This window comes from Elephas maximus, chromosome 3 (genome assembly GCF_024166365.1).
Source record: "Elephas maximus indicus isolate mEleMax1 chromosome 3, mEleMax1 primary haplotype, whole genome shotgun sequence".
NCBI classification, from domain to species: Eukaryota; Metazoa; Chordata; class Mammalia; order Proboscidea; family Elephantidae; genus Elephas; species Elephas maximus.
This window is the reverse complement of record NC_064821.1, coordinates 33,396,875-33,468,963: the sequence shown is the minus strand read 5'-3', so window position 1 is coordinate 33,468,963 and position 72,089 is coordinate 33,396,875. Positions and strand designations below refer to the sequence as shown.

At 42.6% G+C, this 72,089-nt stretch overlaps 1 protein-coding gene and 1 pseudogene across 1 annotated transcript; both read left to right on the top strand.

The window, feature by feature from the left end:
- Positions 1 to 12,112, top strand: part of LOC126071215 (adhesion G protein-coupled receptor E2-like) — a 13,876-nt pseudogene extending 1,764 nt beyond the window's left edge.
- A 19,302-nt stretch (positions 12,113 to 31,414) lies between these two features.
- Positions 31,415 to 69,322, top strand: LOC126072247 (adhesion G protein-coupled receptor E2-like). Its single transcript, XM_049877115.1, is given in 20 exon segments — positions 31,415 to 31,634; positions 34,697 to 34,741; positions 34,955 to 35,077; positions 36,082 to 36,237; positions 41,653 to 41,799; positions 43,114 to 43,176; positions 43,179 to 43,259; positions 43,892 to 43,938; positions 44,053 to 44,130; positions 44,544 to 44,721; positions 47,788 to 47,895; positions 48,105 to 48,298; positions 48,502 to 48,681; positions 54,389 to 54,586; positions 54,849 to 55,078; positions 59,541 to 59,607; positions 60,083 to 60,174; positions 61,359 to 61,527; positions 61,609 to 61,719; positions 68,816 to 69,322. Coding segments are annotated over 20 exon segments (2,286 nt in total). The 5' UTR covers positions 31,415 to 31,624; the 3' UTR covers positions 68,825 to 69,322.
- The last annotated feature ends 2,767 nt before the right edge of the window (positions 69,323 to 72,089 follow it).

Genomic DNA, 72,089 nt, shown 5'->3' with positions numbered 1-72,089 from the left:
CCAATGAAAAGTTGCATTCTGAGAAAAAAAAAGTCTGTTTCTTTGGAGTCCATAAAATATCTAGAGATATTTTATGCATAAACCACCAAATAACATACACTTTTGTATTTCCTTTTGACTCATATGATACGTGTATGTTTAATAACTTCATAAGAAACTACCTAACTCCTTTCCAAAATGGTTGTTACCTTTTTTTTTTACATTCTCATCAGCAGTGCATGAAAGTCCCATTTTTTTAATTTTTGCCATACTTGGTATAATCCATGTTTTAAGGTGCACCATTCTATTGAAAAGCTATTTTACCCACAGCAGGAGAGTATGACTGTGAACTCCTCTTTGCTGGGCCCCAGGAGGAAGATCCCACACTAGCTGTGATGACCTACTTGGGGCTGGGCTTCTCTCTGCTGCACCTTCTCCTGGTGGCCCTCACCTTCCTCCTGTGCAAAGCCATCCAGAACATCATCACCTCACTCTACCTGCAGCTCTTTCTCTGCCTTGTCCTGGCCCACCTCCTCTTCCTCGTTGGGATTGACCGAACTGAGCCCCAGGTACTGACGGTGTCCCTAAGGAGGGGCTGGGCTCATGGAACCAGGCTGTGCTTGATCCCTTAGTCAAATGGCCTTAAGTCCCAGGAAGGTTAGAGGGATAAGTAGTCCTGACTCAACTAGAAAACCATCCTCTCCTGACAACTCCTCCACATACATCGGGTTTATGCCCATTGGCAGGCATAAAGAGAGGCCCTGGGGACACACACACACCCTGACGGCTGCTCTGGGTGACTTTCCATCCTCCTCCAGGTGCTGTGTGCCATCATCACTGGTGCCTTACATTACCTCTACCTGGCCTGCTTCACCTGGATGCTTCTGGAGGTCCTGCACCTCTTCCTCACTGCGAGAAGCCCTACGGTGGTCAAATACTGCAGTGTGAGGAGACACATAAGGAAGCTCATGTTCCTGGTGGGCTATGGAGTCCCAGCTGTGATCGGGGCAATTTCTGCTGCATCCAGACCTCACCTTTATGGAACATCTACCCAGTAAATGCAAATTCTACCTGTGCTTATCCTCTCCAGCTTGACCGGGGCCACCACCAGGATGAGTGCAGCACTTTAGTTTCACTAGAATATGTACGATGTTGTTGTTAGGTGCTGTCCAGTGGGTTCCAACTCCCAGCGACCCTATGTACATCAGAACGAAACACTGCCCAGTCCTAGCCATCCTTATGAGCATTGTTATGCTTGAGCCCATTGTTGCAGCCACTGTGTCAGTCCATCTCACTGAGGTCTCCCTCGTTTTTGCTGACCCTCCACTTTACCAAGCATGATGTCCTTTTCCAGGGACTGGTCCCTCCTGATAATATGTCCAAAGCATGTGTGACAAACATATGATGGGTAGAAAAACTAAGTTACCATTCCGCAGACATCAATATTAGTTAGGGTGACTGCCTTTAAATCTTTTAGATTTAATTATTTTAAAGAAGAATTATATAGGGTATTTATGATTATATACATATACTTCTAGTCATGTGTTATATTCATAACTATACACTAATATTGTATTAGGTCCCTAAGTGGTGCAAACAGTTTGTGCTCAACTGCCAATCTAAAGATTGGTAATTTGTTCAAAACTACAATGAGATAACATCTCACCCTGACATTACTAGCACTAATCAAGAAAAAAAAAAAAAACAGAAAATAACAAATGTTGGAGAGGTTGCAGGGAGATTGGAATTCTTTTGCACTGTTGGTGGGGACGTAAAGTGGTACAAACACTATGGAAAATGATATCACACCTCCTTAAAAAGTTGTTGTTGTTACATGTCATCGAGTCACTTCCGACTCATAGCGACCCTATGCACAACAGAATGAAACACTGCCCGGTCCTTAAAAAGCTAGAAATAGAAACAACATATGATCCAGCAATCGCAGTCCTGGGAATACATCCTAGAAAAATAAAAGCCATCACACAAATAGACATATGCACACCCATGTTCATTGCAGCATTATTCACAATAACAAAAAGATGGCAACAACATAAGTGCCCATCAACAGATGAATGGATAAACAAATTATGGTACGTACGCACAATGGAATACTATTGAACAATAAAGAACAATGTTTAACCCATGAAACATCTCGCATCGTGGATGAATCTGTACAGCATTATGCTGAGTGTAACAGGTCAATGACCAAACGACAAATATTGTATGAGATCACTATTATAAACACCCAAGAAAAGGTTTACATGCAGAAAAAAAATCTTTGATGGTTATGAGGGAGAGGAGGGGTGGGGATGGGAAATCACTAACTAAAACTAGTTAGTAAAAAAAAAAAAATTTAAACTTGTTGCCAAAAGTCAATTCCAACTCATAGTGACCAATAGGACAAACTAGAACTGCCCCATAGGATTTCCAAGGAGTGGCTGGTGGGTTCTAACTGCTGACATTTTGATTAGCAGCTGAGCTCTTAACCATTGAGCTACCAGGGCTCCAACTAGATAGTAAAAAAGATAAGTGTTAACTTTGGTGAAGAAAAAACAATGCACAATATCAGGGAAGTCAACTCAACTTGACAAAGGCAAAGCCATAGAAACTTCTCAAACACATCCAAACACCTTGAGGAATCAAGTTACTGGGGCTGAGGGTTGGAACCATGATCTCGGGGGACATCTAGGTCAATTGGCATAACATAGTTCATAACGAAAATGCTCTACATCCTACTGTAGTAAGTAGCATCTGGGGTCTTAAAAATTTACAAGAGGCCATTTAAAATACATCTGTTGGTCCCATCATGTTCAGAGCACAGGAGAATGAAGAAAACTAAAGACACAAGGAAAATGTCAGTCCAAAGGACTAAGGAACCACATGAACCACAGCCTAGACCAGTCTGAGCCAAGAAGAACTAGGTGGTGTCCGGCTACCACCACTGACTGCTCTGACAGGGATCACAATAGAGGGTTCTGGAGAGAGCAGGAGGAAAATGTAGAACAAAATTCAAATTCACAAGAAAAGAGCAGACTTACTGGTCTGACAGAGACTGGAGAAACCCCGGAGACTATGGCCACTGGACACCCTGCTAACTTAGAGCTGAAGCCACTCCCAAGTCCACCTTTTAGCCAAAGATTGTTGTTGTTAGGTGCCATAAAGTGGGTTCCAACTCATAGCAACCCTGTGTACAACAGAACAAAACACTGCTTGATCCTGCACAGTCATTACTATGTTTGAGTCCACTGTTACAGTCAGCTAAACAAGTAAACCTCATCAGATGGAAAATACAGAAATCAAATTGACTACATCTGTGGAAAGAGGCAATGGAAAAGCTCAATATCATCCGTCAGAACAAGGCCAGGGACCAACTGTGGAACAGACCGTCAATTATTCGAAGGCAAGTTTAAGTTGAAGCAGAAGAAAATTTAAACAAGTCCATGGGAACCAAAATACAAACTTGTGTCTATCCCACTTGAATTTGGAGACCATCTCAAGAATAGATCTGACACATTGAACACTAATGACTAAAAACCAGACAAGTTATGGGATGATATCAAAGACATCATACATGAAGAAGGCAAAAGGTCATAAAAAAAAGGACAGAAAGAAAAGACTAAAATGGATGTCAAAAGAGACTCTGAAACTTGCTCTTGAATGCAGAGGAACTAAAGCGAATGGAAGAAATGATGAAGTAAAGGAGCTTAACAGATTTCAAAGGGTGGCTTGAGAAGACAAAGTAAAGTATTATAATGAAATGTGCATTGGAGTTAGAAAACCAAAAGGGAAGAACACGCTCATCGTTTCTCAAGCTAAAAGAACTGATGAAAAAATTCAAGCCTTGAGTTGCAATTTTGAAGGATTCTGCGGGCAAAATGGAGCCCTGGTGGCCCAATTGTTAAGCTTTGAGCTGCTAGCCAAAAGGTCGGCAGTTCGAATCCACCAGCCACTCCCTTGAAACCTTATGAGGCAGTTCTGCTCTGTCCTATAGGGTCACTATGAGTTGGCAATGGGTTTGGTTTGAATTTACAGGCAAAATACTGAACGACCCAGGAAGCATCAAAAGGAGATGGAAGGAATACACAGAGTCACTGTACCAAAAAGAATTGGTCAGCATTCAACCATTTCAGGAGGTAGCATGTGACCAAGAACCGATGGTACTGAAGGAAGAAGTCCAAACTACACTGAAGGCATTGGCAAAAAACAAGACTCAGGAATTGATGGAATACCAGTTGAGATGTTTCAACAAATGGATGCAGCCAAAGATTAGACAGGCCTATAAAACAAACAATAATACATGTGAGAAAGTGTTTCTTAGTTTACTCAAGTATGCAAGACCAAATGGGCAACACTTGCCCAAAAGCAAAGACGAGAAGGTAGGAATTGACAAGAAATCTGGTGAATGGACACAGGGAATTCAGGGTGTAAAGGGAAAGGGGAAGAGTGCTGATGCATTGCAAGGATTGCAACTAATGTCACAAAACAATTTGTGTATAAATTTTTGAATGAGAATCTAATATTCACTATAAACTTACACTTAAAGCACACACACAAAAAAGGATTAGTGATTTGAACCCACCCAGCTGTACCATCTGTCTAGCAAGGCACCTCTGGATGGGTTTGAACCATCAACCTCCCAGCTAGTAGCTGAGTACTTAAACATTTGTGCCACCCCAGTACTCCTTCTTAATTGTTGCTGTTGTCTAATTGCCAGCCTTCCCCCCCCTGGCTGGCATCTACCTGAGGACAGAGATCAGTCTACTTTAATCACGATTGGGTCTTCCAAGCCAAGCACAGATCCTGAACACAGGAGACGCTCAACATTTGTTAAATGAATCATAAGTTAATTTATTCGTCAATTCTTTATCCACAAGGGTCAATATATTCTTGAATCTGTTCCTATCTCCCTCTTAGCCGCTGGTTCCACACAGACAAAGGATTTATATGGACCTTCCTTGGACCTGTCAGCATCATCTTCCCTGTGAGTGATGACATCAGTGCATTCTTACTGCCCAGATAAGGGTCATTCAAAAGACAGGTGTATAAGTAGAGTTACAGAGAGATTGACCAATCCTTCCAGTTTTCCTGGGACTGGAAAGTGAGTCTTTCCATTTCAAACCAGGACTGAGGGGTTTTCTGAGATGAGGGACTTTCAGCGCAACTGCTGGGAAAGTCCCAGTAAAACTAGGATGAGTTGGTCACCTAGTTACAGCACAATTATGTCACTGAGTTGCTGTGTGTTTGGTTTGGTTTCTTATGATTGCTGCAAAATAGAAGTTCTTACATGCTGGTGTTGGATGAGCTAGGAGGAAGTTTTAACAGGCGTGGAATTTATTCCATGTATCTTGTAGGGTTTCTGCAGATGAATTTGGCTTTCTTTCTGATGACCTTCTGGCTTGTCATCGATCAATGGCAATGTGTCCACCCTCCAGAACACAAGGTAAGATGGAGTGAAGGGTGTACATCCCAGACAAGGTGTGTTCCAAGGAGCAAGGCCATGTAGCTCCAAACTGCTGAAATCCCTTCTCAGGGCTTCTGAGGACCCCAAAGAAGAAAGGTGTGGCCACCCCTTTTCAGCTGCCAGCTCAGATATTGTGGTCTTCCACTGACACCCAAGACAAAAACATTTCATGTGTCCATAACCCCAGCATGCAACTCCCGAAGCTACAGAGAGAATTGACTCTGTTCTGATTAACAGGGACTATTTGTTAATCCATTGACAAAGGTCCAAAAAACATTTATATCTTTATGAAGTTCTCCGGAAAATATGTAACTGTTCCCCGAGCCCAGCGTGCCCTTTCATGCCCTCACCTCCATTCATGTTCAAGTTCTTCTCTCTGCCTACCCCCTCCTCCACCTGGTGAAATCAGGTTCAATATCCTTGTATCACATCCTCTAGGAGGAAATGGCTACCCTTTGCTTTTCTCAGCTTTGTTCAGAATTAATGGGCTTTTTTGGAAAAAGAGGAAACCCTGGTGGCATAGTGATTAAGTGCTACAACTGCTAACCTAAAGGTCAGTAGTTTGAATCCACCAGACATTCCTTGGAAACTCTATGGGGCAGTTCTACTCTGTCCTTTCAGGGCGCTATGAGTCAGAATCAGCTCTACAGCAACAGGATTTACGGGCATTGGAAAAGGAGCAATCCTGGTGGCTCAGTGGTTAAAAGTCCAGCTGCTAACCAGAAGGTTGGCAGTTCAAATCCACAATCTGCTCCTTGGAAACCTCATGGGGCTGTTCTACTCTGTCCTATAGGGTTGGTATGAGTTAGAATCAACTTGAAAGCAACAGGTTTGGTTTTTGGTATTGGAAAAGGAAGAAGCCCTGGTGGCACAGTGGTTAAGCACTTGGCCGCTAACCAAAAAGTTGGTGGTTCAAGCCTACAAGCCACTCTGCAGGAGAAAGACATGGCAGACTGCTTCCATGAAGATTACAGCCTTGGAAATCCTATGGGGCAGTTTTACACTGTCCTATAAGGTCTCTATCCCCCACCTATCTGTCAGTTTGTCGTACTGTGGGGGCTTGTGTGTTGCCGTGATGCTGGAAGCTATGCCACCGGTATTCAGATACCAGCAGGGTCACCCATGGAGGACAGGTTTCAGCTGAGCTTCCAGACAAAGACAGACTAGGACCTGGCAGTCTATTTCTGAAAAGCATTAGCCAGGAAAAACCTTATGAATAGCAGTGGAACATTGTCTGATATAGCGCTGGAAGATGAGCTCCCAGGTTGGACGGCACTCAAAAGATGACTGGGGAAGAGCTGCCTCCTCAAAGTAGAGTCGATCTTAATGACTTAGATGGAGTAAAGCTTTCAGGACCTTCATTTGCTGATGTGGCACAACTCAAAATGAGAAGAAAGAGCTGCAAATATCCATTAATAATCAGAAACTGGAATGTACAAAGTATGAATCTAGGAAAATTGGAAATTGTCAAAAATGAAATGAAACCCATAAACATCGATACGCTAGGCATTAGTGTACTGAAATGGACTGGCACTGGCCATTTCGAATCAGACAGTCATGTAGTCTACTATGCTGGGAATGACAACTTGAAGAGGAATGGTGTTGCATTCATCATCAAAAAGAACGATTCAAGATCTATCCTGAAGTACTATGCTGTCAGTGATAGGATAATATCCATACGCCTACAAGGAAAACCAGTTAATACAACTATTATTCAAATTTAGATGCCAACTAATAAGGCCAAAGATGAATGGAAGTTTTTATCAGCTGCTTCAGTCTGAAATTGATCGAACATGCAATCAAGATGAATGGAAGTTTTTATCAGCTGCTTCAGTCTGAAATTGATCGAACATGCAATCAAGATGCATTGATAGTTACCGGTGATTGGAATGCGGAAGTTGGAAACAAAGTAAAAGGATCGGTAGTTGGAAAATATGGCCTTGGTGATAGAAAAAATGCCGGAGATCGAATGATAGAATTTTGCAAGACCAACGATTTCTTCATTGCAAATACCTTCTTTCACCAACATAAACGGCGACTATACACATGGACCTCACCAGATGGAACACACAGGATTCAAATTGACTACATCTGTGGAAAGAGACGATGAAAAGCTCAACATCCTCGGTCAGAATAAGGACAGGGGCCGGCTGTGGAACAGACTACCAATTGCTCATATGCAAGCTCAAGCTGAAACTGAAGAAAATCACAGAAAGCCCACGAGAGCCAAAATATGACCTTGAGTACATCCCACCTGAATTTAGAGACCATCTGAAGAATAGACTTGATGCATCGAACACTAGTGACCAAAGAGCAGACGAGTTGTGGAATGACACCAAGGACATCGTACATGAAGAAAGCAAGAGGTCATTGAAAAGAGAGGAAAGAAAGAAAAGACCAAGGTGGATGTCAGAGGAGACTCTGAAACTTGCTCTCGAACGTCGAGCAGCCAAAGCAAAAGGAAGAATTGATGAAGTAAAAGAACTGAGCAGAAGATCTCAAAGGGTGGCTCGAGAAGACAAAGTATTATAATGACGTGTGCAAAGAGCAGAAACCCTGGTGGCAGAGTGGTTAAGTGCTACGGCCCCTAACCAAAGGGTCAGCAGTTCAAATCTGCTAGGCGCTCCTTGGAAACTCTATGGGGCAGTTCTACTCTGTCCTACAGGGTTGCTATGAGTCTGAATCGACTCGACGGCACTGGGTTTGGTTGTTTTTTCTTTTTGGTGCAAAGAGCTGGAGATAGAAAACCTAAAGGGAAGAACACACCTCGAGTTGCAATAGTGAAGGATTCTGTGGGGAAAATATTTAAACGAAGGAGGAAGTATCAGAAGAAGATGGAAGGAATACACAGAGTCATTATACCAAAAAGAATTAGTCAGTGTTCAACCATTTCAAGAGGTGGCGTATTATCAGGAACCCATGATACTGAAAGAATAAGTCCAAGCGGCTCTGAAGGCATTGGGGAAAAACAAGTCTCCAGGAATTGAGGGAATATCTATTGAGATGTTTCAACAAACAGAGGCAGCACTGGAGGTGCTCACTCATCTATGCCAAGAAATATGGAAGAGAGCTTCCTGGCCAACTGACTGGAAGAGATCCATATTTATGCCTATTCCCAACAAAGGTGATCCAACCAAATGGGGAAATTATAGAACAATATTTTTATTTTTTATCCTTAATATCACACGCAAGCAAAATTTTGCTGAAGATCATTCAAAAGCGGCTGCAGCAGTATATCGACAGGGAACTGCCAGAAATTCAGGCTGGTTTCAGAAGAGGATGTGGAACCAGGGATAACATTGCTGATGTCAGATGGATCCTGGCTGAAAGCAGAGAATACCAAAATGATGTTTACCTTTGTTTTATGGACTATGCAAAGGCATTTGACTGTGTGGATCATAAGAAATTATGGATAGTATTGCGAAGACTGGGAATTCCGGAACACTTAATTGTGCTCATGAGGAATCTTTACATAAATCGAGAGGGAGTTGTTCAGGCAGAACAAGGGGATACCAAATGGTTTAAAGTCAGGAAAGGTGTGTGTCAGGGTTGTATCCTTTCACCATACCTATTCAATCTGTATGCTGGGCAAATTATCTGAGTCACTGGACTATATAAAGAAGAATGGGGGCATCAGGATTGGAGGAAGACTCATTAACATTATGCAGATGACACAACCTTGCTTGCTGAAAGTGAAAAGGACTTGAAGCACTAATGAAGATCAAAGACCACAGGCTTCAGTATGGATTGCACATCAACATAAAGAAAACAAAAATCCTCACAACTGGACCACTAAGCAACATCATGATAAATAGAGAAAAGATTGAAGTTGTCAAGGGTTTCATTTTACTTAGATTCACAATCAACAACCATGGAAGCAACAGTCAAGAAATCAAATGACACATTGCATCTGCTGCAAAGGACCTCTTTAAAGTGCTGAAGGGCAAAGATGTCACCTTGAAGACTAAGGTGCGCCTGACCCAAGCCATGGTATTTTCAATCACATCATATGCATGTGAAAGCTGGACAATGAATAATGAAGACCAAAGAAGAATTGACACCTTTGAACTAGTTTGGTGAAGAATATCGAATACACTGTGGACTGCCAAAAGAACGAACAAATCTGTCTTAGAAGAAGTACAACCAGAATGCTCCTTAGAAGCAAGGATGGCAAGACTGTGTCTTACAAACTTTGGACATGTTGTCAGGAGGGATCAGTCCCTAGAGAAGGACATCCTGCTTGGCAAAGTACAGGGTCAGCAGAAAAGAGGAAGAGGAAGACCCTCAACAAGATGGATTGACACAGTGGCTGCAACAGTGACCTCAAGCATAACAACAATCGTAAGGATGGCACAGGACCGGACAGTGTTTCATTCTGTTATGCATAGGGTCGCTGTGAGTCGGAACCAACCAGTCGGCACCGAACAACAACAACAACAATAAGGTCTCTATGAGCTGGAATAGGCTTTACGGCAATGGGTTTGGTCTTTTTGGTACTGGAAAGAATTCCCTGTGTGGCACAAGCAGTTAAGCACTCAACTACTAACCAAAAGGCTGGAAGTTCAAACTCACCCATCAATGCTGCAGAAGAAAGGCCTGGTGATCTGCTTCCATAAAGATTGCAACCAAGAAAATCCTATGGATCAGTTCTACTCTGTAACACATGGTGTTGCCATGAGTAGGAATTGACTACACTGGAACAAGTTTTTTTTAATTATTCTGGGAAAAACATGCTCTCAATCAGTTCATTGACAGAGTAAGGACAGGAATAGTCCTAAATAGGAGCCGGGCTGTGGTAACTTGCAATTCACAAAGCATTTTAACTGACTATTTACTCCTCTTTTCCCACAAGACTCTAACCTCTAGAAACACAGAAATTGTATCTTTCTCATGCCTGTGCCCAGGCCCTATCACAGAGCCAGGTGCAGAGTAAAAAAAAATCCACTTGCCATAGGGTCGATTCAGATTCATGGCCACCCTGTGTGTGTCAGAGCATAACTGGTGTGCTCCACAGGTTTTTCAGTGGCTGGCTTTTCAGAAGTAGATTACCAGGCCTTTCTTCTGAGGCACCTCTAGGTGAATTCAAACTGCCAACCTTTCAGTTAGAGGCAAGCGTGTTGACAGTTTGCACCACCCGGGGACTCCAGGGGCCTGGTACATCCTCAGTAATGTCACTTGAATAAAGTTAGGGGTTTCATGAAATACCATAATTCTTTTGAAGCCCACATTATAAAGTGTCGTTATCCTACTCAGTCCACAGCAAAATGCCATTGTGAAACCAAGTGGCTTTTCCTTTGGGGGAATCATTGACAGTGAAGGCCAAGGCTGATCACAACTCATTCTGAAAACTCATCACCAAGAGAGGAGGACAAGGACATCTGTGGGGTAGGGATGAGAATGTTCTTGATTTTGGAGCTCTGGGTGCTCCTTTTCTTTCCTTCCCAGAATTCTGACATTTAAAACAATTTCTCAGCTCTTTATCCTGGGCCATACCTGGTAAGCCCAGCTGCCCAGGTCATGGGCTACTTCCTCACCATCATCAACAGCCTGCAGGGCGTCTTCATTTTCCTGGTCTACTGCCTCCTTAGTCAGTAGGTACGACTGCCCGCCTCTCACCCAAGACAAGTCTTGTCCTCCCCCCTCTCAGTGAGCTGACCCCAAACATGCTTTGCCTCTGCAGGTCTGGGAGCAATACGGGAAATGGTTCAAAGGGATCAGAAAATTGAGAGCAGAATCTGAGATGTACACGCTCTCCAGCAGGGTCATGTCTGACTCCTCCAAAACCAGTGTGGTAAGATCTTCACAGAGCACTCCACTAACTGATCCAGTTGAGTATTACATGCCTATCACACTGGGAAACCTAAATCTAAGGCAGGTGATACTCCAGTGCTACTCATACTCCATTCACTCCTTGTCTCCCTTGAAGGCATTTCTCTCTCATTAACGAAGGTCTTCCTTTACTTTCACTCACTGGGTGACTGTCCTCACCTTGACCCTGGCACATGACCATTGCTTCATTCACTAAATACTTTGGACAACCACTTGGGCCACACGTGGTGCGTGACAAAACACAAGCTGAGAAAGATGTTATGGTAAACTAAATAAACAGGAACTAAGAATCTGAAACAGTGATGCAGAGACTCTCAGAATCACAGCATTATCCTTTATTCTGCAGTTACTGCATGCCACCCACTAAATGAAGAGCAAAAAGGAAAAGAACGTAAGTATAAATGTGAGACTTTCTTTAAAAATCTGCATTAATTCCTTGTATTTTCAGCATCCACAAATACTGCAAAACCAGAGAAGAGAATCACATAGGGCAAAGGATAAATCCTGGCATATGAATAAGACCGAGCATTTGTAGGTTTACAAACCCTTTTCTCACATTTTTGTTCACGTGTTCATCACAAGAATGTTATCCCTAAATGTTCCTATTTGGAAGGCAAAGAAAGTAAGACTCATGGTGTTTATGCGAATTGTACAAGGTCTTCAGTCTGCTCATTCTTACTCCCAACTTCAATTAGCCCACCAGCCTGTCTATCAAGCCGTTTGCTAGTCCACCCTCTACAAAGTGCTCCTTCCAACATTCTTCACTCTTCAAATGTCTTATCCTTCTAGTGCCTCCTTTTTTCCCAGCAGATGTTCTTACTGCTCCTCATGGAGAAAATGTAAGACAGTAGGATGACATCAGGCAGACTTTGGGCTCTTGGTCACACCATCCGCTTAGCATCTGTGCCCTTCTCACCTCATTCCATGTTGTTACCATGAATAAATCATGTTTGCTTCCTCATTTTTAAAGTTAATCCTTCCACCTACACTTTGGTTTCCAAACCACCTGCTTTCTCAGTAAATTTACTTTATTACACCTTCTGTCATTCTCTTGTCTATCTATCATCCCAGGTATATTCAGTCCCGCTTTCTCAACAGCATCATTCCTACCTCCATTGTAACTTGCTGTCTCTCCTTTATTAAAAATCATGAATACTACATATTTTGGTCTCTCCTCCTCCCTCCTCTACCCACTCAAACTGGCTTTTGCCTCCATCATTGCACCAAAACGGCTCTTGCTTAAGCATCCAACAACCTGCTTATCACTGGATTAAATCAATATTTTTTGGTCCTCTGAGCAGTATTGGATACTGTGGCTACTGCCTCTATTTGAAACACTCTTCTTTTGTCCTTGGCTTCTATGTTCCAACGCTTTCTGGCTTACCTCCTATCTCTCTAGTTGTGCTTTCTTCATCTCCTTTATATTTCTGGCTTGGTTTTAGAAGCTCCATTATTATCATTTTATACCCTACTCATAAACAATGTCATCCACATACTGGACTCAATGTGCCAAATAGATGGAAATGTTGACCAAATAGATTTTTCTGTCCCTGAATTACCTGTGAGCTCAGTATCACTATTTCCATTGAGGGTTAATACCTCTATGTGAATATATCAGAAGCAGCCCAACTACGCATAACAGACCTTTTTATCTTTTTCACTGAACAAATCCTCTCCTGGAACTCTGGTGGTGCAGCAGTTGAGAACTCAGGCTGTTAACCAAAAAGTCAGCAGTTTGAATCCACCAGCCACTCCTTGGAAACTCTATGGGTCAGTTCTATTCTGTTCTATAGGGTCTCTATGAGTCAGAATCCAGTCAACCACAATGGTTTTGGTTAATCCTTTCCTAATGTTCATCTCACGTACTTTGGGCATGTTAACAGGAGGGACCAGTCCCTGGAGAATTACACCATGCTTGGTAAAGTAGAGGGTCAGTGAAAAAGAGGAAGAACATCAGTGAGATGGATTGAGACAGTGGCTTCAGTGATGGGCTCAAACATAGCAACAATTGTGAGGATGGTGCAGGACCAGGCAGTGTTTCATTCTATTGTACATAGGGTCACTATGAGTCAAAACCAACTCAATGGCACCTAACAACAACAATCCTCTCCTGTGTTTCTTATGTCTGTCTGAGTGGCACTTCCAACCACCTTGTTGCAACACTGGAAACATCTCCCTACCCTGCTCCATCCCAAATCAATTCATTACTAAATCCTGCTACCATTACCTCCTCAGTAGCTGGCAAGTCTGCCTTGTTGATGCCATCTCCATCACCACCTACTATCTTCCCTAGGCAAGATTGCGGTATCATCCAAACTAGTCTCCCCATCTACTCTTCTCCCTCCTTCAATCCATTCTCCAAATAAATTTAGTGTAATCTTTTCAAGATAAAAATTTAAGTATTTAATGACTTTACCTAAAAATCTTCTAAATACCTTCCCATTGTCCCTAGGAGAAAGACCAAAACCCTTCATTCAACAAAAATTTGCACGGGCCACCTCCTGCCTACCTTTTCAAGTAAACTTCCTACACATTTACCTTTATGCCAACCTCATTAAAATTTCTTCCAGATGCTTGCTTATTACTGACAAAGGTTTGCATATATTCCCTCTGTCTGGAATACTCTTTGTTCTCTCTCTACCCAAAACTAGTTAAATTCCTATTCGTTCTTCAGATCTCAGCTCCTATGTAATTTCCTCTGAAGAAATTTTGCCTGATTGCTTAAACTAGTTCAGGGTTCTTCTGTTTTACACTTCCAAGGCCCCCTGCACCTTTCCTTCAAAGCACTTGTCAGTACTAATATATTCTGAGTTGTGATTCTTTAATGAAAATAGGTCTCCTCTGCTAGGATTTTGCTCATAATGTACAGCGCTACGCTGATTTTTGTTCCTGACTGTACCCCACTTATCACAGTGTCTAGCACATAGTATATGTTCAATAAATACTTGCTGTCTTAATGGTTAAACGAATGAATGAATGGTCACTACAGAGGGATACTGTCTGTGTGGTTCATCACTCTACCCCTAGTGTCTGATACATAGTTGGGTGTCCAATAATTAACTATTGAATGAATGAAGGATAAATGAACAACTTCCCAGTCATTGAGAAGAAGTTATAAAATACTAGATTGAATTATTGGTGCATTTATGGCGTCACTGTCCCCGAGAAAGGTCAAGATAATTCTCTCCTACTTATGTTTCAATCAATATCTGTTCACATCCTGTGGTTTCTTTATAATGAAATAATATCAGGTAGAGGAAAACCTGAGGTTCCACATGTAAACATTTCTGGACTAAAACACCAGAACAAATTTGACCTTAGGCAAATTACTTAATATTTAAGAGCTTCAGTGTTATCATCCCTTTCTTCCCTACAAATGGCACAGCCATCCTAGATTCTCCAAATCAGAAACAGTTTGTCTTTCCTTTTGCAGTATTTCAGACTGGCCATGCTTTGATGGGAAGAATCTTAATATCCCCCTTGTTGTTAGGTGCTGTCGAGTCAGTTCTGAGTCATAGCAACCCTATGTACCACAGAGTGAAACACTGCCCGGTCCTGCACCATGCTCACAATTGTTATTATTCTTGAGCCCACTGTTGCAGCCACTGTATCAACTCACCTCACTGAGGGTCTTCCCCTTTTTCACTGACCCTCTACTTTACCATGCATAATGTCCTTCTCCAGGGACTCATCCCTCCTGACAACATGTCCAAAGTATGTAATACACACTCTCACCATTCTTGCTTCTAAGGAACATTCTGGTCATACTTCTTCCAAGACAGATTTGTTCGTCCTTTTGGCAGTCCGTGGCATGTTCAATATTCTTCTCCAACACCACAATTCAACGGCATCAATTCTTCTTTGGTCTTGTTCATTGTCCAGCTTTCACATTCATGTGACACAATTGAAAATACCCTGGCTTGGGTCAGGCGCACCTTAGTCTTCAAGGTGACATCTTTGCTTTTCAACACTTTAAAGAGATCTTTTGCAGCACATTTGCCCAAAGCAATGCGTCTTTTGATTTCCTGACTGCTGCTTCCATGGGTGTTGATTGTGAATCCAAGTAAAATGAAATCCTTGACAATTTCAATCTTTTCTTTGTTTATCATGATGTTGCTTAGAGGTCCAGTTGTGAGGATTTTTGTTTTCTTTACATTGAGGTGTAATCCATACTGAAGGCTGATGGTCAAGTCCTCTTCAGTTTCAGCAAGCAAGGATGTGTCATCTCCATATAACAGGTTGTTAATGAGTCTTCCTCCAATCCTGATGCCCCATTCTTCTTCATATAGTCTAGCTTCTCAGATTATTTGCTTAGCATGCAGATCGAATTAGTATGGTGAAAGGATACAACCCTGATGCACACATTTCCTGACTTTAAACCACACAGTAGCTCCTTGTTCTGTTCAAACAACTGCCTCTTGATCTATGTTCAAGCTCTTCATGAGCACAATTAAGTGTTCCGGAATTCCCATTCTTCACAATGTTATCCATAATTTGTTGTGATCTACACAGTTGAATACCTTTGTAGAGTCAATAAAACACAGGTAAACATCTTTCTGGCATTCTCTGCTTTCAGCCAGGATCCCTCTAACATCAGCTATGATATCCTTGGTTCCACATCCTCTTCTGAATCTGGCTTGAATTTCTGGCAGTTCCCTGTCAATATACTGCTGCAGCCCCTACTCTCTGGCTAGGTAAATCGAGAATTTACTATTATTAATACACCCCTTCTTATATTAAATTCCTGATTTACTTAGCCAGAGATGCAAAAGAGGTGCAGATGGAACTTATCTCCTTTGAGCTGGCTCTGTCAATTCCAGGAAGAGCCTACCAAGTCTGCTTCACAGCCTTTTTCTTCTTTTAACTTATACCTTCTTCCTGAAGTAACGTACATAATCTAAATCTTTTGCTTAAAGGAGTTTTAAAGGATGCACCCTTTTTTTTTTTAATTCTTAAGATGAAAACACAAACTTATGATTTCATGGTTTCTTTTTCAAATAGGGCTTAAGTTCTCTTAGCACGTTATCTTTTTTAAGACAACTTTATTAAGCTTTAACCCACATACCATAAAATTCACCCTTTTGAGGTATAAAAACTTAATGACCTTTAGTAAATTGAAAAAGTGTGCAACCATCATAACTAATTTTTTTTAACATTTTCATCATCCCAAAAAGAAATCCCATGTCCATTAGCAGTCACTTCCCATTCTCCTCTCTCCACAGCCCCTGGCAAACACTAATCTACTTTCTGTCTCTATGGATTTGCCTATTCTAGGTGTTTCATTCAAATGGGCTCATACAACATGTGAACATGCATGTCTGATATTTTTCCCTCAGCATAATCTTTTCAAAGTTTACCCATGTTGTAATGTGTATAGGTACTTTATTCCTTTTTATTTTCAAATAATAATTATAGAAATAAGCCACATTTTGTTATCCATTTATCAGTTGATGGAAATTTGGACTTTTTCCACTTTTTGTCTGTTATGACTAATGTTGCTATGAACATTCCTGCACAAGTTTTTGTGAAGTCAGATATTTTCAATTCTCTTGAGCTTATACCAAAAAACAAGAAACCAAACCCATTGCCATCAAGTAGATTCCGACTCATAGCAACCCTACAGGGCAGAGTAGAACTGCCCCATAGGGTTTCCAAGGAGTGGCTGGTGGATTCAAACTGCCAACCTTTTGGTTAGTAGACAAGCTCTTAACCACTGCACCACCAGGGCTTCCTCAGGCATATACCTACTAGCAAAATTGCTGGATTATATGGTAACTCTATGTTTAGATTTTTGGGGAACTGCTAGGCCTTTATTTCCACCAGCAATGTGTGAGGGTTACAATTTCTCCACAACCTCACCAACACTTGTTATTTCTGTTTTGTTTTGTTTTTATTATACCCATTCTAGTGGGTAAGAAGTGGCATATAATTGTGGTTTTGATTTGCATTTCTATAATAACTAATGATTTTGAGCATCTTTTCATGTGCTTGCTGCCCATTTGCATATCTCCTTTGGGGAAATGTCTATCCAAGTCCTTTGCCAATATTTATCAGGCTATTTGTCTTTTTATTGTTCAGGTCTACAAACTATAAATTCAGAATACAAATCCTTTGCCAGATATATGATTTTCAATTATTTTCTCCAGTCCTTGGGGGTATCTTTTGACTTCCTCACTCTTGGTCATTTATTCTGCAGGTGAAATCTTGCTATCGTTGCTGCTAAGGAGCATTCTGTCTGTACCTCTTCCAAGACAGATTTGTTCATTCTTCTGGCAGTCTATGGTATATCCAATATTCTTCTCCAACACCATAATTCAAAGACATCGATTCTTCTTCGGTCTTCCTTATTCATTGTCCAGTTTTCACATGCATATGAGATGATTGAAAATACCAAGGCATGTCAGGCACACCTTAGTGATATCTTTGCTTTTTGACACTTTAAAGAGGTCTTTTGTAGCAGATTTGCCCAATGCAATGCATCATTTTATTTCTTGACTGCTGCTTCCATGGGCATTTGTTGTGGATCCAAGTAAAACTAAATCCTTGACAACATCAATCTTTTCTCTGTTTATCATGATGTGGCTTATTGATGCAGTTGTGAGGATTTTTGTTTTCTTTAAATTGAGGTGTAATCCATTCTAAAGGATGCATCTTTGATTGTCATCAATCACTGCATCAGTCCTCTTCAATGCCAGCAAGCAAGGTTGTGTCATCTGTATATCAAAGGTTGTTAATGAGTCTTCCTCCAATCCTGATGCTGTGGTCTTCTTCACGTAGTCCAGCTTCTCAGATTATTTGTTCAGCATACAGGTTGAATAAGTATGGTGAAAGGATACAATGCTGATGCACATGTTTTTTGACTTTAAACCACACAATATCCCTGTGTTCTGTTCAAACGACTGCCTCTTGGTCTGTGTACAGGTTTCTCATGAGCATAAGTAAGTGTCCTGGAATTCCCGTTTTTTGAAGTGTTATCCATAATTTGTAATGATCCACACAGTCGAATGCCTTTGCATAGTCAATAAGACCCAAGTAAACATCTTTCTGATATTCTCTGCTTTCAGCCAGAATCCATCTGACATCAGCAATGATATTCCTCATTCCACATGCTCTTCTTAACCTGGCTTGAATTTCTGGCATTTCCCTGTCAATGTGCTGCTACAATGGCTTTTGAATGATCTACAGCAAAATTTTATTTGCCTGTGATATTAATATAGCTCAATAATTTCCACATTCCATTGGACCACCTTTCTTTGGAAAGGACAAAAATGTGGATCTTTCCAGTCAATTGGTCAGTTAGTTGTCTTCCAAATTTCTTGCATAGATGAGTGAGCACTTCCAGCTCTGCATCCATTTGTTGAGACATCTCAATTGGTATTCCATCAGTTCCTGGAGCTTGTTCATTGCCAATGCTTTCAGTGCAGCTTGGAATTCTTTCTTCAGTATGACAGGTTCTTCATCATATTCTACCTCCTGAAATGGTTGAACATTGACTAATTCTTTTTGATATAGTGACTCTGTGTATTCCTTCAATCTTCTTTTGATGCTTCCTGAGTTGTTTAACATTTTCCCTGTAGAAATCTTGAATATTGCAACTCAAGTCTTGAATATCCTCTACAGTTCTTTCAGCTTTCAAAATGCAGGGCATATTCTTCCCTTTTGGTTTCCTAACTCCAGGTCTTTGCACATTTCACTATACTACTTAACTTTATCTTCTCAAGCCTCCCTTCAAAATCTTCTATTCATCTCTATTACTTCATTTTTTCTAGTCGCTTTAGTTATTTGACATTCAAGAGCAACTTTCAGACTCTCTTTTGACACTGACTCAGCAGCACCTAACAACAACTTCAATTTGAAGCTGAAAAATTAAAATAAGTGACCAAGAGCCCAAGTACAACCTTGACTATATCCCACCTGAATTTAGAAATAGTCTCAAAAATAGATTTAACACACTGAACACTAATGACTGAAGATCACATGAGTTGTGGAATGACATCAAAGACAACATACATGAAGAAAGCAAGAGGTCATTAAAAAGACAGGAAAGAAAGAAAAGACCAAAATGAATGCCAGAAAAGATTCTGAAACTTGCCCTTGAGCATAGAGCAGCTAAAGCAAATGGAAGAAATGAAGAAGTAAAAGAGTCAAACAGAAAATGTCAAAGGGTGACACAAAAACACGAAGTAAAGTATTATAGTGAAATATGGAAGATCTGGAGATAGAAAATCAAAAGGGAAGAACACACTCAGCATTTCTCAAGCTGAAAGAACTGAAGAAAAAATTCAAGCCTCGAGTTGCACTATTGAAGGATTCTACAAGAAAAATATTAAATTATGTAGGAAACATCAAAAGAAGATGGAAGGAATATAGAGTCACTGTACCAAAAAGAGTTGGTTAACATTCAACCATTTCAGGAGGTACCATACGATCAAAAATCAATGATACGAAAGAAAGAGGTCCAAACTGCACTGAAGGCATTGGCAAAAAACAAGGCTCCAGGAATTGACAGAACACCAATTGAGATGTTTCAATGAACAAATGCAGCAGTGGAGGTAGATAATCATCTCTGCCAAGAAATTTGGGAGACAGCTATCTGGCCAACTCAATAGAAGAGATTCATGTCTGTAACCATTCCAAAGAAAGATGATCCAACAGAAATGTGGAAATTATCAAACAATATTATTAATATCACACGCAAGCAAAATTTTGCTAAAGGTAATTCAAAAGTGTTTGCAGCAGGACATCAACAGGGAGCTGCCAGAAATTCAAGCCAGATTCTGAACAGGACGTGAACAAGGGATATCATTGCTGACATCAGATGGAATTTGGCTGAAAACAGAGAATACCAGATAGATGTTTACCTCTCTTTTATTGACTATGCAAAGGCATTCAACTGAATGTATCGTAACAAATTATGGATAATATTAAGAATAATGGGAATTGCAGAGCACCAAGTTATGCTCATGGGAACCTGTACGTACAGCAAGAGACAGTTTGAATAAAACAAGGGAATACTGTGTGATTTAAAGTCAAGAAAGGTTTTCCTCATGGTTGTATTCTTTCATCATACTTATTCAATCTGTATACTGAGCAAATAATCATACAAGCTGGACAATATGAAGAAGAATGCGGCATCGAGATTGGAGGAAGACTCATTAATAACGTGCAGTATGCAGATGATACAACTTTCCTTGTTGAAAGTGAAGAGGACTTGAAGCACATACTGATGAAGATCAAAGACCACCATCTTCAGTATAGATTACACCTCAACATAAAGAAAACAAAAATCCTAACAAATGGACCAATAAGCAACATCATGATAAATGGAGAAAAGACTGAAGCTGTCCAGGATTTCCTTTTACCTGGATCCCCAATCAATGCCTGTGGAAACAGCAGTCAAGAAATCAAATGATGAATTGCCTAGGGCGAATCTGCTGCAAAAGATCTCTTTAGGTTATGGTGCTGTTGTTAGGAGCTGTCAAGTCACTTCCAACTCATAGCAACCCTATGTACAACATGACAAAACACTGCCCAGTCCAGCTCCGTCCTCACGATCGTTATTATTCTTGAGCCCATTGTTGCAGCCACTGTGTCAATCCATCTCATTCAGGGTCTTCCTCTTTTTTGCTGACCCTCTACCAAGCATGATGTCCTTCTCCAGGGACTGATCCCTCCTGATAACATGTCCAAAGTATGTGAGATGTAGTGTCACCATCCTTGATTCTAAACAGCCTTCTGACTGTATTTCTTTTAAGACCGATTTGCTCCTCCTTTTGGCAGTCCATGGTATGTTCAATATGGTATATTCAATATTCTACACCAACATCACAATTCAAAGGCATCAATTCTTCTTTGGACTTCCTTATTCATTGTCCAGCTTTCACATACATATGAGGCGATTGAAAATGCCATGACTTGGGTCAGGTGCACCTTAGTCTTTAAGGTAGCCTCTTGCTTTTCAACACTTTAAAAAGGTCTTTTGCAGCAGATTTGCCCAATGCAATGTGTCTTTTGATCTCTTGACTGCTGCTTTTATGGATGTTGATTGTGGATTCAAGTAAAATGAAATCCTTGACAATTTCAGTCTTTTCTCTGTTTATCATCATCTTGCTTATTGGTCCAGTTGTGAGGATTTTTGTTTTCTTTTTGTTGAGGTGTAATCCATACTGAAGGCTGTGGTCTTTGATCTTCATCAGTAAGTGCTTCAAGTTCTCTTCATCTTCAGCAAGCAAGGTTGTGTCATCTGCATAACGCAGGTTGTTAATGCATCTTCCTCCAAACTTGATGCCTGGTTCTTCTTCATAGAGTCCAGCTTCTTGGATTATTTGCTCAGCATACAGATTGAACAAGTATGGTGAAAGAATACAACCCCGATACACACATTTCCTGACCTCATACCATGCAATATTCCCTTGTTGTGTTCGAATGACGGCCTCATGATCTATGTACAGATTCCTCATGAGCACAACTAAGTGTTCTGGAATTCCCATTCTTCTCAATGTTATCCATAATTTGTTATAATCCACACAGTCAAATGCCTTTTTGTAGTCAATAAAACACAGGTAAATATCTTTCTGGAATTCTCTGCTTTCAGCCAGGATCCATCTGTCATCAGCAATGATATTCCTCACTCAATGTCCTCTTCTGAATCAGCTTGAGTTTCTGGCAGTTCTCTGCTGATCTATTGCTGCAGCCACTTTTGAATGATCTTCAGTGAAATTTTACTTGTGTTTGATATTAATGACATTGTTCAATAATTTCCACATTCTATTGGATCACCTTTCTTGGGAAGAAGTATAAATATGGATCTCTTTCAGTCAGTTGGCCAGGCAACTGTCTTCCAGATTTCTTGGCATAGATGACTGAGTGCTTCCAACCCTGCATCTGTTTGTTAAAACATCTCAGTTGATAGTCTTTCAGTTCCTGGAGCCGTTTTTTGCCAATGCCTTCAGTGAGGCTTGGACTTCTTCCTTCAGTACCATTGGTTTCTGATCATATGCTACCTCTGGAAATGGTTGAATGCTGACCAATTCTTTTTGCTAATAATGACTCTGTGTATTCCTTCTATCTTCTTTTAGTGCTTCCTGTGTTGTTCAATATTTTCCCTGTAGAATCCTTCAATATTGCAACTGGATGCTTGAATTTTTATTTCAGTTCTTTCAGCTTGAGAAATGCTGATTGTGTTCTTCCCTTTTGGTTTTCTGTCTCCAACTCTTTGCACATATCATTATCATTCTTTATTTTGTCTTCTCGAGCCACCCTTGAAATCTTCTGTTCAGTTTTTTTACTTCATCATCTCTTCCTTTTGCTTTACCTACTCAAGGTACAAGACCAAGTTTCAGAGTCTCTTCTGACATCCACTTTTGTGTTTTCTTTCTTTCCTGTCATTTCAATGACCTCTCGCTTTCTTCATGGTGTCTTTTGATGTCATTCCACAACTCGTCTGGCCTTCAGTCATTAGTGCTCAAATCTATTCTTGAGATGGTCCCTAAATTCAGGTGGGATATACTTAAGATTTGTACTTTGGCTCACATGGACTTATTCTAATTTGCTTCAGTTTCAACTTGAACTTGCACATGAGTAATTGACGGTCTGTTCTGCAGTCAGACCCTGTTCTGACAGATGATATTGAGCTTTTCCATCATCTCTTTCCACAAACATAGTCTATTTGATTCCTATCTATTCTATCTGGCAAGGTGTATAGTCACCATTTATGTTGGTCAAAAAAGGTGTTTGCAACAAAGAAGTTGTTGGTCTTGCAAAATTCTATCATGTGATCTCCAGCATTGTTTCTATCGGTAAGGCCACACTTTCCAAATACCAGTCCTTCTTCTTTGTTTCCAACTTTTGCATTTCTATCGCCAGTAATTATCAACTCATCCTGATTGCATGTTTGATCAATTTCAGACTGCGGAAGTTGGTAAAAATCTTCAATTTCTTCATCTTTGGTCCCACATGTCTGTCAGTTTGCCACACTGTGGGGGCTTGTGTGTTGCTGTTCTGCTGGATGCTATGCCACCAATATTCAAATGCCCACAAGGCCACCCATGGCAGACAGGTTTCAGCTGAGCTACCAGGCTAAGACAGACTAGGAAGGAGGGCCCAGCAGTCTACTTCTGAGAAAAATTAGCCAGTGAAAACCTTGTGAATAACAGCAGAACACTGTATGATATAGTGCCAGAAGATGAGCCCGGCAGGTTGGAAGGCGCTCAAAATATGACTGAGGAAGAGCTGCCTCCTCAAAGCAGAGTTGACCTTAATGACATGCATGGAGTCAAGCTCTCAGGACCTTCATTTGCTGATGTGGCACCACTCAAAATGAGAAGAAACAGCTGGAAATATCCATTACTAACCCAAATGTGGAATATACAAAGTATGAATCTAGGAAAATTGGAAATAATCAAAAATGAAATGGAATGCATTAGGCATTAGTGAGCTGAAATGGACTGGTATTGGCCATTTCGAATTGGACAATCCTGGTCTACTATGCCAGGAATGACAACTTGAAGAGGAATGGCATTTTACTCTCTGTCAGAAAGAAAATGTCAAGATCTATTCTGGAGTACAATGCTGTCTAGGTTATGGCTCACACCATATATTCTAATTTTCAATCCAGTCAGTAATGCTACCATAGGTCTAAAAAAAAAAAAAAAAAAATCTGTTTAAAGTATTAAAAAGCAAAGATGTCATTTTGAGGACTAAGGTTCACTGACCCAAAGCATGGTATTTTCAACCACCTCACATGCCTGTGAAAGCTAGACAATGAATAAGGAAGATCAAAGGAGAGTTAATACCTTTGAGTTATGGTGTTTGTGACAAATATTGAATACACCATAGACTGCCAAAAGAAAAAACAAATCTGTCTTGGAAGAAGTACAGCCAGTACATTAGAAGCAAGGATGGCAAGATTTCGTCTCACATACTTGGACATGTTATCGGGAGGGATCAGTCCCTGGAGAAGGACATCATGCTTGGTAAAGTAGTGGGTCAACGAATAAGAGGAAGACCGTCAATGAGATGGATTGACATGGTGGCTGCAACCATGGGCTCAAGCATAACAATGACTGTGAGGCTGGTGCAGCACTGGGCAGTTTTTCATTCTTTTGTACGTAGTGTCACTCTCAGTCAGAACCAACTCGACAACACTTAACAACAACAACTACTTTGAGGAGGCAGCTCTTCCACAGTTGTGTTTTGAGTGCCTTCCAACCTGAGGGGTCCATCTTCTGGCACTGTACCAGAAAATATTCCACTGCTATTCACAAGGTTTTACTTGCTAATTTCTTCAAAAGTAGGTCACCAGGCTCTTCTTCCTAGCCTGTAACCATGGGTGACACTGCTGATATTTGAAATACTGGTGGCACAGCTTGTAGAATCACAGCAAAACACAAGCAACCACAGTATGAGAAGCTGACATTAATACAAATAGTATTAAGAAATACGTAAGAAGAATTATACACCATAACCAAGTGAGGTTTTTTCAGCAATACCAGGCTATTTTAATACTTGAAAATCAGTCAATGTAGTCTACCATATCAACAGGCTAAAGGGGGGGGAGAATGACAAAATTCAATACCCATTCATGATAAAAACTCTCAGAAAACTAGAAATATGGGAAAATATCCTTTACTCAGTAAAGAACATCTACAAAAATAAGACCTATAGCCAACATACTTTGTGGTGAAAGACTGAATGCTTTCTTCCTAAGATTGGGAACTAGGCACAAATGGCTGTTCTTGTCACTGTTATTCAACATAGTATTGGAAGTCCTAGCTAGTGGAAAAGGGAAAAAATGGAAACAAAATAGATCAGAAAGGAAGAGATAAAATCTGACAAGATAATCTACTTAGACTATACCAAGAAATGTACCAAAAAAACTTTAATAACCATCCTAAAACTAATAAGTGACTTCAGCAAAGTCACAGGATATAAGATCAACATACAAAAATCACTAATATTTTATATACTAATAATAAATGTAAGGAAACAAAAATTAAAAATATAATATGTTTATAATCTCTCAAGGAAATGAAATACTTAGGTATAAATATGAAAACTTGTACAGGATGAGTATGCTGGAAGACTACAAAATGCTGATAAAGGAAATCAAAGAGGATCCACATAAATAAAGAGTCATACTGTGTCTTATACTAAAGATTCCATTTGCAAACCTAAGAATTATGTGAGACACAATCAAAAGCAAAAATTTGTGTGTGATCAGAGTTCGAGAACAGTGGAAGAAAACGGGAAACACAGAGAAGACTGTTGACAATTTGCTGGCAGAAAACTTCCCAAATATCATGAAAGATGAAAAGCTGACCATCCAAGAAGCTCAATGAACCTCTATAGAATAGACCGCAAAAGAAAATCACTAAGGCATATTATAATCACACTTGACAAAACCAAACACAAAGAGAGAATCCTGAGGGCAGCTTGAGGAAAACAAAAAGCCACAGATGAAGGTGAAACAATAAGACTAAACTCTGATAACTCAGCAGAAACTATGCAGACAAGAAGGCAATGGGAAAAAAACTCAAAACCAATGACATATATAAAACCATGAAAGAAAAAACTGCCAACCAAGAACAATATACCTTGCAAAACCCTCTCTCAAATATGATGGCAAAATTAGGACATTTTCAGAAAAATAGAAATTAAGGGAAATTGTAAAAACTAAACCAAACTTAAAAGAAATGTTAAAGGAAGTCCTTTGGTTACAGAACCAACAATAACGTGAGTCTAGGACATAGGACAGCATCAGCCAGACACCAACCTAGGTAAAGAACTGTCAATTATAAAACAAAGCTAAAAGATTTAACACAGGGAACCAGTGTCAACAATCTGTAAATGATGACAGTGTCAAAACAATAAAAGGGGGGATAAATGGTGAAGGTATAGAACTTTCAAATGGAGAGGAAGTCAAGGTAATATCAAATAATAAAAGACTGATTTAAACTTAGGAAGATAAGGGTAAATGTCAAGGTAACCACAAAAAATGTTAACAAACCTGCTCATCAAGATAAAAAAGAAGAAAAACATAAAGACTCATTAAACACAAAATCTATAATAATGAAAGAAATGAAAAGAAAATCCAAAACTCAAAAGGAACTCAGCACAGAAAAGTAAGAGGAACAAAGAAAATGTCAGCACCACACAAAAAAAAAAAAACACCACAATATGACAGCAATAGACTCATTCCTATCGATAATAACACAGAATGTAAATGACTTAAAGGCACCTATAAAGAGACAGAGAGTGGCAGAATGATTTAAAAAACACAACCCATCAACATGCTGTCTACAAGAGACACACCTCAGAAACAGAGACATAAACTTATTAAAAATCAAAGGATGAAAAAAATATATCAAGCAAACAGTAACCAAAAGAGTAGAAGTGGCAAAACTAATCTTAGATAAAAAAGACTTTAAGGCAAAATCCACCATAAAAGACAAGGACAATCCATCATGAAGACATAACCTTAAAAAAAAATCTACACACCCAACAACAGAGCTTCAAAATACATAAAACAAATTCTAACAGCACTGAAAAGAGAAACAGACAGTTCCACAATAATAGTAGGAGACTTCAACACACCACTCTCAGTAAAGGACAGAACTTAGAAAGAAACTCAACAAAGATACAGAAGATCTAAAGGCCTTATCAACCAACTTGACCCGTAGACATATATAGAACACTCCACTCAACAGCAGCTAAGTATACTTTCTTTTCCAATGTACATGGAACATTGTTCAAAACAGACCACACTTTAGGCCACAAACCAACCCTCAATAAAATCCAAAACATCAAAATAATACAAAAGATTCTCTCTGATCACAATGCCACGAAAGTAGAAATCAGTAACAGGAAGAGCAAGGGAAAACAATCAAACACATGGAAACGGAATGACTTTGCTTAAAAACAGCTTTGTAATAGAAGAAATCAAAGACAGAATCAGAAAACTCCTGGAATCAAATAAGAATGAAAACACTTCATCCCGAAACCTTTGGGACACAGCAAAGGCTATGTTCCAGAGGTCAATTTATAGCAATAAAAGCACACATCAAAAATAATGAGCCAAAATAAAAATATTAGCCCTACAAATCGAACAAATAGAAAGAGACAGCAAAAGAAACCCACAGGCACCAGAAGAAAGGAAATAATAAAGATTAGAGTAGAGATAAATGAAATAGAGAACACAAAAACAATAGAATCAACAAGATCAAAATTTTGTTCTTTGGAAAGGCCAACAAAATCGACAAACCATTTGCCAAACTGAAAAAAGAAAAGCAGAAGAGAAAGAAATTCACCAAATAAGAAATAAGATGGGGGACATTACAACAGACCCAACTGAAATAAAAAAGGATCATAACAGACAACTATGAAAAAAAAATGTACTTCAACAAATTTGATAACCTAAGGAAATGGAAAATTTCTAGAAACACACTACCTATGAAACTAACACAAAATGAGATAGAAAATCTGAGTAGATCCATAACAAGAAAAGATATTGAAGAGTTAATAAAGAAAACTGCCCCTTCCCTCCCAAAAAAAACCCCGGCCAGATGGCTTCACTGGAGAATTATATGAAGCATTCAGAAAAGAGCTCACACCAATACTACTCAAACTATTTCAGAACATAGAAAAGGAAGGAATACTCCCAAATTCATTCTATGAAGCCAGCAAAACTCTGATACCAAAGCCAGGCAAATACACCACATAAAAAAGAAGAAAGTTACAGATGAATATCTCTCATGAATATAGTTGCAAAATTTCTCAACAAAATTCTAACCAATAGAATTCAGCATCATATCAAAAAAATAATACACCATGACCAAGTGGGATTCATACCAGATAGGCAAGGATGGTTCAATTTTAGAAAATCAATCAACATAATCTGCTATATAAATAGAACAAAAGAAAAAAATTACATCATCATCTCAACTGATGAAGAAAAGTCATTTGATAAAGTCCAACACCCATTCCAGATAAAAATCTCAATAAAATAGGAATAGAAGGTAAGTTCCTCAACATAATAAATGGCATCTATGGAAAACCAAAACCCTTTGTCATTGAGTCAATTTGAACTCATAGTGACCCTATAGGACAGAGTAGAACTGCCCCATAGGGTTTCCAAGGAGGGCTTGATGGATTCAAACTGCTGATCTTTATGGTTAGCAGCCATAGCTCTTAACCACTACGCCACCAAGGTTCATTAACAACCTGTGTTATGCAGATGACATAACCTTGCTTTCTAAAAGTGAAGTGCACTTGAAGCACTTACTGATGAAGATCAAAGACCACAGCCTTCAGTATGGATTGCAACTCAACATAAAAAAAAAAAATCCTCACAACTGGACAAATAAGCCACATCATGATAAACAGAAAAGATTGAAATTGTCAAGAATTTCATTTACTTGGATCCACAATCAACACCCTTGGAAGCAGCAGTCAAGAAATCAAAAGACACATTGCATTGGGCAAATCTGCTGCATAAGATGTCTTTAAAGTGTTGAAAAGCAAAGATGTCACCTTGAAGACTAAGGCACACCTGACCCAAGCCATGGTATTTTCAAATTGCATCATATGCATGTGAAAGCTGTACAACAAATAAGGAAGATCAAAGAAGAGTTGACGCCTTTGAATTGTGGTGTTGGTAAAGTATTGAATATACCATGGACTGCCTAAAGAATGAACAAATCTGTCTTGGAAGAAGTACAACCAGAATATTCCTTAGAAGCAAGGATGGCAAGACCGCGTCTTACATATTTTGGACATGTTGTCAGGAGGGATCAGTCCCTGGAGAAGGACATCATTCTTGGTAAAGTATAGGATCAGTGGAAAAGAGGAAGGCTCTTAACAATATGGATTGACATGGTGGCTGCAACAATGGACTCAAGCAAAGCAACAATTGTAAGGATGGCACAGGACCGGGCAGAGTTTCATTCTGTGGAACATAGAGCCTCTATAAGTTGGAATCAACTCAAAGGCACCTAACAACAACAGCAACAACATACAAAACCAACAGCCAACATCATTCTCAATGGAGAGAGGCTGAAAGCATTCCCCCTGAGAACCAAAACAAAACAAGATGCCCTTTTAACACCACTCCTTTTTAACCTCGTGCTGGAAGTCCTAACTAGAGCAATACGGCAAGAAAAAGAAATAAAAGGCATCCGATTGGAAAGGAAGAAGTAAAACTATCCCTATTCACAGATGATATGATGCTATACATAAAGAACCCCAAAGATTCCACAAGAAAGCTACTGAAACTAATAGAAATATTCAGCAGAGTAGCCGGATACAAGATCAACATACAAAAACACACCAATGTGGTGTGATTAATTACTTTTGTGTATGGCCTTTCTAGCCATGGTCTTGTAACTGCCACCCAGGTGATTGGGCAGGGCTATGTAATAGGGTAACTGTGGCCTACCCAAAGGATTGGTCAGTTTTCCCATCCCACTGGGCTTGAAGTGAGCCACCCCAGAGGCTGGAAAGAGAAGAGATACCACCAACAACGAAGGAGAGATCCAGCAGCAGGAGACAGCAGGGTGGGCTTCCCCATCCATGGAGAGAGCCTTTGGGCAGAGTCTGAGGGCAAGGGAGAGGCGTGCTTGCGAGGACGGCTGGGAAAAGACTATCCCGATGGAAGAGCTGTATCCTGAGTGTTCCTGAGCCTGAATTGCAACTGTTACTTCCCTAATAAAGCCCATAATTGTGTGTATGGCCTGTGAGTTCTGTGTGGCCATTGCAATGAATTATTGAACCCAGTACAGAGTGCTGTGGGAGGGAGGGTTGGTGTCAGAATTGGTAAAGATGGTGGAGAGAGGAGGCATGTCTGACATCTACCTCATAGGAATTAGCCTTGGGCTGTTGATTTGGGTTTTCATTCCCCTTTGTAAAGTTAGAGGAGGTCAGACACTGCCCCCATGCCATTTTTACAACCAACAAAGAAAACTTCAAAAAGGAAATCAAGACCGTTTCATTCTCTCCAAAATGTGTATAACTTTAGCATTTAAATCCTTCTTGAAATAACAAAATTATAGAGATAGAAAACAGACTAGTGGCTGCCAGAGCCTAGAGATATTGAAAAAGAAGGGGGTGATGTTGTTATAAAGTAGTAGTGTAGTGGGTTGAATGGTGATCCTGCCCCAAAAAGATAACTCCACCCGCAACCTGTGAATGTGACTGCATTTTGAAAATAAAATTTCAGATGCAATTAATCTCAAAATGGAATCATCCGGGCTTATCAGGTGGATGAGGAGAAGACACAGACACAGAGGAAAAGACCATGTGGAGATGGAAGCAGAGATTGAAGTTTTGCAGCCACCAACCAGGAAACTCCTCGAGCCCGCAAAGCTAAAAGACACAAAGGAAGGATTCTCCCCGAAAGCCTTCAGAGGAAGCATGGTCCTACCAAAGCCTTGATTTGGAATTTAGACTCTAGAACTGTGAGGGAATAAATCTCTGCTGTTTTAATTCACCCAATGTGTGGTAGCCCTGGTGGCACAGCAGTTACGAGCTCAGCTACTAAAAAGTTCAGTAGTCTGAATTCACTAGCTGCTCCTTTGAAACCCTATGGGGCAGTTCGACTTTGTTCTACAGGGTCGCCATGAGTCAGAATCACCTCAACGGCAACAAGTTTGCTTTTTTTGGTTTTCTTGTATAGTAATTTGTTACAGCAGCAGAAAATTAATACAGGTAGCATGAGCAGATTGATGTGATGATGGAATAGTTATGTATATCTTGATTGCGTTGATATAGGAACCTATACATGTGATAAAGTGACTCAGAACTACACACACATTGTACCAATGTTAAATTCCCAGTTTTAGTATTGTACTGTAATTTTGTAAAATCTCATTTTCTTTGGAGGAAACTAAGTGAAGGGCACACAGGTCCTCCCTGTACTATTTTTTGCAAATTCTTATGAATCTATATTTACTTCAACATAAAAACTTAAAAATGGACAAGTCTGTTAATTCTGAACAAATAAGACTGTTGCAAGGACTACGCAGAGACCCAAAGACCAGTAGAATGGCTCCATTTTGAGGAAGGCTTCTATTACACAAGATCGCATCTTCCTTTAACAAAAAGGTTAAGAACCCCCCTCAAGGAGGCTTTCAGTACAAATACCGGCAATGCTAAACAAATACTCAACAGTAGAATTGTGGGTTCTGGGAACCATGGGCATATTAGGGGGAAGAAAGCATCCAGACAGCTGTTTCCTAAATTACTTCATCTAGTTCATGAGTCATACTTAAAAAAGAAGTCTGTGTGAATCCCACAGACCAAAATGAAGTCTTCTGTGCTGGGTTTGTTGGCCTCTGCATCATCAGCAGCAGGAATCTAAGGATGCTGCCAGGTAGGTAAATTATGACAACAGCGAAAGATGCTCGAAGGATCTGGGAGCTCTTTATCTACTCTGAGAATCTTTTCTCTCCTTTTCTTGATTCCTGGATTGTTTTCCCACCATTTCCATAAAGGAGAGGAAGGAACAAATTTTAAGAAGATGTTAGTTCATTTATATCAAGTTCTTAAAGGAAGGAGATGGTGAAACTGATTCCTAGGCCAAACTTCACGACTTAATAAACCCACTGCTGTTGAGTTGATTCCAACTCATAGCAACCCCATAGGGTTTCCGAGGCTGTAAATCTCTACAGGAGCAGACTGCCACATCTGCCTGTGGAGCCACTGGTAGTTTCGAACCGCCAACCTTTCGGTTTGTAGTCAATCACTTTAACCACTGCACCACTAGGGCTTAGTAGGAATTTCTTATTTTAACACCTATACAAATTCTGTAATAAGATTAGATAACTGAACTTTCTGAAAAGTCGAAAGTGCTAAGAAAGACACCCTCATTTACTCATAGGTTTTGTGTGGATCTTGGAAGGGTTTGAAGGACAATAACCTTGAACTGGTAAAAACTGGTATCAGCAAGGTCAGCTTCATTCTGATTAGTTTTTATTCTCTTGGGTGCTTAGATAATACTTGACATCTAGTAGATGCTCCTTTTCTGGTGACCTAGTTGAAGCTTATTTGTTTCCTGGTTTTTATGAAAATAGTAATATTTTTTAATCATCTCATTTGTGGATCGTGGATTTTTTAAAGCTGGTACCATTTTGATGCTCTGTTGTACTAAATGCTGTGCTGATTTAAAAGAAATGGAAAGTGAAATTAGTTTCTTCAAGACACTGAAATGTTTAGGTATGCATATATAATTTACTCAAAATACTGAGTGACTTTATTCATGCCCATGGAGCATTAAGACTCACTTTATCCTCCTCCCTGCTCTGGGTGCCCCAATGCAGAAAATAGAAGCACAGCCAGTAGAGGTTAAAAGAAATACTTCAAGAAGTTCAGAATACCAAGCTAGATGAGAGGATTTAGAAAATGTTAGTTGGCTACAAATTCATGTCAAATATTACCAAAAACCAAAAAACCAAACCCAGAGCAGTGGAGTCGATACCAACTCATAGCAACACTGTAGGACAGAGTTGAGCTGCCCAATAGAGTTTCCAAGGAGCACCTGGAGGATTCAAACTGCCAACCCTTTGGTCGGCAGCTATAGCACTTAACCACTACGCCACCAGGGTTTCCAAAATATTAATAGATAAATGAAAAGAAGATAGATACTGACCAATGTTACTACACTGATGATGATGATGATGGAAGCTTAAGTTTAATTTATTAAACAAGACTTACTATCAGATGTGTATTGTACTTAGCATTTAACATATGTTTACTTATTTACCTTCTCAACAACACAATGAGGTACGTCCTCTTATTCTTCACATTTTATGGATGAGAAACCTGAGACACAGAGAATGCAATAAATTGCTGAAGACGTGCAACAAGTGTTAGAACAGGACTCAGAAGTAGGCAGGTGGCCATGATGGTTACTGGTGTCCTGACATCAGAAGGAGCCTCTGACTTGACAAAGAATGTGCCACCTCCTCCCACCCAGTGCCTCCTCTCCACCATACGAGCCTATCCCACTGGTCTAAGCCCCTGGTGGGTGAACCTCAAGGCCCCAACACAGGCAGCCCTGTCACCATCAGTGGTCATGTCTGCGGCAACAAGCATAATTTCCAACTTCTACTATTGCTGCTCAACAGAGGAGATGGCAATTGATCTCAGCTTTGAGGTGATGAATCTTGGGGACACAGGAGAAGAGGGACTTTCATGAGGAAAGGACAGGGTGAGAAAAGTCACAGGCATGAAAAATATTCCAGAGTGAGTGGAGTGTGGATTCTGAAGAATGAACAGGGAGGGAGTGGAAGATAAGGCTCTGAGTGTGAACCATGAATCAATCCAAATCCATGAGGACGCATGGGGGTTTTGGTGTTGTGTTGATTGTACAACCTAGGAGACAAAAGCTGTCTCCCCCAAACCCTGCTTCAAGCCCTCTTCACTCCTCTTCTGCTGCTGAGGCGTCTTCCTCCCTCTCTACCTTCCCTTCTGCTTCCCTTTATAATTCTATCTCTGTTTCTCTCTGTGTCATTCTATTTATCTCCCTATCTCTCTGTCTCACAGTGCACTCTCCCCCGTCTCTGTCTCTCTCTTTCTGTGGGTTTCCGATTTCTCCTACCCTCTAACTCCATCTCTATCACTGTCTTAACTCTGACTCTCACTGTTCATGGCTCTCTTCATCTCTCCATGTCGCCCTCTTCCACTGTCTCTCTCCACCTACTCCCTTTATTCTCTGACCATCTCTATTTCCTTATCTGTCTCTTTGGTGAATGGCAGAGAGGCCCACCTCCTCCAAAACCTACAATGACCTGAGGAGGATTCCCAAAGGGCACATTCTGAGAGTGGGGACCCCCTTAGCAGCAGGAGTGGGGGCCTTCACCATGACCCTACAGCATCTTCCTGTGTGCCAAGAGTTCAGGCAAAATGTCACCACTGGGTCCTGAGATGGGACATCGGGGCCAATGGAGTGAATGAGTGTGTTGTGGGTGTACCTACAAGGAAGGGAGGGAGCATCTCAGAGCTAGGGTGGGAGAGATCAGAGAATACCTGGTTTGCAGTCAACCCTTCCTTTATAATAATTGTGGACACTGAAATCACACTGGGCAGCATTCTTGTGGCTGATTCTCACGATACTGTAGGAACTGGGCCCCATCATCATCCCTGTTCCATGGAAGTAGAAATGGAGGCACAGAGAGGTGAAGAAACCTGCCCAGGGTCCTGGATTTGACCTAACTCCAGTCTATGTTCTGAATCACCGCCCACACAGCCCACAGGGCAGAGGAGCAGGTGACTGCAGACTCAGGCCCCTTCACCATCCTGCACTTCTTGACACTCACCCAGTTCCCGAGAAGGGGTTGCTCACTCTATCCTTGAGCAAGGACAGGGCCCCAGCCTATGGGTTCAGAAGCCCCCTTCCCTCAAATGTGTCTCTTGAATCCCCTCCCTCTGTTCCAGCACTCTGCCTCTTGCTGACACTGTCAGGAGCCGGATCCCAGACAGGTGAGGGGGGTGCACCCAGTGGTGAGTTTGCAGAAGCAATGCTGCCACAGCCCAAGCCTGGGGAGGGGCCCGAACTCCCACCCCACACCCTCAGCCTGGGAAGATGAGGCTCACGGCTCTCCCGCATCCCCAGCACTCCCTCCTCTGGGACCACCCTTCGCACCCAGCCCCTTCTCACCCCTCAACTTCTGACCATGGTTTCTGTCCCCACAGCCTCTTGTGCTTCTTGGTGTCCCCCAAACTCCACATGTGACAGTGGCACCACCTGTCGCTGTGACCCAGGATTCAGCTCTCCACTTGAGGAGAACATCACCAGCCCTGCGGAGTCCTGTGATGGTACAGAGGCTTGGGGTGGTGGAAGGGTTCACCAAAGATTGTGGGGCATCACCCATGCCAGAAAGAGATATGGTGGTGGTTGCGCACCTCAGCTCTTGATCTCAGGACCATCTTTCTCTTAGTTATCTAGTGCTGCTATAACAGAAATACTACAAGTGGAAGGATGGCTTTAACAAAAAGAAATTTATTTCTTCACAGTAAAGTAGGCTAAAAGTTCAAATTCAGAGTGTTACCTCTCTGTTGGCCTTCTCATCAATCTTCTCCTGTACTAGGAGCTTCTCTTTGCAGGGACCCCGGGTCCAAAGGACACGCTCTATTCCCAACACTGCTTTCTTGGTGATATGATGTCCCCCGTCTCTGCTCAGTTCCCTTTCCTTTTTATTATCTCTTAAGAAATAAAATGTGGTGCAGACTATACCCCAGGGAAGCTCTCTTTACATTGGATCAGGGATGTGACCTGGGTAAGATTTTTACAAGCCCACCCTAATCATCTTTAATATAAAATTATGTTCCCAACATGGAGGACAGCCACACAATACAAGGAATCATGGCCTAACCAAGTTGATACACACATTTTGGGGGGGACATAATTCAATCCATGACAATCATCAAGAGCAAAAAAAAAGAGAAAGGAAAAAAGATTTCAAGTTGGAAAGGTAAGAACTAAATAAACATGACTTCCTAGAGAGGAGCTGGACCACCACGAGTGCCACAGTTTCTCCTTTGAGAATTGGGAAGGGAGGTGCAGAGCTTCCCACTCATCCCCCACCTTGGCACTGCCCACTGTGTCCAAATCTAGAGTGCCAACCAGTAGGCTGAACTGAGCAGAGCCAATTAAGTAGCCTTCAGGAATGGCTCACTCAAGCCACAGCTCAGCCACAACAATGCAACCTGGGTCTTATTCTTTCCAAAAGACATCGATTAAGGGTCAGGCCCTATGCTGGGGAGTCAGGTGGGGGTGGGGTGTCTTCCCTGAGGTGACTCTTTTCCCTTTTGTGTCCCAGACATCAACGAGTGTGGAACACCCACGGAAGTGTCCTGTGGAAATTTTGCTGACTGCCAAAACGTGGAGGGGAGTTACTACTGCACGTGCATCCCAGGATACGAGCTTGCTTCTGGGGGGAAAACGTTCAGGGATGAGAGGGAGAACACGTGTCAAGGTAAGAACTCCCACCATTCTCCATCTCCCCCTCCCCCAGAGCTGCTCCTTCAGCCTCTAGGGGCAGGAACATGGCTACACATGTGCTTCTTTGTGTGAGAGGAAACAGATGTGCTGTAGGCCTGCCCCACCAGCACAGAGGCAGGTGGTGTGACAGGCACAGGCACAGACCCTAGGACCAGGTGCCTGGGTCCAAATCCTGGCTTTGCCACCTGACAGCTGTGTGTGACATTGGCCAGGATACTTACTCATAAAGCATGTTCACGTTTGAGATGGGATAATATCATTGTAATTTTCGGTGAAAAAGAGAGAGAGATGGGGAGAAAGTACCTATCTTTTAAAGATAAAAACAAAAGCAGCCTTGCCTTGTTACCTGTGTGACCTTGAGAAAGTTACTTTGCTACTCTAAGCCTCAGTTTACTCATGTGAAAAAGGGAGCAGACAAGGGTAGCATTGTAGGGAAGGTAAATAAGATCACAAAAGGGCTTCACAGCACCTGGCTCACAGAAAGTGCCTTATCAGTGATGGCTGAAAAAGCCATCTCCAGGGTGTCTTGCTGGAGGCCGAGGTTCAGGCTGCACCCGTTTTCCAGGAGGACCTGGCTAGGTGGGGGAAGGGGCTTCAGGCATCCGCACGGCAGGTGGGAGTCAGCAGTGAGCAGACAGGAGACACAGCTCACCCAGAGAGAGGGAGTCAGGGCAGAGTCCAGACAGCATGGGGGGGGGGAGCTGAACAAAGGGTGGAGGGGAGACACGCCCCCAGAGAGGACTCTGAGGAGGGCCCAGCAGACCCTCCCTGCACAGAGCAAGGAGCCCTTGGCCCTGGTCTCAGCCCCTTCCCTCCTTTACTGTGAGCAGGTGGGGAGCCTCCCTGGTGGGAGGGAGGAGGGGACAGGGCAGAGTCTGTATGCTGGAAACAAGGACACAGCACTGCTGATCCACACACTGACACCTGTGGGTGGACAGGGCCCCACACGATGTGTCTGGGCCAGACGACAATGCCTTCATGAATTAGGAAAAGACCCCTCTGTACCAGGCAGACACAGACGTCTTTGGGGAATAGAGGGTGGGCTGGTATCCAGCTCCCACTTGTCCCCTCTGTACAGTGAACAACATGAGCAACTGCACACGATGGTCATGGACCCCTTTCCATATGCCCGGGCTGCTGGGGCCTCCCACCCACTGCTTCAAGCCTGCCACATGCATGTGAAAGGGGTGGTTACTGTTGACGTGTTAGACACAGGCTAGATCTGAGAGGGTCTCATGCACATATATGCATGGCCAGGGGTCAGATAGGAGAGGGACTTCTATAGATCTCAAGACGAGGTGACTGGGAGAGGATCCTGCTGGCCTGGAGCAGGGCCTGTGGCCTGAAGACCCGATCCCTCTCTATGCTCCGCCAGGGCCTCAACCCTCTGCACTCTGTCCTTGGCCACACTGGAGGGCACGTCCACCGTGTCACAGCCCATGTGGCCTGTGACAAGCATGAGACCCAGGGTCTCACTCTCTCTCCATAGACCTTCTCCCAGGCATCAGAGGGCCAGTTCCAAAAGCTCTAAACAGCTCTCTACCCATCTGACACCTTATTTGCATAAAACAAAAGGGATGGCTTTCAAAATATTGAAGGGCCTTGCCATGTGGTATGTTCCAGCACAAAATCCATCCTCTTCAACATCATCCTGACTGCCAGGGCTGGACTACCAGTCCCATCTGCCCACACGTGCCTCCCTCTCTGGGCCTCCAGCGCTCAGCCATGCTCAGGACCCACTCTGACCCCCGGGCGATTACCGACCCCAGGGCCATCGTCTGAAAACACGGGACATAGTAGAATTAAGGGCAGATCCACTCTCCCCTGGCCAACAGCCCCTGTCGGGAGAAGAGCCTGCTGGCACCCCATTCTCATTCATGCTCAGCCTGTGCCCATTTCTCTGACCAAGGCTCTGCCCTGACCCTCCCAAATAATTTTGGCTCACGAGCCTGAGAGGCAACTCAGGAGGCTACTTGGGGGAGGGCTGTGTGTGAAGCTGACCCCCACCCCACCTTGAGAGCTGGGTGAGGCAGAGGCTCTGCCTGGGCCAGACCTCAGAGAGCACGTTTTCAGTGCCATTTCCTGGGCTGATTCCATCCCAGGAGGTCAACCAGATGTGTGGGGGCCAGACCACACGAGACAAAAGATGAGGCTGAGCCCCACTGGTGGGAGGCGAGGGTGAGATATGGATTCTCCACTCAGACAAGGTTCTCACCCACCCACTTCCTGCCAAGGCCACAGGGTGCCGTTGAGGGAATCAGGCACCTTCTTGGCCCCAGGGTGCCCATGTACAGAGGCAGTCTGCCCATATCATCCTGGCTAGGATGTGAGCCATGGTCTTTCTCCTGGGAGCTGGACTTTCAGAGTTGGTGTGGATGAGAGAGTGCTAACCAGATAGGATGGCTGGGATTGTGAGGAGAGCTTGGCCACAGAGCAGCTCCACTGAGGAATCAGCTCAAAGGTCATCCTTGGGAGCCAAGAAAAGTCTGCTGGGGGAAGCAACATTTCCAGCCTGGTTCCAGGACACAAGAAGCCAGGGTCCCCCCATCACCACCGTACTGGGGCTGACGAGGGGGCAAAGGGGCCAGAGCTGGCAGATGGGGAGGACTTGAACATTTCGGCCAGATCTGGAGAGGGGAGCATGTAGTCTGCCGTATTTGCCCACGGACACCTCTGTGTGAATCAGAAAAGGCCCACTTGTGGGGAGGAGACAGCCTTATAGATGCTTCTGCTCCAGGAAACATGCCCGTCGGCAGCCCCAAAGGCTGCCCACAGCTGCAGGTCTCCCCCGTCCTCTCCTTCCCCTGGCAGACGTGGACGAGTGTCAGCAAAACCGCAGACTCTGTAAAAGCCCAGGCGTCTGCATCAACACAAAGGGCAGCTACACCTGCCAGTGCCCTCTCAGCTTTGAGTTCAAACCAGAAGACCTGAAGCAGTGCACAGGTAGAGGCCCCGGAAGACATGTGTGAGGCTGAGCTGGAACACTGCTATGGATGGAGGCAGGGAACACAGCCCAAGGAGGCTGGAGAAGATTCTCAGATTCCTATAATGCCAAGGCCCTGCTAAGAACCTGCCCAAGGACTTGACTTACCAGAGGGTCCCAACACAGGGCAGGGGCCTTCTGTAAATGGGGTTCCCCTCTAGAAGCCCCCCAACCCCTGAGAGCATCCCCCAGATCTTCCTCAACTGTCTCATGCAAGCAAAGTAGACAGAGGTGACACTTGTGGTTCTCCCCAGCCAGGGCTGGGGAGGGAGCAAGAGAGAGTCCAGAAGAAGTCCAGCTCCCAAGAATTGAATTCCCCCCTAGCTTGGATTTCACTGCTCATAAACTGGGTCTAGGGGTGATGGTCCCTGCTGCATTCATCTTGTGTAGAGGCCACCATAAGGTGCTTTGGGACTGAAGTTGAAGGTCACCATGTGGCAGAACTTTCAATAATGGTGCGGCCCTGGGCTCTGGACTGTAAGAAGATGGGGAAGTAGGTGTGGTGAGTCAAGGGGAGGCCTGAGGCAGGCTGGGCAGGGCCTGATCTTCTGCCACAACACCACCTGCTGCCTCAACACCCTGGGTGGCTATAAACGCCGCTGCAGACCTGGCTTGAAGCCAATACCTGGGTCCCTGACACCATTTGTGAAGGTACAGAGCTCAAATCCCTCCTCCTAGAAACCCTCAGTCAAAATATCTGATCACAGATTCCAGGGCACCCACACCAACCAAGCAGAATGAGTGCTGGGGTCCCCTGCTGGGCCAGACCTCAACACCTTTGAAACTAGATATGAAAAATATGGAGGATGCCAGGGATGGAGCTGGGTGTCCAGGGGGAGGTTCCGTGGGGTCCCCAGACAGCAGCTAATTATTGACTGGGAGGAAAGTGTTTCAATACTGTCACACGTGTACATTGTACGGGCCTAAGTGCTGCGTGTCAGGCCTGTCTATGCCCCCTTGATCCCCACCGAGTCTACTACTCAAGGATGTGCCATCACTAGGTGGCATCAACTCACCCCAGGGCTGGGGGTGGGGACCAATACCAGGAAGAATGGGGTGAGGCACTCAGAGGAGAAGGAACCTGACCCAGGCTGGACAGTGCCTGACCCTCTTCTTGGGTCCCCAGACATGAACAGGTGCACCTTCAGGCAGCATGGGTGCCACAGCTCCACCCGCTGCACCTGCAGTCAGGAAATATAAGTGCCGCTGCCACTGAGGCTTGATGCCTGTCTTAGTTATCCAGTGCTGCTATAACAGTAATACCAAAGGGGTGGCTTTAACAAAAGAAAGTTTATTTTCTCACAGTAAAGGAGACTAGAATCCAAATTCAGAGTGCCAGCTCTAGGGGAAGGCTTTCTCTCTCTGACAGCTTTGGGGGAAAATCCTTGTCTCTTCAGCTTCTGCTTCCTGGTTCCATAGAGATCTCCAAGTGGCTTGGCATCTCTCTTGCTCATTTCTCCTCCTTTTGCTTCCTTGTTTAATCTCCTTTATATATCTCAAAATAAGGAGCCCTGGTGGTGCACCAGTTAAAGCACTCGACTGCTAACCAAAAGGTTGGTGGATCGAATCCGCCAGCCGCTCTGTGGGAGAAATACTGGCAGCCTGCTTTCCTAAAGATTTACAGCCTTATAAACCCCCATGGAGCAGTTGTAGTCTAATCTATAGGGTCACTTTGAGTTGGAATCAATGCCACAGCAATGGGTTATATCTCAAAAAAGATTGACTCAAGACATACCCTACACTAATCCTACCTCATTAATGAAACAAAGACCACCCTTTCCAAATGGGATTATAACCACAGGCACAGAGGTTAGGCTTTACAACACAGATTTTAGAAAGAACCAATTCAGTCCATAACACTGGGTTTCCATGCAGGCAGGTCACACAGCCCAAGGAGGCTGGAGATTTTGATTCCTGTGAGGCCAAGGGCCCCCTAAGGTCCTGTCTGAGGATTCACCTGGCCAGAGAGTACAGCACAGGGCAGGAGCCTTCTGGACCTGGGGTTCCTCTGTAGAGCCCCCTGGCCCTAAGAGTACCCCCAAACATTCCTCGTCTGTCTCATGCAAGCAAAGTAGTGGGAGGTGCCACTTCTGAATCTCCCCAGCAAGGGCTGAGGAGGGAGCAGGAATGAGTCCATTGAGAGGGAGACCAGTTCCCATGACTCAGTTTCCCTCCTGGCTTCTGTTTCACTGGCCATAAACAGTCTGGTTACCATGGCCTCTGCTGCACTCATCTTTTGTGGAAGCCACAATAAGGCGATTTCCGATTGAAGTTCAAGGTCACCAAGTGGCAGCACTTTCAATAAAGGTGGGGTCCTGGGGAAGAAGATTGGGAAGTGGGTGTGGTGAGTCAAGGGGAGGCCTGAGGTAGGCTGCGCAAGACCTGATCTTCTTCCTTTGTCCCCAGATGTGAATGAATGTTCCCTGAAGCAAAACCCGTGCCACAATACCACCCACTGCCTCAACACCGTCGGTGGCTATAAATGCCGTTGCAGACCTGGCTGGAAGCCGATACCTGGGTCACCCAATGGCCCTAACAACACCATTTGTGAAGGTACAGAGCTAGATCCCTCATCCTGGAGACCTTCAGTCAAAACATCTGATCACAGAAAAAGCAGGCATCAACCCATTTGAGACTAGATATGAAAAGTTACGGAGGATGCCAGGGAAGGAGCTGGGTATCCAAAGGGAGGTTCCCTGGGGGCCCCAGGCAGCAGCTAATTATTGACTGGGATGAAGGTCTTTCAATGTTGTCTCACATGTACATTGTAGGGACTCAGTCACTTGGCGTCAGGCCTGTCCATGCTCCCATGACCCCCGCCTAGTCCACCACTCAAAGGATGTGGTATTACCAGATGGCATCATCTCATGGGGCGGAGGAGGGAAGGGCTAATACCAGGAAGACGGGGATGAGGCACTCAGAGGAGAAGGGACCTGACCAGGCTGGACAGGGCCTGACCCTCTCCTTCTGTCCCCAGACATGAACAGGTGCAGCTCTGGGCACCATGGCTGCCACAGCTCTACCCACCACATCTACAGTGAAGAAAGATAAGTGCTGCTGCCACCGAGGCTTGATGCCTGCCTTAGCTCTCTAGTACTGCCATAACAGCAATAGCACAAGGGGTGGCTTTACCAAACAACGGTTTCTTTTCTCACAGTTTAGAAGGCTAGAAGTGCAAATTCAGAGTGCCATCTCTGGGGGAAATCATTCTCTCTGTCTGCTCTGGAGGAAGGTCCTTGTCTCTTCCTTCAGCTTCTGCTTCTTGGCTCCTTGGACATCTCCAGGTGGCTTGGCATCTATCTTCCCCAGTCTCCTTCGTTCGTTTCCTTGTTTAATCTCCTTTATTTCTCAAAAGGAGGAGCCCTCGTGGTGCGGTGGTTAAAGCACCCGGGTGCTAACCAAAAAGCCGGTGGTTCAAACCCACCAGGCACTTTGTGGGAGAAAGATGTGGCAGCCTCCTTGTAGTTAAGACTTACGGCCTTAGAAACCCCATGGGGCAGTTCTACTCTGATCTATAGGGTCACTTTGAGTTGGAATCAAAGCCACAGCAATGGGTTACACCTTTAAAAAGATGAACTCTAAACAGGCCCTACACAAATCCTGTCTCAATAACATAAGTAAGAAAGACAACCCTTTTCAAATGGGATTACAACCATAGGCACCAAAAGAAAACCAAAGCCAAACCCACTGCGGTCGAGTCGCACAGAGATTCGGATTTATAACATAGATTTTAGGGAGACACGATTCAGTCCATAACACTGGGTTTCGATGCCCTGGAATGTAAGAAGACGGGAAAGTGGGTGTCATGAGTCAAGGGGAGGCCTGAGGTAGGCTGTGCAAGACCTGATCTTCTTCCTTTGTCCCCAGATGTAAATGAATGTTCCCTGAAGCAAAACCCGTGCCACAATACCACCCACTGCCTCGACACCGTCGTGGCTATAAATGCCGTTGCAGACCTGGCTGGAAGCTGATACCTGGGTCACCCAATGGCCCTAACAACACCATTTGTGAAGGTACAGAGCTCAGATTCCTCATCCTAGAGGCCCTCACTCAAAACATCTGATCACAGACTCAGGCACCCACACCAACCAAGCAGAATGAGTGCTGGGGTCCCCTGCTGGGCCAGGCATCCACCTCTTTGAAACTACATATGAAAAGATATGGACTGTGACAGGGAAGGAGCTGGGTGTCCAAGGGGAGGTTCCCTGGGGCTCCGAGGCTGCTAATTATTGACTGGGAAAAAAGTGTTTCAATACTGTCACACGCGTACATTGTAGGGGTTCACGTGCTTCACATCAGGCCTGTCCATTCTTCCATGGTCCCCTCTGTACTCTCCACTCCAGGACATGCCATCACCAGGTGGCATCATCTCACACAATGGAGGGAGGGAGGGCTAATACCACGAAGAGGGGGCTGAGGCACGCACAGGAGAGGGGACCTGACCAAGGCTGGATCCCACCTCCTACGTCTACACTGATGAAATATACACATGCCACTGCCACCAAGGCTTGACTCCCAATCTCGAGCTCCAGAATAACCAAACGACTGCCGAGTATAAAGGTACCTGGCCTGACTTGACCCCAGACTCCATTCTCAACACACACACACAACCTCCCAACCAGTGAACTGTGTCCTGTTCCCACAGAGGAGCCCTTCGCCTCCTGGACCCGGCCCTCTGGAGTCAGCAGCCAGGTAAGTGCCTCCAGCAGGTCCCAGAAAGCAGTAAATCCCTCTGCACAGCCTCTGCCCCTTCCCCTTCCTGCTCCCCTGCTGGGCTCTCTGACTCCTTCCTCTTCCTCTCCCCAGACCCTCTCTCGCTTCTTTGACAAAGTTCAGGATCTGGGCAGAGACTTCAAGCCAGACTTGGCCAATTACACCATCAGGGTAAGGAAAGGATCCAAGAAAGGCAAGGTGGAGTTGTCCCACGTTGGCTGGGGCAGCTTGGGTCTGGGGGAGACAGGCCCCAGTGCAGAGAGCCCTGGACTGAGCCCTGCCTCTCCCAGGGTGGGTGGGAGGAGAAAGTCCAGGGTGGATATTCGTGCACACACTCAGGCACCTAACACCGCTTTCCTCTTACTGCCCCTGGCTCTTACTTATTGCATCTTGATATTCCTGACCAGGGTGGCCTCTGAGGAGCCAGGGTCCCAGGGGCAAGGACCCCGAGGGACTCCCATCCAGTGCCACCTTTATCCCCCAAACTAGACAGTCTCTAGGGTCTGTTCTCTGGAGCTGAAGGGCCAGTGTCTGGGCAGCCCCCTCCGACCTGTGGCCAACAAGCTCCGTGTCTCATCCTCCAGAACCTCATATGGGAGGTGGATGAGCTGCTGGAGGCCCCTGGGGACCTGGAGAACCTGTCCCACTCAGACCAGCACTGTGTGGCCACTAACCTGCTTGATGGCCTGGAGAATGTCCTGAGAGGCCTGAGCAAGGACCTGCCCCAAGCTTCACTGACCCTGCGTGCTCCTGCAGGCACAGGTGAGTCCCTGGGTCTGTCCAGGTCTCCTGCTCTGCCTGTTTCCTGCCAAATCCTCCCCTGGCCCCAATGGAGTTGAGGTTCCACACTTGTATCTCACTGTTGCTGTCATAAACAAACTAAAATCAAAGAAACAAGAAATGCATAAAACTGTTAATAACATACAGTTTCATGTAGTATAAATTATCAGAATATGAAATAATGATTAGGAAGAATTTAAAATAACAAACTAGACACTGCTTCAAACAAAAACAACTTCTTTCATTTGGAAGAATAAAAATTTTATATTATTTATAATTTGTCTGTCTTGATTGAGATAAGATTCCTATAGCATACAAATCACCGTTTTAATCACTAAAAAGTGAACAAGTCACTGGCATTTAGTATAATAGTTATTATGTACAACGTTCACCTCTATCTAGTAACAAAATGTTTTCAGTAACCCAGAGAGAAACCTAAAAAAAAAAAAAAAAAATGATATTGTCCTCATAATTTCCACATTCGCTTGGATCACCTTTCTTGGGAATAGGCATAAATATGGATCCCTTCCAGTCAGTTGGCCAGGAAGCTCTCTTCCATATTTCTTTGCATGGAGGAGTGAGCACTTCCACCGCTGCATCCGTTTGTTGCCCCCAGCCCCTGGCAACCACTAATTTGTGTTCTGTCTCTGTGGATTTGCCTATTTACAATATTTCATGTAACCAGTGGAATCATACAATATGTGATCTTTTATGCCCTTCTTCTTCATCTAGCATGTTTTCAAGGTTTATCCAGGTCATAGCATATATGAGTAGTTCATTCTTTTTTATGGAACAGTTGCCATTGCATAGATAGATCAAGGAACCTTGTTTATCCATTCCCCAGCTGAGGGACATTTAGTTTGTTTCCCCCTTTTGACTATTTCGAATAGTGTTGCTATGAACATCATGAACAAGTTTTTGATTCAATGTGTGTTTTTCATTTGGGGGTATATGTTAATGAGCAGGATCACTGGGTCCTATTGCAATGCTGTGTTCATCTTTTTGAGGACTCGCCAAAGTGTGTCCACAGTGGCTGCACCATCTCACATTTCCACCACCAATGTGTGATAGTTACAATTTCCCCACATCCTTGCCAACACTCATTATTTTTTTACTTTTTTTTTCCTTTTCAGTACAGCATTTCTAGTGTGTGTAAAGAGCCCTGGGGCACGGTGGTTAAAGCACTCAGCTGCTAACCTAAAGGTCAGCAGCTCGAACCCACCAAGCGCTCCATGGGAGAAAGATGTGGTAGTCTGCTCCCATAAGGATTTACAACCTTAGAACCCTATGGGGGAGTTCTATTCTATCCTGTAGGGTCGCTATGAGTCAGAATCCACTCAACGGCAATGGTCTTTTGGTTTAGTGTGTCTACAGTGGTATCTTATTGCTGTTCACATTTTCCTAGTGATTTTGTCGTTGCATGTTATTTCTCGTACTTGATGGTCATTTGTGTACCTTCTTTGCAAAAATGTCTACTCAAGCCCTTTGCCTGTTTTTTTTTGAATTGAGTTATCTGCCTTCTTCTTGTTGAGTTATAAAAGAGTTCTTTATATCCTGAATATTAACCAGCACCGCTTATTGAATGGTCTTTACCCATTCAATGCTCTTGGCATCCTAGTCAAGAATCAAATGACCATAGTCATACGGGATTTTTTCTGGACTCTTAATTCCAGTCTACATTCTATATGTCTACCCTTGTGGCAGTATGACGCTCTTTTGATTACTGTACCTTTGTACTTGTTTTGAAATGGGGAAGTGGGAGTCCTCCAACTTTGTTCTCTTCGTTGTTCTTTTTTGTTTGTTTTCGGGGTGTGTGTGTGTGTGTGTGTGTGTGCTTTAGGTCAAAGATAAGAGCTCAAGTTAATTTCTCATTCAAAAATTTATACCCATATTGTCTTGTGACACTAGTTGCAATGCCCACAATGTGACAGCACACTCCCCCTTTCCACTTCTGTGTCCATTCAACCAGTTCCTGTCCCTTCCTGCCATCTCATCCTGCTTTTAGACAGGAGCTGCCCATTTGGTGTCATATATATGATTGAACTAAGAAGTACATCCTTTATGTGTATTATTTTTTGTTTTATGCTTTTTTAAGATTGTTTTTGGTATTCAGGGCCCTTTACAATTCCATATGAAATTTGAGATCAGCATATCCATTTCTGCAAATATGTCATTGGGATTTTGGGCAGGAATTGCTTTGAAGCTGTAGATCGCTTTGGGTAGTATTGAAATCTTAATAATATTAATTCATAAACAGGGGATATCTTCCCATTTATTTAGGGTTTTTAAATTTCAGCAATGTTTCCTAGGTGCCAGTGAATAATTCTTACAACTCTTTGGTTAAATTTAGGCACATAGGTTTTCCTGAGAATATTTGTGTCTATATTCCTAAGAGTGATTGGTCTATAGTTTTCTTTTCTTGTCATGTCTTTACCTAACTTTGACCTCATAGAATGGATTAGGACGTGTTGCCTTCTCTTCTGTTTTTGGAAGAGTTTGCAAAGAATTCGTGTTAATTCTTCTGAAAATGTTTGGCAGAATTAATCAGTGAAGTCATCTACCTGGCTCTGGTCTTTCCTTTTGGGAGGTTTGATTACTGATTCAATTTCTTGTTACATTGTTGTTGTTTCTGACTCACAGCAACCCCATGTGACAGAGTAGGACTGCCCCACAGGGCATTCTAGGTTGTTATCTTTACAGGAACATATCGCCAGGTCTTTCTCCCACAAAGCCACTGGATAAGTTCAAACCACCAACCTTTCAGTTAGCAGCTGAGCACTTAACCATTGCGCCATCAGGAGTCCTTTCATATATTGGTTGAAATACTCTATTTCTGCCTGAGTTTTGGTACTTTATGTGTTTCTAGGAATTTGTCCGTTTCATCTAGATTATCTAATTTGTTGTCATACAATTGCTCACAGTATTCTCATATAAGGATTAAAAGAGAATATATAAATACACATACATAAAAATGGTATTACATCAGCCACAATATTGGCGCAATTGCTAACCTAACTCCCTTACCTTACATCATCCCACAACGCATAGACCTGTCCCTGGATGTGATGGAGCAAAGGGTCACGGATGTCCCCTTGGGCCAGAATAACACAAGGATGTTGCTGAACTGGGACATGGCACAGGAACCTGAAGACTCTGGTAATGCTGAGGTGGGGGAGGGGAAGGCCATTTAGGCCCAGTGGTGGGACAAGATAACCAGGGATGCGATGCTCAGAGAATTCAAGTTTAAAGGGGAGTGTGGGGTGAGTGGAACTCAAACAAGAGGAATAGGTTATAAAGAAGAAGTGCTTTGGGGAAAGGGCCTCTGATGGGGACTCCAGGGAGTCAACCTTTGATTCCTCCTCCAGGCCCTTCTATGGTGGGCCTGGTTTCCATTCCAGGGATGGCCAAGCTCCTGGCTGGTGCGGCTCTACATGAGAAACACGAGAACTTGCTATGGGGAGTCTCCCCTATCCTGCTCTCAGATGTCAGCTCTGCCTTTCTCAGCAACAATGATAACCAGAAGCTCAGCTCCCCAGTCACCTTTATCTTCTCCCACCATGTGAGTCCTAGGGGCTATGGAGGGAATGTGGAAGGAGCCTGAGTCCTGAGCACATCCTTGCTGCTCAATTCAGCCCTAGGGCTCAGGGTGCACTCCATGGGTGTATCATGTCCTCAAGAAGGTTAGGCCTTCCCAAACCAGCTTTGGGTCAGCACCTCTGAGCCCCAGGACCACCAGTTCACATCTGTGCCCTGTGCCTACAGCCGGTGACCCTTGAACCAGGGCAGAAGGTGCTCTGTGTCTTCTGGGAACATAGTAAACATGGATGTGGTCACTGGGCCACCACAGGCTGCAAGACTGTGGGCACTGAAGACACCAACACCACCTGCCACTGCAGCCACCTCGGCAGCTTTGCTGTCCTCATGGCCCAGTACGATGTTCAGGTAAGAGGACAAAGAGGGGATGCATTAGTTATCCTTTGCAATGTAACAAATTACCACAATCCTTGCAGCTTAAAAATTACAAATTTATTATATCACAGTTTCTGTGGGTAGGAGGTCCAGCCCAGGCTAACTGGGTTCTCTGAACGGCATCTTACAAGACTGAAAACAAGGTGTTAGCTGGGGCTGTGCTCTCACCTGAGCCTCAGGGCCCTCCTCCAGGCTCTCTGGTTATTGGCAAAATTAGGTTCCTTAGGATCGTAGGACTGGGGCCCCCGTTTTCTTACTAGCTGTCAGCCAGGGAGTGGGCTCAGCTGCTAGGGGCTACCTGGATTCCTTCTCACGTGGCCTATCAAGTGATCTCTCATGTGGCTATCTCATAGGCCCTCTCATAACACAGAAGTGTTCCTCTAGAGGTCATCAAGAGAATGTCCGTCACATCGAATCCCCCTTTGAACTTTGACTCTCTACCCCAGGAGGAGCACAGACACTTTAAAGGCCCTCTCATTAGGCCAGGCCCACCCAGGATAATCTGTCTATCTTTAAATCAACTGCTTAGAGAACTTCGTTTCATCTGCAGAATCCCTTGACAACAGCACCTAGGTGGGTGTTTGGTTGAATAACTGGGAGAAGGTATGTGTACATCAGGAGTAGGTTCTTGGGGGCTGTTATGGATTGAATTGTGTCCCCCAAAAATGTGTGTCAACTTGGCTCAGCCCTGATTCTCAGTATTATGTGGTTGTGCTCCATTTTGTGATCTGATGTAATTTTCCTGTGTGTTGTAAACCCTAATCTCTGTCTGTGGTTATGAGGCAAGATTATGTTACGTTAAAAAGGGTTATTAAGGTAAAATGCAACACCCTTACTCAGGTCACAGCTCTGATCAGATGTAAGACTTTCCCTAGGGTGTGGCCTGCATCACCTTTTATCTTACAAGAGATAAAAAGAGGCAGAGGCAAGCAGAGAGATAGAGACCACAATACTACCAAACAAGAAGAGCCAGGAAGCAGAGTGTGTATCTTAGACCCAGGGTCTCTGTGCTGGGAAGCTCCTAGACCAGGGAAAGATTGATGACCAGGGAGTTCCCCCAGTACTGGCAGAGAGGGAAAGCCTTCCCCTAGAACTGGCACCCTGAATTTGGACTTCTAGCCTCCTAGACTCATATTTTGGTCATTGAGTTGTTTCCAACTCATAGCGATCCAATAGGACAGGGTACAACTACCTCATAGGTTTTCCAATTCTGGAATCTTTATGGAAGAAGACTGCCACATCTTTCTCCCACGGAGCCGCAAGTGGGTTCAAACCTCCAACCTTTCAGTTACCAGCCAAGTGTTAACCACAGCGCCACCAGGGAAGAGGAAACCCTGGTGGAGTAGTGGTTTAGAACTACGGCTGCTAACCAAAAGGTCAGCAGTTCAAATCCACCACATGCTCCTTGGAAACTCTATGGGGCAGTTCTACTCTTTCCTATAGGGTCCCTGTGAGTCAGAATTGACTCGACGGCAACGGGTACAAGTATAGACTCATATAGTATACTATGACGGGAATCACAAGTTGAAGAGGAATGGGATCACATTCATCATCAAAAAGAGCATTTTAAGGTCTATCCTGAAGTACACCACTCTTGGTGATATAATAATATCCATACTCCTATGAGGAAGACCCATTAATATGACTATTATACAAATTTTTGCACCGCTACTAAGGCCAAAGATGAAGAAAATTGCAGATTTTTACCAACTTCTGCTGTCTGAAATTGATCAAACATGCAATCAAGATGCAGTGATAATTACAGGTAATTCAAATGCAAAAGTTGGAAACAAAGAAGCAGCACTAGTCGTTCAAAAATATGACCTTGGTGATAGAAACAGTGCTGGGGATTTTAGGAGGTGCCATATTAGCGGGAACTAATGGTACTGAAGGAAGAAGTCCAAACTGCACTGAAGGCATTGGTGAAAAACAGGGCTCCATGAATTGACAGAATGCCAACTGAGATGTAGGGCTGGAAGTACGCACTCATCTATGCCAAGACATTTGGAAGACAGCTACCCAGCCAACCAATTGGAAGAGATCTATATTTATGCCTATTCCAAGAAAGGCGATCCCACCAAATGTGGAAATTATTGAGCAATATCATTAATATCACAAGACGAAAATCTTTCTGAAGATCATTCAAAAGTGGCTGCAGCAAGTGTATCAACAGAGAACTGCCAGAAAGCCAAGCCAGATTCAGAAGAGGACATGGAACCAGGGATAGTATTACTGATGTCAGATGGATCCTGGCTGAAAGAAAAGAATACCAGAAAGATGTTTACCTGTGTTTTCTTGACTATGCAAAAGCATTCGACTGTGTGAATTATAAGAAATTATGAATAACATTATGAGGAATGGGAATTCTAGAACTCTTCATTGTGTTCATGAGGAACCTGTACATAGATCGAGAGACAGTTGTTCAAACACGAGGCGATACTACTTCGATTAAAGTCAGAAAAGTTGTGGGTCAGGGTTGTATCCTTTCACCATACCTATTCAATCTATATGCTGAACAAATAATCTGAGAAGCTGGACTCTGTGAAGAAGAACAGGGCATCAGGATTGGAGGAAGACTCATTAACAACCTGCATTATGCAGATGACACAACCTTGCTGAAAGTGAAGAGGACTTGAAGCACTTACTGATGAAGATCAAAGACCACAGCCTTCAGTATGGATTACATCTCAACATAAAGAAAACAAAAATCCTCATAACTGGACCAATAAGCTACATCATAAACGGGGAAAAGGTTGAAGTTGTCAAGGATTTCATTTTACTTGGATCCACAATCAACACCAATAGAAGCAAAAGTCAAGAAATCAAAAGAGGCATTAGACTGGCCAAATCTGCTGCAAAAGACCTTTTTAAAGTGTTGAAAAGCAAAGACGTCGCCTTGAAGACTAAAGTGCCCCTGACCAAGCCATGGTGTTTTCAGTCGCCTCCTATGCATGGGAAAGCTGGATGATGAATAAAGAAGACTGAAGAAGAGCTGAAGCCTTTGAGTTGTGGACCCGTCTTGGAACAAGGACAACCAGAACGCTCCTTAGAAGGAAGGATGGTGAGACTACTTCTCACATACTTTGGAAATGTTATCAGGAGGTATCAGTCCCTGGAGAAGGACATCATGCTTGGTAAAGTACAGGGTCACTGAAAAAGAGGAAGATCTCAATGAGATGGACTGACACAGTGGCTGCGACAACGAGCCGAAACAGAAGAAGGATTGCGAGGATGGCACAGAACTGGGCAGCGTTTCGTTCTGTTGTACGTAGGGTCAGTATGAGCTGGAACCGACTCAGTGGCACCTAACAACATCAACATATTGATAGATATTACCATATTTTATTATATAGTGCCCTTCTTTGCCTTTTATGATGGATTTTGTTTTAAAGCCTGTTTTATCTGAGAGTAGTATTGCCACTTCTGCTCTTTTTTGATAGCTGTTTGCTTGATGTATTTCTTTTCCATCCTTCGATTTTTAATAAATTTGGATTGATATCTAAGGTGTGTCTCTTACAGAAATCATATGGATGGATCCTGGTTTTTTTATCCATTCTGTCACTTTTTGTCTCTTTATGAGTACATTTAGGCCATTTACATTCAGTGTGATTATTGATAGGTGAGTTTATTGCTGTCATTTTGTAGTGCTTTTTTTGTGTGTGTGTGGTGTTGATGTTTTCTTCGTTCCTCTTACTCTCCCGTGCTGAATTCCTTTTGTTTGTGGATTTCTTTTTCATTTCTTTCGTTTTTGTAGATTTTGTTTTTATTGAGACTTGATGATTTTCTTCTTTATTTTGATGAGTACGTTTGTTAACTTTCTTTCTGGTTACCTTGAACTTTACCCTTATCTTCCTAGGTTTGAACCACTCTATTATTACTTGGTATCGCCTTGCCTTGCTCTGCGTTAGAAAGTTCTATATCTACACCATTTATGCCCTCTTTTATTGTTCTGACACTGCTGTCCTTTCTCGGTTTTATTTAGTTTTTTGGGTCTTTGCTGGGGAGGGACAGTGTGGTTCTTCTGTCTATGGTGCCTCGTTGGCTGGGAGTCCTGATATTGCCATAATTTCATAAATAGAGGCTGTAACTGCTAACTCATCCACCAGCACTATATGCTCTGTGGGACCTCTCACACCCTCACCACCACAATTACCAAATTTTTGTATCTCTGCCCATATGAGAGGTAAATATGGCATCTAGCAGAATTTTTATTTGTCTTTCTTTTGTTAAGAATGAAATTGAACATATTTATATGTTTAAGGATCATTTCTATTTCCTTTCCTGGAAATACTTCGCTCACGTTCTTTCCCACTTTTCTATTACCTTGTTGATCCATTTCTTATTGATTTGTGGGAGCTCACTACAGAGTAGGGAAATTAGCTCTTTGTCTTTAGATCAAACGTTCTCAAAATTTAGTAAACCATCGAAATGAACAAAAGGAGTTGTTATTTGTTTTCAACTTCTTATTAAGGAATAATAGGAAATTTCAGGTAAATTGCAAAAGTAAAAAGAGTAAAAAGAACACCCTTTATTTATATGTATCTGTTTTTAACATTTTGTCCCCATTCCCTTTATCATTTGCCTCCATCCTCTCCTATCTTCCTCTCTCTTCCCCTCTCTTTCTCTCCACTCTTCTCTTTTATCAATCTTGCTGTCTCTTTCTTCTAGATAGATTGAAATGCTATTGCTGGATTTTTTTTTTTTTCCATTCTCCTTATGACTTTGAATGATTTTCAGGTGAAAAAAAATGTGGAAATAAGAATTTCTGGCTACTACCATCATCAACAGAACCCTGGTGGCATAGTGCCTAAGATCTATGGCTGCTAACTAAAAGATCAGCAGTTTGAATCCACCAGGTGCTCCTTGGAAACCCTATGGGGTAGTTTTACTCTGTCCTGTAGGTTCACTATGAGTCAGAATCAACTCAACAGCAATGGGCTTTTTTTTTTTTTTTCTGGACCATCATCAACAGAGTCCTGGTGGCACAGTGGTTAAGAGTTTGGCTGCTAACCAAGAGGTTGGCAGTTTAAATCCACCAACTGCTCCTTCGAAACCCTGTGGGGTAATTCTACTCTATGCTCTAGGGTTGCTATGAGTCAACTGACCTGACGGCAGTGGGTTTGGTTGTTTGGCTTTTATCATCATCAACAGCAAACTAATTTCCTTCTTTAACCAAAGATCCTTTTCTAAACCTGTAAGGATTAGTGGTCAAGAAAGAATAGCCAGTGCTGGGATGAGTGAGCAGAGTCCAGGGTGAGGAGTTGGATGCCTGGATTGAGTCTCCAGGTCCCGACTCTGTCACAGCACATCACATGTGGGAATGGAGGACGGTGCTCAACATGAAGCTTCATGCCTATGTCAGACTTTGAGTGCTTAGTTATTGCCCAAAAGTCTGGAGGAAAATAAACCCTTGTGAGTTCCAGGGCTTGGTCTTGAGTAAGGACTCTCCTATCCCTCAATACTTCCAGTGGCTGAGTTTATCAATCCAAAGAACTATAATAGCCTACAAATTTCTAAACATCTGAACCTGGAGTCACTTACCTATGAACATCACAAATTTACCTGGCTCCTCCATTCCAAAATTTTCCATGTTCAAAAAAAAAAAAAAAAAAATTGTCAAAGTGGTAATTATCCCACAACAGGGAAGTCTTACCATGAACTTCTCTTTGCTGGGTTCCAGGAGGAAGATCCTGTGCTGGCTGTGATCACCTACGTGGGGCTGGGCTTCTCTCTCCTGTGCCTCCTTCTGGCAGCCCTCACCTTCCTCCTGTGTAAAGCCATCCAGAACACCAGCACCTCACTTCACCTCCAGCTATCGGTCTGCCTCTTCCTGGCCCACCTCCTCTTCCTCACTGGGATCAACCAAACCAAGCCCAAGGTACTGACGGTATCGCTAAGGACTCCCTGCCCTGCCCCAGCAGAGGCTGGGCTCATGCAGCCATGCAGTGCTTGCTCCCTTAGTCAAATGGTGTTGGGTCCCAGGAAGGTTAGAGGGGTAAGTAGTCCTGACTCAACTAGAACACCATTCTCTTTTGACAAGTCCTCCACATACATCGGGTTTATGCCCACTGGAAGGCACAAAAGAGGCCCTGGGAACACACGCACACCCTGACAGCTGCTCTGGGTGACTCAACCCCTAGGTGCTGTGCGCCATTATCGCTGGTACCTTACACTACCTCTACTTGGCCGCCTTCACCTGGATGCTGCTGGAGGGCCTGCACCTCTTCCTTGCTGCAAGAAGCCTCACGGTGGTCAACTACTCCAGCGTGAGCAGACGGAAGCTCATGTTCCCTGTGGGCTATGGAGTCCCAGCTGTGATTGTGGCAATTTCTGCAGCATCCAGACCTCACCTTTATGGAACATCTGCCCAGTAAGTGAAAATTCTACCTGTGCGTATTCTCTCCATCTTGACCATAGCCTCTACTAGAACCAATGTAACCCTTTGGTTATGCCAGAGCATAACATCCAAAGGGAAACTATAAGTCCTAGGACATGCTTCTGGTGAAAGATTATAATAATCAAAGAAAATGTCTTCCAATCTCTGACTTTGAGAAGCTGTTGTTGTTAGGTACCCTCGAGTCACTTCTTCGTGTATGATATCCTTATGTCAATCCACGACTCATCTGGTCTTTGGTTATTAGTCTTTAACGCGGCAATTCTGTTCTTGAGATGGTTTCTAAATTCAGGTGGGATATACTCAAGTTCGTACTTTGGCTCTCACAGACTTGTTCTAATTTTCTTCAGTTTCAACTTGAACTTGCATATGAGCAATTGATGGTCTATTCCACAGTCGGCCCCTGCCCTTGCTATGACTGATGATATTGAGCTTTTCCACTGTCTCTTTCCACAGATGTAGTTGATTTCATTCCTGTGTATTCCACCTGGCAAGGTCCACTTGTATAGTCACCACTGATGTTGTTTAAAAAAGGTATTTGCAATGAAGAAGTGGTTGGTCTTTCAAAATGCTGTCACACAATCTCTGGCATTGTTTCTGTCACCAAGGCCATATTTTCCAAATACTGATCCTTCTTTTTTCCAACTTGCACATTCCAACCACCAGTAATTATTGATGCATCCTGATTGCATGTTTGTTCAATTTCAGACTGCAGAAGTTGGTAAAAATCTTCAATTTCTTCCTCTTTGTCCCTAGTGGTTGATGCATAAATTTGAATAATAGTCATATTAACTGGTCTTCCTTGTAGGTGTATGGATATTAGCATAACACTGACAGCATTGTACTTCAGGATAGATCTTGAAATGTTCTTTCTGGTGATTATCCAATTCAAAATGGCCAACACCAGGCCATTTCAGCTCACTAATGCCTAGGATATTGATGTTTATGCGTTCCATTTCATTCTTTACAACTTCCAAATTTTCTAGATTCGTACTTCATACCTTCCACGTTCTGATTATTAATGGATGTTTGCAGCTGTTTCTTCTCATTTTCAGTCATGCCACACCAGCAAGTGAAGGTCTTGAAAGCTTGACTCCATCCCTGTCATTAAGGACGACTCCACTTTAAGGAGGCAGTTCTTCCCCAGTCATCTTTTGAGTGCCTTCCAACCTAAGGGGCTCATCTTTCGGCACTATATCTGACCATGTTCTGCTGCTATTCATTAGGTTTCCACTGGCTAATTCTTCTCGGAAGTAGGCTGCCAGGCCCTTCTTCCTAATCTGTCTTAGTCTGAAAGTTCAGCTGAAACCAGCATGGGTTACTCTGCTGCTGTTTGAATACCGGTGCCATAGCTTCTGGCATCACAGCAACACGAAAGCCCCACATTCTGACAACTGATAGATGTGTGGGTGGTCCTCAATATAGCAAAGATGAAATCAGAAGAAGTGGCTAGGACATCATTTGTTTATCTTACTTTCTTCACCATCCAAATCCTTTAGGTCACTCCAATTTTTCATTTGGAAATTTAGAGCTGATTTAAATAATCAAAATAATATTTAGTACCATAGTTATTATTTACAAGATGCTTCCAATGTGCCAGGTGCTTTTCTAATCATTTTGACATGTATTAACTCATTTAAACCTCACACAAATACTATGAAGTATGTGAGGCATGAATCATTTAAGTCAACGCTCAGAGCTACACCAGTTAGTACCTGGCAGAGCTAATAATCAATCCCGAAAAGTTGGGTTCAGAGCTTGCACTCTTTTATTTTCAACTTCTTAATGCTAGGCTTCATTTTTTACACCTTAAGTGAGATATATTTCACATACCATCAAACTCACCCACATAAACCCTGTTCAGCCTCACACCACCAGGCAAGACTCCACTGACAATCATCATCATTCCCTAAGGACAGTCCATATTTCCCCCGAATTTTCAGCTTCCTGGGAATTCTTCTATTCTCAGCATTTGGGGGCTACTTAATTTATCTTATCCCAGCAAGGGACAAAAAAGCCTATACACAGGACATTTCCAAAACAACAGCAAATTGCTGGCAACATCACCAGCTGCCAAAGACTGTGATTTCAGTTGAGGCCAATAAGAGGTTGGCCAGGAATTTAAAAGAAAATACTAGAGAACTAAAGGACCTTAGGGAACTTAGAAAAACTCGGACATATTCCGGGGATCTAAAAGGCTGCACATATGCACAAAGCAGCGCCCATGCTTAGTAGAGACCTAGAAAAAAAGAACGCGCTAGTCTCGTAATAACAGGACCTAAGTACCTGACACGAAGTGTCATCAACCTCGCTTCCAAGGAGCATTCTGGCTGTGCTTCTTCCAACACTGACTTCTTCATTCTTCTGGCAGTCCATAGTATATTCAATATTCTTTGCCAACACCATAATTCAAAGGCATCAATTCTTCTTCAGTCTTCCTTATTCCTTGTCCAGCTTTTGTGTACATATGAGGTGATTGAAGATACCATGGCTTGGGTCACACAAATCTTAGTCCTAAAAGCGCTAATTCGCTTTTTAACACTTTAAAGAGATCTTGTGCAGCAGAAGTGCCCAATGGAATGTGTCATTTGATTTCTTGACTGCTGCTCCTATGGGCGTTGATTGCAGATCCAAGTAAAATGAAGTCCTTGACAACTTCAGACTTTTCTCAGTTTAGTATGATGATGTTTATTGGTCCAGTTGTGAGGATTTCTGTTTTCTTTAGGTGAAGGTGTAATCCATACAGAAGGCTGTAGTCTTTGATCTTCATCAATAAGTGCTTCACAGATAATAAAAAGTATTGGAAAAGATGTGGAGAAATTGGAACCCTCGTACATTGCCTGTGGGAAATCAAAATGGTGCAGCCGATTTGGAAAACACCTTTGCAGTTCCTAAAAATCCTAAACATAGACTTACTATATCACTCAGAAATTCCATTCCTAGGTAAATAAACCAAAAAAAAAAAAAAAAGCCATTGACATCAAGTCGATTCTGACTCATGGTGACCCCATGTGTTACAGAGCAAAACTGCTCCATGGGGTTTTCTTGGCTGTAATCTTTATGGAAGCACATTGCCAGGCCTTTCTTCTGTGATGCCACTGGGTGGGTTCAAACTGCCAACCTTTCGATTAGTAGATGAGGGTAAACCATTTGTGCCACCCAGGGTCCTTCCTAGGTATAACTACCTCAGACAAAAAATACGTCCACACAAAAACTTGCACGTGAATATTCCTAGGGCATTATTCATAATAACCAAAAACTGGAAATAACCTGAATGTTCATCAACTGATGAACGGATAAACAAAAGGAGGTATAGCCACACAATGGACTATTATTCAGCCATAATAGAGAATGAGGTGCTGATACGTGTATAACACGGATGAACCTTAAAACATAATGTTAAGTGAAAGAAGCCAGTCACAAAAGACTACCTATTGCATTTCATTTACATGAAATGTCTGTAATAGGCAAACCCAGAAACAGTAATAGTTGTTTGGGGCTGGGAGGAGCCCTGGTGGCCAAGTGGTTAAGAGCTCAAGTTGCTAATCAAAAGGTTGGCAGTTCAAATCCACCAGCAGCTCATTGGAAACCCTATGGGGCAGTTTTACTCCGTCTTACGGGGTCTCTATAAGTAGGAATTGACTAAACTCGACGGCAACAGGTTTGGTTTTTGGTTTGGGGCTGGGATAGGTGGGAGGAAAGTGGGTTTAGGGAATGACTGCTAATGTGTACAAGGTTTCTTTTTGGCAAGTTGAAAACGTTCTAAAATTAGCTTGTGGTGATGATTGCACAACTGGGTGAATATTCTAAAAACCTCTGAAATATACACTTTAAATGGGTGAATCTATACTAACTGAAATGTACCTCCATAATGCACTTTTTTTTAATTCGGTGGATGGATTTTGTGAAAAAAAAAAAAAAGATTAAATTCAATAGTGTAAGAAAGTTTCTGAAAACCATGTTAGGTTCCCAGGACCCTCAGTAACCATTCACAGGTTTACACCCTTCTTCCCTACTTCAACTCTGTTTAGCTCAGTAACATCCACTCGACCTTTACATTTCAGCTAAAATATAATTTCCTTGGGAAACCTTCCTTAATCATCCTATCTGGTAGACCCCAAACTGAGAACGGCATCTAATGATACATTCGCATAGCCTCCCCATTTTTGTTTTATTGTTAAAATGTGTCTCATCTCGTGCCTCTTCCCTGATTGTGAGATAAGTGGGGTCTAAGGCACTGGGTTTGGTTTTTTTTTTTTTTTTTTAAACCATGTGTACTTTCTTCACCACTCTATCTTCAAAGCCAATCACAGAGTCTGTCACATAAGAGATGCTCAATATTTGTTGAATTACGAATGAATGGGTGGATGGATGGATGAATTTATATTGCTATTCTATATTCTCAAGGATCAATGAATTTTTAATCTCTCTTGATCAGCTGTTGGCTCCACCCAGAAAAGGGATTTAGATGGGGCTTCCTTGGACCAGTCTGCGCCATCTTCTCTGTGAGTAATGACACCAGAGCATCATTACTGCCCAGCCGAGGGTCATTAGAAGAGCAGGATTCATAAAAAGGAGACAGGAGCAGGAATGTCCCTGCGTTGTCATAGGTTGGCGTGCTTCTCTAAGACTGCTCTGAAATCTACAAACTCAACAACTGTTACCACTGCTCTCCAGTCAATTTCAACTCATAGCAGCCCTATACGACAGAGTAGAACTGCCCCACAGGATTTCCAAGGCCATAAATCTTTATGGAAGCCAGTGGCCACATCTTTCTCCCAGGGAGCTGCTGGTGGCTTTGAACCGCCAACCTTCCAGTTAGCAGTCAAGTGCTTAACGAACTGCGCCACTAGGGCTCCTATCAAAGACTTTTACTAAATACAAAAACTACCTAAGTATAGAATCAATGTTTTATAGACTAAGGTGAATACATATCAGATTTGAAATGTTATTCAATTAACCTTCTGTGGTTACCCAAAGGTCAATTTGGCTTTGTTTTTGATGACCCTCTGGATTTTGAAAAACAAACTCTCATCCCTCAATGGTGACGTGTCCACCCTTCAGAACACCAGGTAAGATGGAGAAGACGGCACACAACCCCACAGACATGGGTGGTCCAAAGGGCAAAGCCATGCGGCTCCGTAGCTCCTGATATCCTCAGGGTAAGCAGATGCAGGAGAATCCTTCCAAGGCTTCCAGCCCAGACTCAGCGTTCTGCTCCTGATAGTCCAGTCAAAATGTTCTGTCCATTTATAATCCAAGCTTCTGACTCTCCCAGCAACAAGGAATTGAACAAGAATTGACTTTGGCTCATAAATGCATTTTGAACTTTTGTCAACAGCAGTCCTATGACAAAGTTCAAAGCACATTTATTTATTCAAGAAGCACTTAGAACAATGCAAGGCCATTCCGCAACCCAGCTTGCACTTTCATACCTCACCCTCAGATTGGGCTCCTTCCTGACCCTCGAGCATTCCTTCATCTGGAAAAATCCTACAACCAAACCAAACCCATTGCCATCTATCAATTCTGACTCATGGATACCCTGTATGTTACAGGCCGGAACTGAGCTCCATAGGGTTTTCACAGCTAAGGCATTATGAGTCTGAAAACTCAATGGCACACAACAATCTTTATGGGAACATATTGCCAGGCCTTCTTCAGTGCCACTGGGTGGGTTCGAACCACTATTTTTCAATTAGTGGTTGAGTGCAAACAGTTTGTGCCACCCAGTGAAAAATCCTGTTCAATATCAAATCCTCTAAAAGGCTTGGATTTGCTCCAGGCGCCCTTGTACAAAATCAATGCTCCTTCCTCTAGGTTTCTATCACTATCCTTCTCAAATATTGCACATCATTGTTTGGTCCAATTAGTCATTTGACTAGAACTCTATGAAAACAGAAATCTTGTCTTCTTTATGTTTAATACCCAGACTGTAGCACAGACCCGAGTGCCCATCACGGACACAGTAATATCAGTTAAATAATACAAGGAGCTTCATGGAACATCACAATTCTTTTGAAACCCACGTGATAAAGTGTCACTTTGAGTCCAACTCAAAATACCCTGAAAACAAATGGCTTTTCCTTCAGGGGAATCATTGACAGTGAAAACCAAGGCTGATCACAACTCAGTCTGTCAAGTCATCACTAGGAGAGACAGAGTGTTGGTAGAGGGGACCACGGGGTGGAGATGATAATGCCCTTGATTTTGATGCTCTGAGTGTGTCACAGGAATCCTTTCTCTTCCCTCCCAGGATGCTGACGTTTAAAGTGATGGCTCAGCTCTTCATCCTGGGCTGCACCTGGAGTCTGGGCATCCTGCAGGTAGGCCCAGCTGCCCAGGTCATGGCCTACCTCTTCACCATCATCAACAGCCTGCAGGGCGTCTTCATCTTCCTGGTCTACTGCCTCTTCAGTCAGCAGGTACCACTGCCTGCCTCCTACCAAGGACTATCCTTGTCTCACCCCTTTCAGGGAGCTGACCCTGACCACTTGCCTCTGCAGGTCCAGGAGCAATACAGGAAATGGTTCATAGGAATCAGAAAATTGACAACGGAGTCTGAGATGTACCAGGTGTCGAGCAGTGCTGTGCCTGACACCTCCAAACCAAGCGTGGTAAGACACTGTTCTTCCCCAGAGCACCTCACTAACTGATCTACACAAGCAGCACATGCCAATCACGTTGAGTCATCTGGGTCTACAGCAAGTGATGCCCTAGGATGGCTCATACTTGGCTTACACCTTGACTCACTGAAGGCATTTTACTCCATTAACAATGGTCTCAGTTAGAAAGTTCTGTTTTTTTTTTTTAATTGGACTTTAGATTAGAGTTTACAGAACAAACTAGCTTCTCATCAAATAGTTAGCACACACATTGTTCTACAACACTGGTGAACAAATGGTCGAATCATTTTGCATTCCCACCAGCTGTCCATAAGACTTCTGATCTCCCCACAGCCTCTCCAACATTTGTTATTTCCTGCTTTATTGATTTGTGCCAGTAAGGCTGGGGTGAGATGGTTTCTCACTGCGGTTTTGATTTGCACTTTTTTTTTTAATGGCTGGAGACCCTGAGCATTTCCTCATGTCTCTGTTGGCCGCTTGAATGCCTTCTTTGATGAAGTGTCTGTTCATTTCCTTTGCCCACTTTTAGTTGGATTATTTGTCTTTTCATTGTAGAGGTGTTGGTTTTCTCGTAGATCTTAAAGATTAGATCTTTGTCTGATTTCTAACGTTGTTGTTGTTGTTAGGTGCCGTCAAGTCGCCTCCGACTCATAGCGACCCTACGCACAACAGAATGAAACACTGCCCGGCCCTGCGCCATCCTTACAATCGTTGCTATGCTTGAGCCCATTGTTGCAGCCACTGTGTCAATCCACCTCGTTGAGGGTCTTCCTCTTTTCCACTGACCCTGTACTTTGCCAAGCATGATGTCCTTCTCCAGAGACTGATCCCTCCTGACAACATGTCCAAAGTATGTAAGACACAGTCTCACCATCCTTGCCTCTAATGAGCATTCTGGTTGTATTTCTTCCGGGACAGATTTATTCGTTCTTCTGGCAGTCCGTGGTATACTCAACATTCTTCGCCAACACCACAATTCAAAGGCACCACAATTCAATTCTTCTTCGGTCTTCCTTATTCACTGTTAAGCTTTCACATTCATACGATGCAATTGAAAATACCATGGCTTGGATCAGACGCACTTTAGTCTTCAAGGTGACATATTTGCTCTTCAACACTTTAAAGAGGTCCTTTGCAGCAGATTTACCCTATGGAATGCGTCTTTTGATTTCTTGACTGCTGCTTCCATGGCTGTTGATTGTGGATCCAAGTAAAATGAAATCCTCGACAACTTCAATCTTTTCTCCGTTTATCATGATGTTGCTCATTGCTCCTGTTGTGAGGATTTTTGTTTTCTTTGTTTTGAGGTGCAATCCAAACTGAAGGCTGTGGTCTTTGATCTTCATTAGTAAGTGCTTCAAGGCCTCTTCACTTTCAGCAAGCAAGGTTGTGTCATCTGCATAACACAGGTTGTTAATGAGTCTTCCTCCAATCCTGATGCCCCGTTCTTCATGTAGTCCAGCTTCTCTTGTTAGTTGCTCAGCATACAGATTGAATAGGTGTGGTGAAAGAATGCAACCCTGACGCACATCTTTCCTAACTTTAAACCAATCAGTATCCCCTTGTTCTGTCCGAACAACTGCCTCTTGATCTATGTAAAGGTTTCTCATGAGCACAATTCAGTGTTCTGGAATTCCCATTCTTCTCAACATTATCCATAGTTTGTTATGATCCACACAGTTGAATTCCTTTGCATAGTCAATAAAACACAGGTAAACATCCTCCTGGTATTCTCTGCTTTCAACCAGGATCCATCTGACATCAGCAATGATATCCCTGGTTCCAAGTCCTCTTCTGAAACTGGCCTGAATTTCTGGCAGTTCCCTGTTGAAATACTGCTGCAGCCGTTTTTGAATGATCTTCAGCAAAGTTTTGCTTGCGTTAGGTATTAATGATAATGTTATGTAATTTCCACATTCGGTTGGATCACCCTTCTTGGAAATAGGCATAATTATGGATCTCTTCCAGTCAGTTAGCTAGGAAGCTGTCTTCCATATTTCTTGGCATAGATGAGTGACCACCTCCAGCGCTACATCCGTTTGTTGAAACACCTCAGTTGATATCGCATCAATTCCTGGAGCCTTCTTTTTCGCTGATGTCTTCAGAGTAGCTTGGACTGCTTCCTTCAGTACCATCGGTTCCTGATCGTATGCCACCTCTTGAAATGGTTGAACATTGACTAGTTCTTTTTGGTATAACGACTCTGTGTTTTCCTTTCATCTTCTTTTGATGTTTCCTGCGTCATTTAATATTTTCCCCATGGGATCCTTCACTATTTCAACTCGAGGCTTGAATTTTTTCTTCAATTCTTTCAGCTTGAGAAACACTGAGTGTTTCTTCCCTTTTGGTTTTCCATTTCCAGCTCTTTGCATGTGTCATTATAACACTTCACTTTGTCTTCTCAAGCTGCCCTTTGATTTTTAATAGCCAAAATTTTTTTCCAGTCTGTAGATTCTCTTTTTACTCTCTCGGTGAAGCCTTTTGATGAGCATAAGTGTTTAATTTTTAGAAGTTCCCAGTTACCTAGCTTATCCTGTGGAGCTTGTGTGTTGTTAATTGTGGTTCATATCCTGTTAATGCTGTGTATAAAGGTCTCTAACATTGATCCTATCTTTTTTTTCTATGAACGTCATCATTTTGGGCTTTATATTTAGGTCTTTGATCCATTTTGAGTTACTTTTTGTATACAGTGTGAGTTAGGGTCCTGTTCCTTTTTTTTTTTTTTTTTGCATATGGACACCCAGTTTTGCCAGCACCATTTGTTAAAAAGATTGTCTTTTCCCCACTTGGTGAACTTCAGGCCCTTACTGAAGATCAGGTGACCATAGGTGAATGGATTTACATCTGGGTTCTGAATTCTGTTCCATTGGTCAATGAATCTGCTGTTGTACTAGTACCAGGCTGCTTTGACTACCGAAGCTGTATAGAAGGTTCTGAGGTCAGGTAGTGCAAGTCCCCCTACTTTTTTCTTCTTCTTCAATAGTGCTTTACTTATCCGGGGTTTCTTCCCTTTCCATATACAGTTAATGATAAGTTTCTCCACCTCTTTAAAGAATGTTGTTGGTATTTGGATCGGTATTGCCTTGTATTTTAAATTGCTTTGGGAAGAATTGTCATTTTTACAATGTTGAGTCTATCTATCCATGAGTAGGGTATGTTTTTCCATTTATGTAGATCTTTTTTGGTTTCTTGCAGTAATGTTTTGTAGTTTTCTTTGTATATGTCTTTTACATCCCTGGTTAAACTTACTCCCAGTTTTTTATTTTTTTAGGGGCTCTTATAAATGGTATTGTTGTCCTGATTTCCTTTTCATCATTCTCTTTATTGGTGTATAGGAATCCAACTGATTTTTGTGTGTGTTTATCTTGTGTCCTGCTGCTCTCCTGAATCTTTCTATTAGTTCCAGTAGTTTTCTCATGGAGTCTTTTGGTTTATCTATTTTTTAGTATCATATCACCCTCAAATAGGGAGAGTTTAGCTTCTTCATTACCAATTTGGATACGCTTTATTTCTGTTTCTTACCTTATTGCTCTAGCTAGGACTTCAACACAATGTTGAATAGGAGTGGTGATAAAGGGCATCCTTGTCTTGTTCCTGTTCTCACGGGGTATGTTTTTCAGCCTCTCTCCATTAATAATGATGCTGGCCATTGGATTTGCATATATGCCCTTTATCATGTTCAGAAATTTTCCTTCTCTACCTATTTTACTTAGAGTTTTTATCAGCAATGGGTGTTGGACTTTGTCGAATGCCTATTCCACATTCATTGAGATGATCGTGTCATTCTTTCATTTGATTTTTGTGATAGATTATGTTGATTGATTTTCTAATGTTGAGCCATCCTTGCATATACCTCGTATGAATCCTGCTTGGTCGTGGTGTATTATTTTTTTGATATGATGCTGAATTCTATTGGCTAGAATTTTGTTGAGAATTGTTGCATCTATATTCATGAGAGACATTGGCCTGTAATTTTCTTATTTTGTGGTTTCTTTGCCTGGTTTTGGTATCAGGATTATGCTGTCTTCATAGAATGAATTCAGAAGTATCACCTCCTTTTCTATGTTCTGAAATAGTTGGAGAAGTACTGGTGTAAGCTCGCCTGTCAATGTTTGGTAGAATTCTCAAGTAAAGTCATCTGGGCCAGGGCATTTTTTTGCTGTTGGGAGTTTTCTTATTACCTTTTCGATTTTTTCTTGTTATGGGTCTGTTCAGATTTTCAGCATCATTTTGTGTTTGGGTAGGCAGTGTGTTTCTAGATATTTGTCCATTTCCTCTAGGTTTTCCAATTTGTTGAAGTACACTTTTTCATGGTACTCTCTTATGATCCTTTTCATTTCAGTTGAGTCTGTTGTAATGTCCCCCATTTCATTTCTCATTTGGGTCATTTGCACCTTCTCCTGGTTATCTTTTGTCAGTATGGCCAGTGGTTTGTCGATTTTGTTGATCCTTTCAAAGAACCAACTTTTGGTTTTGTTGACTCTTTCTATTGTTTTTCTATTCTCTATTTCATTTGTTTCTGCTCTGATCTTTATTATTTCCTTTCTTCTGGTGGCTGTGAGCTCCTTTTGCTGTTCTCTTTCGAATTGTTCAAGTTGTGTAGCTAATATTTTGATTTTGTCCCTTTCTTTTGTGTGCATCTATTACTATAAATTGACCTCTGAGGGCTCCTTTGCTGTGTCCCATGGTTTTGGTATGAAGTGTTTTCATTCTCGCTTGATTCTAGGAATTTTTTTATTCCATCTCTGATTGCTTCTATTATCCAGGAGTTTTGAAAGAGAGTGTTATTCAGTTTCCCTCAATTGATTTTATTTCCTTATTCTTCCTGTCATTAATTTCTATGTTGATGGCATTATGAACAGAGAAGATATTTTGTATTATCCCATTGTTTTGGATTTTGGAAGACAGCTTCCTGGCCAACTGACTGGAAGAGATCCATATTTATGCCTATTCCCAAGAAGGGTGATCCAACCGAATGCAGAAATTATAGAACAATATCATTAATATCACATGTAAGCAAAATTATGCTAAAGATCATTCAAAAAGGCCTGTAGCAGTATTTCGACAGGGAACTGCCAGAAATTCAGGCCAGTTTCAGAAGAGGACGTGGAACCAGGGATATCATTGCTGATGTCAGATGGATCCTGGTTGAAAGCAGAGAATACCAGAAGGATGTTTACCTATGCTTTATTGACTATGCAAAGGCATTCGACTGTGTGGATCATAACAAACTATGGATAATGTTGCGAAGAATGGGAATCCCAGAACACTTAATTGTGCTCACGAGGAACCTTTACATAGATCAAGAGGCAGTTGTTCAGACAGAGCAAGGGAATACTGATTGGTTTAGAGTCAGGAAAGATGTGCATCAGGGTTGCATTCTTTCACCATACCTATTCAATCTGTATGCTGAGCAACTAACAAGAGAAGCTGGACTACATGAAGAAGAACGGGGCATCAGGATTGGAGGAAGACTTATTAACAACCTGTGTTATGCAGATGACACAACCTTGCTTGCTGAAAGTGAAGAGGCCTTGAAGCACTTACTAATGAAGATCAAAGACCACAGCCTTCAGTTTGGATTGCACCTCAAAACAAAGAAAACAAAAATCCTCACAACAGGCGCAATGAGCAACATCATGATAAATGGAGAAAAGATTGAAGTTGTCAAGGATTTCATTTTACTTGGATCCACAATCAACAGCCATGGAAGCAGCAGTCAAGAAATCAAAAGACGTGTTGCATAGGGTAAATCTGCTGCAAAGGACCTCTTTAAAGTGTTGAAGAGCAAAGATGTCACCTTGAAGACTAAGGTGCGCCTGACCCAAGCCAAGGTATTTTCAATTGCATCATGTGCCCGTGAAAGCTGGACAATGAATGAGAAACACTGAAGAAGAATTGACGCCTTTGAATTGTGGTGTTGGTGAAGAATATTGAATATACCATGGGCTGCCAAAAGAATGAACAATTCTGTCTTGGAAGAAGTACAACCAGAATGCTCCTTAGAAGCAAGGATGGCGAGACTGCGTCTTACATACTTTGGACATGTTGTCAGGAGGGATCAGTCCCTGGAGAAGGACATCATGCTTGGCAGAGTACGGGGTCAGAAGAAAAGAGGGAGTCTCTCAACGATGTGGATTGACGCAGTGGCTGCAACAATGAGCTCAAGCATAAAAACAATTGTAAGGATGGCACAGGACCGGGCAGTGTTTCGTTCTGTTGTGCATTGGGTCGCCATGGCTCAGAGCCGACTCAACGGCACCTAACATCAACAACAACAACAGTGTAACACTATCAATATCTGCCTCATTTTATAAACTTTTGAAAAAATATTTATATTCCCAACCCCACCATGCTCCTGCAGAGATGATACACACATTGAGGGAAAGATACAGTATTTTCTATCTAAAGAAATGGAGTAATGGCATCAGATACTGTCGATGAAGACTTTTAAAATTCAAGTGATCTGATCCAGTATTTCTAGTATCTATGCTGAAAAACAAAGGATCAAACAAATCCATTGCTTAATGCAATTTTATCTTCATACTTAAAGCAGAGGTCTCTGGGTGACACAAATGATTTGCACTTCTCTACTAACCGAGAGGTGGCAGTTCAGACTCATTCAGTGGCACCACAGGAGAAGGGCCTAGCAGTCTGCTTCCATACAAGAGTAGCCAAGAAAACCTTATGCACCAGTTCTACTCTGTAACACTTGGGGTTGCCATGAGTCAGAGTCACCTCAATGGCAGCAGACTTTTTGGTACATAAAGCAACCTTTCGCAAACCCTGAAGCAGAGGTATCAGGACATAAATGTTGAAATGGATTGGTCACTTTTGTCCTCCACATAATCGTTCTTATCTTCTGTAGCTTCAGACTTAGGAAACACTGAGGAGGGAGACTTCTAAGAAAGACCACAATCTAGCAAAACGCAATCTGACATGGCCCCTTGAGCCTAGCCTGACAAATCTAGCTGGAAAAGAAACTATATAACTAAAGACTTCCTAAATTTCAGAGTTCTTTTTACACTGAGGACTTAAAAACTTCTTTCTACACTCTTACATATCATTTCCAAAACTTATCTTTCAGGTTAATTAGAAAGCTCTTCTGAACTACATCCCTTGTCCCGTGGAAAATTGGAAATGCCATTGTTTGAACCATGAAGTAGGAAACGAACAACTCTGTGGTGTATTTTTCCAAGAAATTTATCATGTCAGCAATGTGAAGGAAATCGTGGAGGACAAGTTTGACACCCAATTCCTGCAGAATCTGGACTTTTCTGTGTCCTACACTGTGTCAGCAAACTCTCAGCATATAGATGGTAACGTATGGCTCTATTCCTTGGTCACTTTGAGTTAAGCTCTATTCTACAGCTCCCCCCCTTCCTACAAAGATTTGTCTAAATGCTGAGAGTCTAGAAGCAGGAAAAGCAACTCGAAGAACTTTTATACAAACAACATCCAAAAGGACTAGAATGTTCACACCACTGTCTAGATTTCTTCATTTCTTTGTTCTCTGTTTCTAGTTCATTTTCACTCATTCAAAAATACTGGTTATTTACCATATCCAAGGCAGAGTTCACAGGTCCTGCCTTCCTGGAGCTTTCAGAGGGAAATAAAGTGATACTTTCTTCTAGAGTTGACTCAGAGGTCAAAAGATTCCTCTAAATGGCGTCTCTACACCTGGGCAATTGAACTATAAACCATTTCACAGGCACTGTCTTCTTTCATCCTTACATCGTGATGCAGAAAATTTCTAAACCCAGACCAGGAATGTGCACTAAGTTCCACGTCAGAGGAATGGCTTGCAGGACTCCTTAGTGTCCTGATCAAATGCTCTTTCCACTGTGCCTTTCTGCTTTCCCGAAAGAGCAATCTATATGGCCATGAGGTCTTGAAGATGCACACATATAGGGTTATGGACTGCAAGTCTAAAAATTGAAAACAAAATTACTAAAATGATGAAAGGAAAGATATGTGATTTCAAGAATTATGATCTCCAGGTAAGGGACACTTCCTTAATCATTGGAACCAAAAAGTAAAAGCAATGAACCAAAACTCTGAAATGAAGAAAATTAGAACAAGTTCACTGGAGACAAAGTACGACCTTGACTATATCCCACCTGAATGTAGAGATCATCTCAAGAATACATTTGACATGTTGAACACTAATGACTGAACACCAGACAAGATGTGGAAGGACATCAAGGACATCTTACATGAAGAAAGCAAGAGGTCATTAAAAGGATAGGAAAGAAATAAAAGACCAAAATGGATGTCAGAAGAGACTATGAAAATTGCTCTTGAACTTGGCCTAGCTAAAGCAAAAGGAAGAAAGATGAAGTAAAAGAGCTGAACAGAAGATTTCAAATGGCAGCTCAAGAAGAAAAATTAAAGTATTATAATGACAAGTGCAAAGACCTGCAGTTAGAAAACCAAAAGGGAAGAACACGGTTAGTATCTCTCTAGCTGAAAGAACTGAAGAAAAAATTCAAACCTCAAGTTGCAATACTGCAGGGTTCTACGGAGAAAATATTAAATGACCGCAGGAAGGATCAAAAGAAAATGGAAGGAATACACAGTCACAATACCAAAAAGAATTGGTGAGCATTCAAACATTTGAGGAGGTAGCATATGATCAGGAACTGATGGTACTAAAGGAAGAATCCCAAGCTGCACTGAAGGCACTGGCAAAAAACAACGTTCCAGAAATTGACGGAATACCAATTGAGATGTTTCAACAAATGGAAGCAGCACTGGAAGTGCTCACTGGTTTATGCCAAGAAATTTGGAAGACAACTACCTTGACTGGAAGTCAGTTGACTGGAAGACAATTCACTGGAAGGGATCCATCTTTTATGCCTATTCCAAAGAAAGCTAATTCAACTTAATGCAGAATTTATCTAAAAATATCACTACTATCACACGAAAGTAAAATTTTGCTGAAGATCATTCAAAAGCGGCTGCAGCACTATACCTACAGGGAGCTACCGGAAATTCAAACTGGATTCTGAAGAGAACGTGGAACCAGGGATGTCATCGCTAATGTCAGATGGATTCTAGCTGAACGCAGAGAATACCAGAAATATGTCAACCTGTGTTTTACTGACTATGCAAAGACTGTGTGGGTCATAACAAATTATGGATAACATTACGAAGAATGGGAATTCCAGAGCACTTAATTGTGCTCATGAGGAACCTGTACATACATCAAGAGGCAGTCGTTCAAACAGAACACGGGCTACTGCGTGGTTCAAAGTAAGCAAAGCTGTGTGTCAAGGTTGTGTCCTTTCGCCACACCTGTTTAACCTGTACGCTGAACAAATAATCCAAGAAGCTGGACTATATGAAGAAGAGCCAGGCATCAGGATTGGAGGAAGACTCATTAACAACCTGAGTTATACAGGTGACACAACCTTGATTGCTGAAAGTGAAGAAGACTTGAAAGACTTACTGATGAAACTCAAAGACCACAGCCTTCAGTGTGGCTTACACCTCAACATGAAGAAAACAAAAGTCATCACAATGGGACCAATAAGCAACGTCATGATAAATGGAGAAAAGATTGAAGTTGTGAAGGATTTCATTTTGCTTGGATCCACAATCAACACTCATGGAAGCAGCAGTCAAGGAATCAAAAGACGCATTGCATTGGGCAACTCTGCTGCAAAAGACCTCTTTCAAGTGTTAAAAAGCAAAGATGTCATCTTGAACACTAAGGTGCGCCTGACCTAAGCCATGGTGCTTTCAATTGCCTCATACGCATGCAAAAGCTGGATGATGAATAAGGAAGACCAAAGAAGATTGCCTCCTTTGAAGTGTGGTGTTGGAGAAAAATATTGAATATACCATGGACTGCCAAAGAAAGAACAAACCTGTCTTAGAAGAAGTACCACCAGAATGCTCCTTAGAAGCAAGGATGGTGAGACTGTGTCTCACATAGTTTGAACATGTTATCAAGAGGTATCAGTCCCTGGAGAAGGACATCATCCTTGGTAATGTAGGAAAAAAAAAAAATGTAGACGGTCAGGCAAAAAGAGGAAGACCCTCAACGAGATGGATTGACACAGTGGCTGCAACAATGGGATCAAGCACAACAATGACTTCAAGGATGGCGCAGGACCAGGCAGTGTTTCCCTCTGTTGTACATAGTGTTGCTATGAGTTGGAACCAAATTGACGGCACCTAACAACAACAAAGCCTGGTCCCAGGGTCTATGTCTGTGCTTGTAATGTCCCCTGTGTGTCTGGGCTAGTAGGATGGACCCACAGCACTCTTGTCCCATCTCGAACACAGTAACTTTATGTGTAGTGAGGGCCCTGCCCCTGGAGGCTGCGGGAAGAGGTCTGGAGGAGGGGGAAATT